A 72,089-nucleotide genomic window follows, 5' to 3' on the forward strand; every position below is an offset into this window, starting at 1 on the left:
CATTACATTATATAGGTGGCCAAGGAACTGCCTGTTAAATATGTTTATGTATGAAATCTGTCCTTCAGTGTCGCGCTTTTGTCCTTCAGCACAACAAAAGTTTCATGTTATACCACAATGTCACCCGTTATGCTGAATGACTGTAGCTTTATTATCCCATGTTTTCACAACATATCATGCAATTCATATTTTATTGTTGTATTGATACTGAATAGTATTGTTTTAAACTATTTTTATGGCATTTTAAGGTATTTCAAGACATTATCTTTATACTGTAGATGCCATTGTCTAATAAGGAGAGGGCTGCACGGCACAGACAAAAGATCAATGCAGATCCAGTTGCTAGGGAGGAAAGACTAGCCAGAAGAAGAGCAAGGTATTGTTTTCGTGGTTTTATGGTGTCGGCAACAGAATAGGATATACAGTAGGAATGGGCGATATTTTACCGTTCACGATAAACCGTCAAAAAAATTCCTCACGATAAGAATTTGTCATCTCGCGGTAAAAACGATACATTCCTGTGGATGATGTTTTTGTGTAAGTGAGGGAGGGAGGGAGGGAGGGAGGGGAAAAAAGAAAGAAAGAAGGATAAATTCCCATTGATGATGTTTTTGTGTAACAAACATGGCGGATCTGAGAGCGAGATAGATTTATAGTTACAAAGGTGGAGTTGAATTGGTATTTTTTTAATCGTCATTTTTATTGTTATCGGGATAAATGCCAGAAATTATCGTGATACATTTTTTACTCCATACCGCCCATCCCTAATATACAGTACTGGGATATAAAGCTGGGTGGATAACACTTAAAATTAAGTTGCACTATTACACTGTAGTTAATATTTTATTGCACTGCAGTTAAGGTATGACTGATGGATTATATCAGTTAATATAATATTACACACACACACACACACACACACACACACACACACACACACACAATGCTTTGGGTTAGGTTAATTATGAATTATAGATTGCATTTGTGTACTTGCATTGGATAGAAATTTACCAGTACCATTTTACGTTAATTACAACGTTAACTATCGTGCAATAATTGTGTAATAATGCAACTTAATGCAACATAAAGTGTTGCCATAGACCAAATCCTAGTAAAGTGATTATTATTGACATTAGCAATGAAATAGTAACAAAAAATGTTTAAGAGAGAATGGAAGAGGGAGTTGATTTAACTTTGAAACTTTTTATCATTTTATAGCCTACTATTAATAGACTACTAATAACATTGAATGGATGTGAATCCTTTTCTGTGCCAGTCATAACTATTAAATGCTTGTTTTTTAGCTATCAGAGAAGAAAGAGGGGGAAGGATGTCAATCCTGATCATCCACCGATCTATATAATGACGCAATCAGATGCTGAAAAAAAGAGAGAAAAATGGAGATTAAATCAGAGGCAGCGCCGTGAAAAAATCAAACAAGTGAATGTGGTGATGAACTTAACTCCGGAATCCATTGAAGGAAACTCTTTTGAGCAGCCCCCTGAACAACTTGTACAAGTACAACATGAACCTGCACCTCCAGAGCTGGAGCAACCATCTGAGTCTTTGATTCCAGAAGTAGAGCAATCCCTTGAGCCTCAATCTCAAACACTGGAGCAACCACTTTCTTCCTCCACTCCAGAAAAAGTGAAAAAAGGTATCAAAACGTTGCAAGCGGCTGCAAAAAGAAAAAGAAAAACTAAAGAAGAAAATTCTCCAACTGGAAATGAAACTAAAACAGTCAGAACAAAAAAGCGACAAATTAAGAAAGGGCATGCAAAGGTCAAATAAATTAAAACACAATCTAAGTGAAAAATACAGGCCACGAGGGCTAAAGAAAATATCTTCAGTGAGGAAAACACAGGTCATTGCATTTCTCAGTAGAGATGAAAATAGTCGCCTTCTCTCAGGGAAGAAAGACACAGTCACACACAAGAAGAAGAAGGTTCAGAGACGCATACTCATGAAATCTATGAAAGAACTCCATGCAGAGTACAATTCAGAGGTGGATGGGACACTGTCGCTGTCATACAGATAGTTTTTACGACTGCAGCCATTTTACATTACAGAGCCAAAGGCACATGACCGCAACACCTATGCGTGTCTCGATCACGAGAATGTGAAACTTCTAGTTGACAGGTTGAGCCAGAGCGGGTTGCTGTGCATTTATGTTTGTACATAAATGTACAGCTTTACAAAACTATTTTTACAGATACAAAACCCTGTTTTCAAGCACTCCTTTCTGACTGATACAATATTCCATAAAAAAGGTGCAACCAAATCACGTGCTGGTGCAACCAACTTTCTCAGTCGGTCACACCAGTGGACAAGTTAGTCTGGAGCCTGTGCAAGACATTTTTGACAGACCTTCTAAAGCTGTATTTCCACACTTATTTTTATCCTGTCACTTAACTTAAACTTCACGGTGTTAATTTTGAACACGTCTGCTCTTGTTCTCTATCTTAGATGGACACGGAGAATCAGTTCTGCAGTCCAACTGAAATGGAGACAGTTGTCAACAGTGAGAGGGTAAGTTGAATGTAATGTAGACATTTGATGGAAATTCGTTTTTTTTTTAAATACTTTTAAGATAAATACATATGATTCTGAAATGTCTTGCTGCTCAAACTGTCTGGTAACAATAAATGTTACAATAAAAACATTCCAACAGTGTCAGAAACATAGCCTGGTGTGTGCAACTGTCTCCCCCTTGGACAAGTGTCTCCAGTGTGTGGGACCTGTGTCCTCCCTCAAGTGGCTCGGCTATAAATGCAGAGGTGAGATATTAAATGAATTAGCTCTGTCTGGTGAAAGGTAGTAGGTGTATGTGCTGTGTTCTGTGGTACGATTAACCACTCTATTAACACCTATGGAAAATGATCCTGGTACAGCATAGGCTACTGTACCTACTATTGTTTCAGTTTAACTATGGTGTCATTATCAAATTGAAGACAGCTACCTTACTTTATTAGAGTGAGATTGATTGCAGTGTGTGTCATATATGTCATCTAATTCAGATTACATAAAGATGTTTCATTCTGCCTTATTGGCACTGACCAGTTCTGCGAGGGTCATACTGTAGGTTTTCCTCAATCCACCTTGTTCTCCACTTGGATGTGCGAACATTTACATCAATAAGTGTCAGTGAGTCGGTGAGGTGCTCAAACTCAGTCTTTCACTTTGTTTTTTAAATCAGTCACATATGCATCAAAAGTCTCTGATATTCCTTGCACTCGAATAAAGAACAGGTGCCTCAAATACGTCACACTGGCACACCTTGGCTCACAATGTTGGCGGAAAAGTTCTTTCAAGTGGCTCTTTTCACTGAATCAGACTTTTCGTCGATTCCGCTGGCGACAAGAAACCGTTCAAATCTTTGGATCCAGGCTCTCCAATTTTCTGCTAGATTTCCTACAGTCACAGTGCCACCTAATGGTCACACAGAGTAATGCATGGGTTTCAGTCACGTGACATTTTTTGTTGTCAGGGCCATCTTGAGGACCGACCGAGGACCTTCACGTCGCGCAGCCAATATGACGTCTCACCTAATAACTCACTTAACTCCCGAAGAACAGCAACGGTATCTACAGAAAACTGACACTTTAGGTTTCGATCCGTATATAATAGCTAATCAATTACTGACTCCACTCCAGTCTGCCAAAAACCTGCCAGATTTGTCGTTTGCGGACATATATATCTACCTGGTCCACAATCCTTCTCCATACACCGGCGAAGCTCTGAAAGCTTTTAAAAGTACCGAAGCTTACCGCTACTTCACATCAGGATGGGTTAAAGATGCCAAACTTCATCATGTGGAGGCCAAAAAAATGTTCGTGGTAACAGGAAAGGTAAGTGACAGTCTAATATATTAATATATTAGAATTATATCTAATATATACGGTGAAACTAATATATTACATAGTCTCATTACATGCAAAGCAAGATATATTAAGCCTTTATCTGTTATCATTTTGATGATTGAATTGTTTAATGATTTTATAAAATATTCAAATTTTTTGAGATTTTTTATTTGGGCTTTCCATAAACTGTGAGCCATAATCATCAAAAATAGAATAAATAAAGGCTTGGAATATATCACTTTGCATGTAGTGAGAAATAATATATCTAATATATTTGTTTTCACCTTAGTTGAATTTACTGAAACGAATGAAGTGACATCAATAAATAACAGAGACCCAACACATGTTGCTGTCTTTAATATATCCTCTCCTTTATTTTGTTTATTACTGTTAGTTCGCTGTTCCTGTGTGTGACAGACATGCATGGGACAATTGTGAAATACAGAATAAACTGCGTTCCGTTTCGGTTCAATACGGAACGCAACTTTTAATTCCCAATTACGAAACAATTCTGTATTTCAAGGGATGGGTGGCGAGCCTGGTTACCCGAAACAAAGTGCTCACTGCAAAGTCTGGAGTGCTCTGTAGGAGTCCAGTGGTCCCTCTTGATAGCAGCAATCCATTTCTCTCGACGCTCAGTGTTTTGGGGGACATTATAAAAGGTCAATCCCGTTTTTTTAGACTTATTATTGTCGCATCCCACGGCACAACAGATAGACGGCATGTTGCAAGTCGGTCCTCAAGATGGCGCTGCGAGTACTGTGTGACGTCACATGAAATCCATGAATACTACATACCTGAAGGGGAAGACCGAAGGTTCAGGACAAACCTTAAACCTCACAAATACGACCAAACAATCAACAGTGGGAAGCACTTTTGACTTGTTAAAATCCTAACTTTTTGTCCCTTTTTGTAATTCCAGAACTCCCACAAGAAAATGTTTGTAAGGTGGAGGAGGACGGGGTTTTCAGTGACCAGCACCTGGATAACCTGGAGAGGAGCTGCAGCCCGGACCAGGAGGAACCAGGGCATCCACAGACTACAGAACTGGAGGAAGACTCCAGCGGTCAGGAGATGAAGCACGAGGACGTAGAGGTGGATGTCTCATTGGTCAATGTCGCTGATGTGAAAGTTGAAAATGGTGAACCAGGACCAAACTGTGGCCAGCTGCTGTTGCACACTTCTCCTGAAGCTCAAAACAAAGATGAGGAAGGGACTGAAAGTTTACGCTCAGACTCCAGTAAAACTGCAGATCCGGAGCCAATGAGACGACACGGTGACCACGAAGATGCTGCTGTCCCGTCAGACAGCAACTGTAAATCAAAGCTGACCAGGACCCACACGGGGAAGAAGGTATTTTCTTGTAGAACCTGCAGGAAAGAGTTCAGTAAAAGTTGTAATTTAATGGATCACATGAAGATCCACACTGGCGAAAGGCCGTACCTGTGCAACACCTGCGGAAAAACCTTTACTCAATACTCAGTTCTTAAACGGCACATAACCATGCACACGGGCGAGAAGCTCTACGTCTGCAAAACATGTGGAAAGAGTTACATGCAACTTTCCACCTTGGTGGTTCACTCGAGGATTCACACTGGAGAAAGGCCGTACCTGTGCAACACCTGCAGCAAAACCTTTACTAATTCATCACATCTTAAACGCCACATAACCACACACACGGGCGTGAAGCCCTACATCTGCAAAACATGTGGAAAAGGTTTCATGCAACGTTCAAGCCTGGTGATGCACTCGAGGATCCACACCGGTGAAAGGCCGTACGTGTGCAACACGTGCAGCAAAACCTTTACTCTATTATCAACTCTTAACCGCCACATAAACACGCACACGGGTGAGAAGCGATATTTGTGCAAGACGTGCAACAAAGGTTTTAGCCGCAGAATTGGTTTGCTGAGTCACATGAAAATTCACCCGGAGGAGAAGTCTGGTGACTCGTGACAAATGAAGTTCATGTTGTCGTCCTCCGGGGGCAGCTGTCCACTCCTGTCTGACCCACAGAAGAAGAACCTGCAGAAGTCCAACCACCACCTCCTGTGGCTGATGAGCCTAATCCCCTCCCCACAAGGGTTGCAGGTTCAACCCGGATTTATGCTTCTCCGTCAACTTGACACAGAGGGAACGATGTGGTTGTTTACTTTTTTTTAAAGTTCTGCATTAGGTTTGTTTGAATCCCTGTTCCTTCTTAAAATCGTATTATTTGTTGCTTTTGGTAACTTGCCGTCTCCACCGTGCAAATAAAGAGCTGTTAGTATGTGCTGAAGTTTCTTTATACGTGACAGTTTATTTAGTTCATCTACAAAGCCTCTCTCACACGTCCTTTTCCCCGTCTGTTTCTTCTTCACTCACATTCTCTTTGTAAAGTTAATCTGCAGCTCCATGTTGTTAAACTCTCTCCATCTACTCCATTCAGAGGTTATATATTGTGATGTTATACATAGTTCGCTGAAAACTGTAAAAGGCTTTATACATTTTAAAATCTGAGCTGCGCGTACATCAGATTATCATGATAATTCATGGGAAAAAACTCAAAGTCAAAACAATGTAATTCAAATGAGCCATGCTGTGTTATTGTAACAATAAGTTACAACCTATTTGTGTACGTTTTTCATATTATTTAAATATGAAATTAACATTATTATTTAATCACATGTATAAATTCAAGTTGTACTAGATTTACAACTCGTCTGACACATGATTTATTCTAAAGCTGATGTTGAGATCCGTGTTGAAGCTGCAGATGTGCAGGTTGGAGAGCAGGAAGAAGAGGGAGGATCATCGGGATCAGATTCCAGGAAGAGGACAGACTTTGGATTTAACCCTTTTATATCAGACATCCGTTTAGAAGTAAATGTCTTTTTACCTCAACTCATATTTAGTCAGAAATAATCATGAAAATGTAATTAAGCTTTCATTTTAGATTGATGACTTATATTGTTTATAATTCTGGAATATTACACTCTCCATATGTAGAAAGAGCAGCAGTGCCCCCTGGTGGTGAGTTATAAAAGCTCAACATAAACCCAAGAGTGAACAATCTATCGTAATAATAATAAAAACACAAATAAAAAAAGACTTTAGTGCATCAACAAGAGGAAAGTTGTCAGTGATGCAGATTATTGGTACAGCGTGATCAGTACAACCAGCATTTAGCTCAGAAAACAATGTTGAAAGAGAAATGTCATCAAATGAAGTTGAAAAATGGAGATGCACTTTTGTCCTTTATGCTCAACTTCCTCAATCACGTCATTTTGATCCAGTTTGTTATTTCACTGGTCTTGGCTTCATCAAATGACACATCCAGGGACAGAAGCCGTGCATAGGTGTTCATCCTGTCCAGGTGTTGGAAGGTGAAGTGAAGCCGAAGCCATCGCTTCATCCACTGATCTGTTGGCACGGTAGGAAAACTGATAGGAATCCACTGTGTCAGGAACCATGGAGTTGATGTGGGTTAAAAAAAGATGATCTGCTCTGTTGGTCTCTGGAGAAGGTTTAATGAAAATGTCTCTCCACATTTCTAGTCCATGAAAGAAGCAGATTTTATGTCCATCAAATGCAGTGTCCATTGTTTTTGATAACTTCCTGCCACAAGGAGCCTCAGAGACTGAAGCACAGGTTGGAGATTCCTTCTGTAGCAGAAACTTGCACTTCCTCAAAACCTTGTGCAACAAGCCTGGCTTTTGGTACCAGTCCATTTTCCATCTCTTTCAAAGTGCAAACTCAACGAGTGGAGATGCACTTTTGTAATAATAATTACAATAATAATAAAAATAATAATATGATAATGGAGGGAGGACTTTGCTGTTTCAGGGCCGAGACCACTTGCCTTCATGGAGAGGGACATGAATTCATTCATGAATAAGGACTAAAAATAACGGTATTTGGAATATATTGAATGATGCCATTAGGAAAAGTTCAAGACAGACTAATTATCCACAATATTTAACCAATAACGATGATGTCATTAATGATATGAATGAGGTGGTTAATCATTTTAACAGGTATTTTGTGAGTGTTGGACCAAAGCTGGCAGTAAAAATGTGTGATCCTGGATCAGCTGATGGATGGAAGGAAACATTAATAAGTAGAAATCCAGATTCAATGTTTCTCACAGCTGTGGAGGAGAGAGAAATCATAGATATTGTAAGTAAATGTAAAAACAAGGTGTCAACTGACTGTGGTGATATGACAATAGTCAAAAAGGTTATTGATGGATTGTTAACTGACATACAGCTGTAATCAGTCGCTCAGAACTGGGACATTTCCAAAAAAAAATGAAAACTGCAAAAGTCCTCCCACTGTACAGAACTGGAGACAGACACCAATTCACTAATTACAGGCCTGATTCTTTACTCCCAACATTTTCTAAGATCCTAGAAAAAGTATTTATTTACAGGTTGGACAAATTAATGCCAATCAAAAGGCCACGCCCCTAATTACGCATTAAACTTCTTGCTTTATATAATTCCAACCTGCCACAATACGAGGAAAAAGAGGCTTCAAACCCCTGCAGAAAACCTGTGGGTGATTCATGCATGAATGAACCGTCATTCTGAGTTTGGGGGTTAGTTTGGGATCTTTATTCCCTCTAGTGGTTAAATGTTGGAAACTGCAGCTTTAAATGAGTCTTGTATATCTATATATTTCACACCAAAATCATGTTAATTGATCCTCATTTCCTTCCCTGTGTTCCCTCTGGTCGTACCATCCGAAGTTTACCTTCCCTCTGACTTAACTTACTTTTTTATTTTAATGCCAAACGGTGACTCATGGGTCCTGCATGTGCACGTCAATAATAAATCCACCGACTGGAAGCACTGAACTAAACTAAGTTGGATATTTAGATGTTTTAATGTCTCAAAGACTTGCCATATGTATTATTTTGAAGACCATTGCAATAAAAAAAAGTTTCTTAACAACATAAATGTTTATGACAAATAATAAAGTACACATGAATTAAAAAACATTTTTTCTCTCATTCATTGATATTAACAACCAGAAGCTTATCATATAAATTGCGTCAGCTCTCATTGTGTCGGAAAAACTAAAACTCTAAACCAGGGGTCTGCAACCCAAAATGTTGAAAGAGTCATATTGGACTAAAAACACAAAAAACAAATATGTCTGGAGCCGCAAAAAATGAAAAGTCTTTTATAAGCCTTAGAATGAAGGCAACACATGCTGTATGTATCTATATTTTATTGTTGGACCCCAGTAAGAACTGAGGCAGCAACTAATGGGGATCTGAATTAAATAAATAAATAAATTAGTTATAACTGATAGATTTTTTTTTCATTATGCACTTCGAGAAAAAAGTCAAAATGTTGAGAGAAAAGTCGAAATGTCAAGAAAAAAGTCAAAATTTTGAGAAAAAAGTCGAAATGTCGAGAAAAAAAGTTGAAATGTCGAGATTAAAAGGGAAAGGAAAAAGGAAGAAAATAAGAGAAAAAATGGAAAAAGAACAAAAAAGAAAAAAAGAAGGAAAAAAAGAGAAAAAGAGAAAAAAGGAAAAAAAGGCAAAAAGAAGAAAAAAAAGGAAGAAAGAAAAAAAAGGAAAAAAAAGGTCAAACATTTTTGAAAAAGCTCCAGGAGCCACTAGGCGGCGCTAAGGGGCCGCGGGTTGCCGAACCCTGGTCTAAACCTTCTTGCTTGTGTTGTTTTCTCAGATATAAGTCACTTTGGATAAAAGCGTCTGCTTAATGACAGAAGTCGTAGTAAACCAGTGATGAAAAATGTTGTATGTATTTTGTTCTAATTATTTTCGTTGGTAAATTAAATACTGACTGTAACTGCGAGAAAGAACTATCCGTAGAACCGTGATTTCTACCGGAAATCCAGATTGTAACACCCGGCGGAAGGTCGGAAGTTTGGAGCGAACGGAACACGTAAGCAGTGATTCCTTTGAGGTGGACGGTTCTGTTGTTTCCTTTCTTTTTCCTCTTCAACAATGTCTAAGGTGAATCATCTGAGAGAGTTTATCGGTCAGCGACTAACAGCAGCTGCTGTAGAAATATTGTCAGTGTTTGAAAAAAGCATCTTGGAGTATGAAGAAGAGCTCGACCGTCAGCGCAGACTGTTGGACCTCGCCTGGAAACCTGAAATCAGACTCCACAGAGTCGGTACGTAACCCTGGAAAGTTGAATGAATGAACACATGAGTATGACTCCTACAAGATCCCTTTGTTTCCAGTTAATTCAATTCAATTCAATTCAATTTTATTTATATAGCGTCTAATACAACAGAGTTGTCTCTAGACGCTTTACAGAGACCCATACCCAGAACATGACCCCCGAGCAGTTATTACATAAACAATGGCAGGTAAAAACTCCCCTAGTGGGAGAAAAACCTTAAGCCAAACAGTGGCAAGGAAAAACTCCCCTTTAGGAGGGAAGAAACCTTGAGCAGGACCAGGTTCATCAGGGGGGACCCTCCTGCCGAGGGCCAGACTGGTGGGTCAGTTAAAAGCCGTGGTGATGAAGCAAACCAACTAAATGGGAAACTCCCCAGCTCAAGCAGCTGCTGATGTGGGATTCGGAAACATCCCGAACTAACTTGTTGTTCTGTTTACTTGGTGCTGCCTTTCATGCTCCATTCAGACTCAGGACCAGACTGATATTTCATACTTTACACTTAATCCTTTATTCTGTAGAAAAGATGCAGATCACAGTGGCTCCGTGTAGATTTTTTTTTTTTTAGATTCATTAATTCAGCACAGTATAAAAAACAGAACAAGTAACATACAAATGTAAAAGAGAGATTGGTAATGTGCTAGGCTGAGGCAAAAAGCCCAAGGGGCTTATACGAGGCCTCTACCTGTAAAATACAGCAAAAGATTGTACAAAGATTTAAAATATGCAGAATACATGATTGCAGTCTAAAAACAAAGACAAAGCAAATAAACAGCAGCATGAATAGAATACATGGTATCTACATGATTAAAGAAAAAATAACAAATCTAGAAATATCATTAGGTAATGTGATCAATTAAATGTGTCCTGAGTTTACGTTTAAAATGATTGAATGAAGTAGAGGTAGACGAGATTGCTGTAGGTGTTCCATAACTGTATCTGATGGAGAACTGACACAAACCAGTACGGAACTTCAGGAGATTTAAATGATTAGCCTGTCTTGTATTAAAATGGTGCATATCACTGTTGAACTGAAAAAAATCTTTACATGGCAAAGAAAATGAAACTGGCAGGAACAATACTTTGAAAATAAAATTGCAGGTTTGATATGTATTTAACTTAAAGATGGGTAAAATATTATGTTGTTTGAAAAGAGAGGCAGAATGAGCTGTGTGTGGCAATCCTGCACAATCTTTTTAGCAACATATGAAGTTTATGAAGATGTGTGTTGTAGCTAGCTCCCCAAATACTATTACAGTAAATGAGATATGGATATATCAAGCTATAATAAAGAGTTGGGAGACAATTTTCATTCACCAAACTACGGAATTTGCCAATAATACCAATAGATTTAGATATTTTTTTACAGACATGGTTGATGTGGTTTTTCCAGCTTAAACTTTCATGGATAATTACACCAAGGAAGGTTGTTGATCTAACCTGAGTGAGCGGGTCGTCTCCTAAAGACAGACCGGTGTTAGATTTACAATATATTTAATGTTTTGATGCAAATATAATCATATTAGATTTTTTATATTCAGTGATAGTTTGTTAATTTTAAACCATTTTTAAATGTTTTGTAAGTCATGGTTGGCCTTTCCCATTAGAGATGAAAAATTATTATGTGAAATATATAAGTTTGTATCATTGGAAAACAGTACAGGAAACAAGGAGGACGAGGCTGCGGCCAAATCATTTATGAATCAAAAATAACAGGGGCCCTAGTATAGACCCCTGGGGGACCCTGCATTTTAAGGCGGCCCTCTCTGATGATTTAACATCAATGATGACAAATTACTGACGGTTATGAATATAATTGAAAAGCCACACATGAGTGATTCCAGCAAATTCATAGTGTAGTAATGTTTGAAGAAGAATATCAAAATTAACTGTGTCAAAAGCTTTGGATAAATCAAGAAAGATTCCCAAAGTGTATTCGTTTTTATTGATTGCAGTGTGAATTTTATCAACCAATTGAATTATAGCCGTTTCTGTAGAAGGATTTTTCCTAAATCCATATTGGTGTTTATACAGTATATTACAGTCCTGCAAATGTTTCATCATTCTGTTATAGACCCATTTCTCCAGGATCTTTGAGAAACATGGGAGAACAGAAATGGGCCGGTAGTTACTAAATACACTATGGTCTCCAGATTTGTAAACAGGGACTACTTTGGCAATTTTGAGGTCATTGGGTATTATTCCAGTTTCTAGAGATTTGGTGAAAATATGGGTCAAAGGCTTAGCAATTGAATGTCTAGTTTTCATAATTAAGTTAGATCTGACCTCATCATGACCAGCAGCTGAGTCTTTCAGGCACATAATTATGTCCAAGATTTCCTTCTCTGTAGGAGGCTTGAAGCTCTGAATAGAAGGATGGGAACCTGTCAGAAACTCAGATGGAGACCCGGCTATAGGAGTTATCCTTTCTGAAAGAACTGTACCAATATTAACAAAATAATTGTTAGAAACATATGCAATGTCAGATGGGTCAGAGTAGACTCGATTTTCATCAACAAATTGAGATGGAAGATTGGCTGTAGACTTATCCATATTTAGAAGCTGGTTAATGACTCCCCAGGTAGTTTTTATGTTATTAGAAGCCTCATTGAATTTGTCGGAAAAGTACTTTTTCTTGGCAGTTCTAGCAAAATGATTATAATTGTTATGAAATGTCTTATAATTTTCTATATTAATTGGGGATGGATTACTGATGATTTTTTTATACAATCTATTCTTAGCTTTCAGAGACTTATGGAGATCTGGTGTAAACCAGGGTTTTCTAAATGCAGAGACCTTGTTTGCTTTTTTGCTGACGAGGAAGAGGAAAGCACCTGTTTAATAGAGTTGAAAGACTTGAAAAATGACTGATATGCTTTTTTTTTTTTTCTCCTTTTTTTTTTTTTTTTTTTGGGGGGGGGGGGGGGGGGGGGGGGTGACGACATCCACTGCCAATCCAGGAAGCAGGAACACACGGAGACACACGTCAAGCACTGGAAATCTGCAACAAAAAACCACAAACAAAGCACGAAACCGGCACGGAGCCAACCAAAACAATAACAGCAATCGACCTAAATCTTGAGATCTCATCGCAGTCTGAGCTAAGCTATCGCTACCGCTACCTAAACCCAAAAACTAGAGAGCCAGCATGCAGGTGAACAAGCCAGTGTGTATGTCTATGTGTGTGTGTGTGTGTGTATGTATATGATCATGCGTGTGTGTGTGTGTGTGTGTGTGTGTGTGTGTGTAAATGCATGTGACTAAGTGACTATATGTGTGTGTGTGTGTGTGTGTGTGTGTGTGTGTGTGTGTGTGTGTGTGTGTGTGTGTGTGTGTGTGTGTGTGTGTGTGTGTGTGTGTGTGTGTGTGTGTGTGTGTGTGTGTGTGTGTGTGTGTGTGTGTGTGTGTAATAAACCAAACAAAGCTCCACCTGAAGTGTATCTATAGTGGGGGAGGGGGGGAGCAACCCCGCCACCCGCGAGACCAGAGGCCGACACGGAAGAGCCCGGAACCCAGGCCACCGGCAACCCCACAGAGGGGAGAAGTAGGAGGGAGGCAACCCACCGCCTGCGAGGCCCCCCCCCCCGGCGGCGGCCGAGGGGGCCCGCGGGCGGGGCCCCCACGGCGCGGGAAGAAGCAGCCAGGGATCCCGCGGCGGCGGACCGCGACCCAGGCAATCCCCGGCCACCCAGTCCGGGCCGGACACGCGGCCAGGAGGCCCTCACCCTTCAGGCCAACGACCCCTACCCGGCAGGGGGCCAGCCTGCCCGGAGAGACAGAGCCGCCCCGGCCGCTGACGCGGGCAGGCGCACCCGTCCCCCACGAAAGTGGCCCTCCAAGACCAGAGGGGCGCCCCGCCGCAGAGGCAGCGGGGGGGACCGGAGACGGGCCCGGAGAGAGGGAACCCCCCAACAAGGCGACACCCGCGCAGGCCCGACAACGGAGGGCCCCAGACCCAGGCATCCCATTCATTCATTTCATTCACCTATCCGATACCTATACTAATAATAATATAATATACTATACATAATAATAATAATAATAATAATAATAATAATAATAATAATAATAATAATAATAACCATCTTTGTATAATATAATATTCATAAATTATTAAGTTTAAATGACTGATATGCTTGTTCAACATCATCATGGGTGTATCCAGCATCCCATAGGATGTCATCAACCTGCTTCTCAAACCGGCCAACATTTATTTTGTTATACACTCTATACCTTAGAACTAGAACTTGTAAGATGCGAGATGACACTGGCAAAAAACACGATGCTTGGAGGATGCTCATATAGGTGTTGATATGCAGTACTTGTAGTTAGATCGTTATATATGACGCGGAAGAAGCCATTTCTAGAACAACAACTTTATTCTTCAACTGTCTCGATACCAACGCAGTAACACAAGAGTACAGTCACAGTGCCGCCTAAAGGTCACACAGAGTAATGCACTTGTTTTCAAATATACTACATAGATGAAGGGGAAGACTGAAGATTCAGGACAAAGTTTAAACCTCACAAATACAACCAAACAATCAACACTGGGAAGCAATTTTGACTTGTTAAAATCCTATCTTTTTGTCCCTTTTTGTAATTCCAGAACTCCCACAAGAAAATGTTTGTAAGGTGGAGGAGGACGGGGTTTTCAGTGACCAGCACCTGGATAACCTGGAGAGGAGCTGCAGCCCGGACCAGGAGGAACCAGGGCATCCACAGACTACAGAACTGGAGGAAGACTCCAGCGGTCAGGAGATGAAACACGAGGACGTAGAGGTGGATGTCTCATTGGTCAATGTCGCTGTTGTGAAAATTGAAAATGGTGAACCAGGACCAAACTGTGGCCAGCTGCTGTTGCACACTTCTCCTGAAGCTCAAAACAAAGATGAGGAAGGGACTGAAAGTTTATGCTCAGACTCCAGTAAAACTGCAGATCCGGAGCCAATGAGACGACACAGTGACCACGAAGATGCTGCTGTCCCTTCAGACGGCAACTGTAAATCAAAGCTGACCAGGACCCACACGGGGAAGAAGGCGTTTTCTTGCAGCACTGGCAGGAAGGAGTTTAATAAACGTAGTATTTTAATGGATCACATGAAGATCCACACTGGCGAAAGGCCGTACCTGTGCAACACCTGCGGAAAATCGTTTAGAAAATCATCAATGTTCAAGAAGCATAAAATGATCCACATGGGTGAGAAGCTCTACGTCTGCAAAACATGTGGAAAAAGTTACAGGCAAAATTCCAGCCTGGTGGTTCACTCGAGAATCCACACTGGTGAAAAGCCGTACCTGTGCAACACCTGCGGAAAAACCTTTACTCAATCATCAATTCTTAAACGCCACATGACCACGCACACGGGCGAGAAGCCCTACATCTGCAAAACATGTGGAAAAGGTTTCACGCAACGTTCCTGCCTGGTGATTCACTCGAGGATCCACACCGGTGAAAGGCCGTACCTGTGCAACACCTGCAGCAAAACCTTTACTACATTATCGGATCTTAAACGCCACATAGACACGCACACGGGTGAGAAGCGATATTTGTGCGAGACGTGCAACAAAGGTTTTAGCCGCAGAAGTATATTGCTGAATCACATGAAAAATCACCCGGAGGAGAAGTCTGGTTACTCGTGACAAATGAAGCTCATGTTGTCGTCCTCCGGGGGCAGCTGTCCACTCCTGTCTGACCCACAGAAGAAGAACCCGCAGAAGTCCAACCACCACCTCCTGTGGCTGATGATCCTAATCCCCTCCCCACAAGGGTTGCAGGTTCAACACAGATTTATGCTTCTCCATCAACTTGACGCAGAGGGAACGATGTGGTGGTGTACTTTTTTTAAAAGTTCTGCATTGAGTTTGTTTGAATCCCTGTTCATTCTTAAAATCGTATTATTTGTTGCTGTTGGTAACTTGCCGTCTCCCCGGTGCAAATAAAGAGCTGTTAGTCTGTGCTGAAGTTTCTTTAAACGTCACAGTTTATTTCGATAATCTACAAAGCCTCTCTCACACGTCCTTTTTCCCGATTTTTTCTTCTTCACTCACATTCTCTTTGTAAAGTTAATCTGCAGCTCCATGTTGTTAAACTCTCTCCATCTACTCCGTTCAGAGGTTATATATTGTGATGTTATACATAGTTCACTGAAAACTGTAAAAGGCTTTATACATTTTAAAATCTGAGCTGCACATACATCAGATTATCGTGATAATTCATGGGACAAACTAAGTCAAAACAATGTTATTCAAATGATCCATGCTGTTATTGTAACTATAAATTACAACATATTTGTGTACGTTTTTCATATTATTTAAATATAAAATTAACAATATTATTGAATCACATGTATAAAATCAAGTTGTACTAGATTTACAACTCGTCTGACTCATGATTTATTTTAAAGTTGATGTTGAGATCCGTGTTGAAGCTGCAGATCTGCAGGTTGGAGAGCAGGAAGAAGAGGGAGGATCATCGGGATCAGATTCAGGACAGACTTTGGATTTAACCCTTTTATATCAGACATCCGTTTAGGAGTAAATGTCTTTTTACCTCAACTCATATTTAGTCAGAAATAATCATGAAAAATGTAATAAAGTTTTCATTTTAGATGTATGAATCATTTTATTGTTTATAACTCTGGAATATTACACTCTCCATATGTAGAAAGAGCAGCAGTGCCCCCTGGTGGTGAGTTATAAAAGCTCAACATAAACCCAAGAGTGAACAATCCATCGTAATAATAATGAAAACAAATAAAAAAAGACTTTAGTGCATCAACAAGAGGAAAATTGTCAGTGATGCAGATTATTGCTACAACGTGATCAGTACAACCAGCATTTAGCTCAGAAAACAATGTGGAAAGACAAATGTCATCAAATGAAGTTGAAAAATGGAGATGCACTTTTGTCCTTTATCCTCAACTTCCTCAATCACGTCATTTTGATCCAGATTGTTATTTCACTGGTCTTGGCTTCATCAAATGACACATCCAGGGACAGAAGCCGTGCATAGGTGTTCATCCTGTCCAGGTGTTGGAAGGTGAAGTGAAGCCGAAGCCATCGCTTCATCCACTGATCTGTTGGCACGGTAGGAAAACTGATAGGAATCCACTGTGTCAGGAACCATGGAGTTGATGTGGGTTAAAAAAAGAACATCTGCTCTGTTGGTCTCTGGAGAAGGTTTAATGAAAATGTCTCTCCACATTTCTAGTCCATGAAAGAAGTCAGATTTTATGTCCATCAAATGCAGTTGCCATTGTTTTTGATAACTTCCTGCCACAAGGAGCCTCAGAGACTGAAGCACAGGTTGGAGATTCCTTCTGTAGCAGAATCTTGCACTTCCTCAAAACCTTGTGCAACAAGCCTGGCTTTTGGTACCAGTCCATTTTCCATCTCTTTCAAAGTGCAAACTCAACGAGTGGAGATGCACTTTTGTAATAATAATTACAATAATAATAAAAATAATAATATGAGAATGGAGGGAGGACTTTGCTGTTTCAGAGCTGAGACTACTTGCCTTCATGGAGAGGGACATGAATTCCTTCATGAATAAGGACTAAAAATAACGTTAAAGGTATTTGGAATATATTGAACGATGCCATTAGGAAAAGTTCAAGACAGACTAATTATCCGCAATATTTAACCAATAACAATGAAGTCGTTAATGATATGAATGGTTAATAATTTTAACAGGTATTTTGTGAGTGTTGGACCAAATCTGGCAGAAAAATGTGTGATCCTGGATCAGCTGATGGATGGAAGGAAATATTAATAAGTAGAAATCCAGATTCAATGTTTCTCACAGCTGTGGAGGAGAGAGAAATCATAGATATTGTAAGTAAATGTAAAAACAAGGTGTCAACTGACTGTGGTGATATGACAATAGTCAAAAAGGTTATTGATGGATTGTTAACTGACATACAGCTGTAATCAGTCGCTCAGAACTGGGACATTTACAAAAAAAAATGAAAACTGCAAAAGTCATCCAACTGTACAGAACTGGAGACAGACACCAATTCACTAATTACAGGCCTGATTCTTTACTCCCAACATTTTCTAAGATCGTAGAAAAAGTATTTATTTACAGGTTGGACAAATTACTGCCAATCAAAAGGCCACGCCCCTAATTTCACATTAAACTTCTTGCTTTATATAATTCCAACCTGCCACAATACGAGGAAAAAGAGGCTTCAAACCCCTGCAGAAAACCTGTGGGTGATTCATGCATGAATGAACCGTCATTCTGAGTTTGGGGGTTAGTTTGGGATCTTTATTCCCTCTAGTGGTTAAATGTTGGAAACTGCAGCTTTAAATGTGTCTTGTATATCTATATATTTCACACCAAAATCAGTTTGATAGTTTGATCAGTTTGATATTTAAATGTTTTAATGTCTCAAAGACTTACCATGTGTATTATTTTGAAGCCCATTGCAATAAAATTTTCTTAACAACATAAATGTTTTATAACAAATAATAAAGAACACATGAATTAAAAAATATTTTTATTTTATATATTGATATTAACAATCAGAATCATATAAATTGCGTCAGCTCTCATTGTGTCGGAAAAAATAAAACTCTTTCTAAACCTTCTTGCTTGTGTTGTTTTCTCAGATGTAAATCACTTTGGATAAAAGCGTCTGCTAAATGACAGAAGTCGTAGTAAACCAGTGATGAAAAGAATGTTGTATGCATTTTGTTCTAAATACTTTCTTTGGTAAATGAAATACTTACTGTAACTGCGAGAAGGAACTATGTCATTTGTTCAGACTCCACTGCAGCCCTTCAGAGTTTGACTTCAAATAAAACAATAAGAGAAGATCTAGTGTTGGAAATATTAATGGTATTGTGGAGGTTATGCAGAACTGGAATTACTGTGCAGTTTTGTTGGGTTCCTGCCCACATGGGTGTTGATGGTAATGAGAAAGCAGACAATATTGCTAAAAGAGCATTGAAATTGAGTAGTGAGGTAATTATGGAAATTCCTTTTGGTAAAGGTGAAGCAAAATCATGAATTAGAAAGGCAGTGAGGGATTCATGGCAGAAGGTGTGGGACAACGGTGTAAAAGGGAGACATTTTTATAACATACAGAAGTCAATTAATGTCAGAGGTGTCTTCAGTATTCACATTCATTACTCAGGTAAAAGTATAGATACTAGAGTTTAAAAATACTCCTGTGGAAGTTGAAGTATCAACTCAAGTTTTTTACTCAAGTAAAAGTATAAAAGTATTGGTTTCAAAACTACTTAAAGTATAAAAGTAAAAGTAATGTAAGGGGGAAAAAGGCCATTAAGGACAAAAGCCATTGAAAATGAATGTATCTTAGTATAATGCAAATATATTAAAGAACCATATATGTGTACTATTGAGCATTAACATGTGTTTCAGAGAGCAGGAGATATGATGACTAGTTGCCTATAAGTATTGTAATGGTGCAAAAAGTCAAACTTCATGTTCATGTTATCATTTATCCTAACCTTTATTGGAATGTACATCCAAGTTTAGTTGCAGGAATCTGAGGGAACGGATGTAAGAACAAAACTGGACAAGAACATCTGAAACAACCACAACCAAATTCACTCTATCCGGATGGAGCAATTTAACTGGATAGTTTTTATTTAAAGGCTGAAATGAAATAGAGTAACGAGGCTGTTTTTAAAATGTAAGGAGTAAAAAGTACAGATAATTGTGTGAAAATGTAAGGAGTAAAAGTAAAAAGTCGTCTGAAAAATAATTACTCCAATGAAGTATAGATAACCAAAATTTCTACTTAAGTAAGGTAACAAAGTATTTGTACTTCGTTACTTGACACCTCTGATTAACGTGAAGGTTTTCAAAGGAAAGTGTAGGAGAGAGGAAGTCATCATTTCTAGATTAAGATTAGGTCATACTAGTTTAAAATCAACTCTGTATTTAATGTCAAAGTCCGTGTCTGATAAATGTGATGAGTGTGATGTCACAGAGAATGTAGAGCATGTGATTCTTAAATGTGGCAAGTATGAGGTAGAAAGGAACGCTTTAAGAGACAGGATGTACGAGCTGGGACGGGAATGGAGTTTAGTAGGTTATTAGGGAGGAGTGAGGTGATGAGGGATTGTTATAAGGAAATCCTTGTCTTTCTTAAAGATGCAGGGATAGATAATAAGATGTAAATGTGGTTATCTTATTTTATTTAGGTATTTCCTTTTTTCCCCCTTTAAGTTAGACTGTAACCTGGTGTAATAATGATCCTGATGGTTTGGGATGGTGACGTGGCGAGAGTGGTAGCGCGGTAGGATTGAACATTTGTTTTGGCGGATTTGCATAAACTGTACTCTGACTGTGAAATTATGACATCTAGCTCGGATGGATTGGATAATGAAATGGATTGGACGATAAATCAATCTAGGAAACAGAAAAGGACTGTGCCAGAGAGAAGCTCACGAGACAGAGCGAAAAGTTGGTCGGATGACAGCGAGGCCAGGGCTGGGAAAAAGTCACGAAATAATGAAAGGCGGATAAATATGGATCAAGCTCAGGAAAGCGACTGGAAAGTTATGATCGAATTCTACCAGGATGGTGGGCACTATCACCCAATCAAACTTACCAAAATAATCGAGGAAGAAATTGGTAGAATAAAATTCGCCAGGTTTATGAACAACAAACGAGTGCTGATACATGCAACCAGTAAACAACAACAAGAAAAAATACTTAGAATGTCAACACTTAAAGGAGAAAGGATGAAGGCTCATATACCTGGAGCAATGGCAAGCGTGAGAGGAGTTATCTCAGGAGTCCCACTAAGCATGACAATGGAAGATGTGAAAAAAGAGATAAAAGGAGGAAAAGTGACTGAGGCCACAAGGCTCAAAAGTAAAAGGGATGGCACACTGAAGGAAACCCTGTCAGTAGTACTTCAGTTTGAAAAAGATGTACCAAATGCAGTACAGATGGGATATGTGAATCACCCAGTGAGGGAATATATACCAAAGCCACTCAGGTGTTATGCCTGCCAGAGAATGGGACACACAGCGCAACAGTGCAAAGGTAAACTATGGTGTGCAAGATGTGGAGGGCCACATGAGTATGGAAAATGTGACAAAGATTCCAAGATACAATGTTGTAACTGTGGAGGAGAGCACAGTGCTGCCTATGGAGGATGTGTAGTGCAGAGGGAAGCCAGAGAGGCCCAGAGAATTAAAATAACTGAAAAAGTTTCATATGCAGAAGCACTGAAGAAAGTTAGGGGGACAGGAACAAATGATGAAAGATTTAGTGGAATGACACAAAGACATGTAGCTCAGAGGGACAGTAAAACAACAGATAATCAGGACAAAACCCAAACCCCAGTGATGGCCCAAAATGTCTGTGTAGCCGGTCTGCGTTGTGTTTGTGAAAAGTAGACAGGAGGGTCGGGAGGTGGCTTTAGCCTAAGCAGTGGCGTGTTTAATTCTCCTCACTGAACATAAATAAAATAAAGCACAATGGCAGCAGCATCAGTACACACTGGTCACAGTATACTGTCTCCTCACGGTCTGGATCAGAAGTGCGTACATACAGTACACATTCACATTCATAAAATAATAATACTTCACATACACATTACAACACTGAATACAATACAAAACACTGAAATACACCGCTGGCTAAAGTCTTATTTTTATATAGAAATGCAAATTGATATAAACTGTACAAAACACAAAAATAAAGGGGGCAACAGTGACATACCTGAACATAAATAAAATAAAGCACAATGGCAGCAGCATCAGTACACACTGGTCACAGTATACTGTCTGTAATGGAGGGAGAACAGAATCAACATGACTGCACCCACTGTGTGAGTCCGACTGCTGCTAAACAGCCAACTAACATAAAGTGCCTCAAAAATGGTAAAATACTGGCAGAACATCCACACAGTAACACATAAAGTCATACAAAACTCGTTTTTAGCACTTAGGAAGTGTTACATGCTCTTAAAACAACTTTATAATCTCAAACTGCACAGAGCATAACCAGCACGATCTCACCTCCTCACGGTCTGGATCAGAAGTGAGGGGGGAGGGGCAGTAAACGCGGGAATGTCACGTTGGGAGAACAAAGGAAGACTTCAAAATAAAAGCTCTCAAAAAGACAATCAAAATAAAAGTGCAAAGACATAATACTGGGATAACAAAATAAAACGTGAGGGATTCTTGGTGGAATGCATTAACACTGTATATCTTATATACCTGCTACATCTGCACGCACAAATGTAAAGTTAATGATGAAACACTAGTGGTGAACAAAGTGAACTTTGTGGTCTTCATCTGCCACACCATTAATGTTACAATACAACTGAAAAGGAAAAGTGACAGGATCAAGGCCATTGTGGAAGCAGCAGAAACATTCCTGGATATGAAAGATGTGAAAGCAGACCAGATACATGCACTACTAAAGGAAAATGAAGCTGCAGGAAATACACATGTGGAGGGTTAACATATTGATGATGGTTCTACACATACTTCAGTGGAATGCAAGAAGTCTTATAGCAAACGGACAAGAATTTAAAAAGTTCATACATGATTTAGATACAGTTCTATGGAGCCAAATCAGGGCCAAAAGTTTTGCTAATTTGAAAATAAAATTTGAACCTGAAATTTTTTTTTTACAGTTTCAGTTTTATTTTTTTCAGTATCAGATCTTTTTTTCAGTTTCAAATCTTTTTATTTCAGTTTCAAATCTTTTTTTCAGTTACAAATCTTTTTTTTTCAGTTTCACGTCTTTTTTTTCAGTTTCACATCTTTTTTTTTCAGTTTCACTTCTTTTTTTTTCAGTTACAAATTTTTTTTTCAGGTTCAGACTTTTGGCCCGGATCTGGCGTGGGGGGCGTGGCATCAACTGAGAGGGGCGTGGCATCATGAGTGACAGCAGAACAGAGAAGGCGGGGGACGTTCTTCAGTCACGTTGCCTTCAGGAAACGTAGGTATGAAGTATGATTCAACACTGTATATACACCATATTCACGTGATTGGCAGTGGAAAAAACTGATATTAGTGACACATTTCTGTTTAAAAAGCTGTTTTAGACCGTACTTGGTAGTATGTGGAAGTGGGAAATGTCAAACTTTATAGTGTGGCTGTTGAACTGTACAGTCTGGCATAGTTTATTGCTTTTATACTGCGATTGGTGCCAAGTACGGTCTAAAACAGCCTTTCAAACAGAAATGTGTCACTAATATCAGTTTTTTCCACTGCCAATCACGTGAATATGGTGTATATACAGTGTTGAATCATACTTCTACTGATAACTTCTGCAACCTACGTTTCCTGAAGGCAACGTGACTGAAGAACGTCCCCCGCCTTCTCTGTTCTGCTGTCACTCATGATGCCACGCCCCTCTGAGTTGATGCCACGCCCCCCACGCCAGATCCGGGCCAAAAGTCTGAACCTGAAAAAAAAATTTGTAACTGAAAAAAAAAGAAGTGAAACTGAAAAAAAAGATGTGAAACTGAAAAAAAAAGACGTGAAACTGAAAAAAAAAGATTTGTAACTGAAAAAAAGATTTGAAACTGAAATAAAAAGATTTGAAACTGAAAAAAAGATCTGATACTGAAAAAAATAAAACTGAAACTGTAAAAAAAAAATTTCAGGTTCAAATTTTATTTTCAAATTAGCAAAACTTTTGGCCCTGATTTGGCTCCATACAGTTCCAGATATTATATGTGTACAGGAAACTTGGCTACAGCCCCAGCTAGATTTTATAATTCCAGGGTTCAGTTCCATAAGACATGATAGAAATAACCAACATGGAGGAGGGTGTGCTACTTTTTTCAAAGATGGACTGGCCTATAGGGAGATTCCCTCCCCTGAGGATATTGAATGTACTGTAGCAGAAATTTATAGCCCAAGAGAAGAAGGAAACATTAAGTTAATTAACTTCTATAATCCATGTAGAAACTTAACTGTTGAAAGCTTCAAGGAATTGGCAGGGATCATAGCTAAGAGAGAAATATGGTGTGGAGATTTCAATGCACACAGCAGTTTATGGGGTAGCACTCACACGGATAACAATGGGGATGTAGTGGAAGAAATGATGGATGAAAGGTCTTTAGTATGTCTTAACAGTGGAATATGTACAAGAGTGGATGTGAACAGGGGTACGATGTCATGTTTGGATCTGACAATGGTGTCAGATAGACTGGTGAATGCGTGTGAGTGGTATGTTAAGAATGATTCAACCGTAGGAAGTGATCACTTCCCTGTGATAACTATTGTAAATACAAGTGTATGCCTTCAAGAAGGGAATACGTTCACCAGGTGGTGCTTTGTTAAGGCAGACTGGGAAAAATTTAAGATGTGTTGTAAAGAGTCAGTACATTTGATTACACTAGAAGGAGACATAGAGGAGTGCACGGATCAGATTACAGAACATATTCTAAATGCAGCAAACCTGAGCATACCAAAAAGAACTACAAAGGGCAGGAAGAAAGTGGTACCGTGGTGGAACGAGGAATGCAGCAGAGCAATTAAAGAACGAAACAAAGCATTCAGAGCACTGAAGAAAAATGTATCACAAGAGAATATTATAGATTATCAAAGGAAAAAGGCAGTGGCTCGTAGGATCATTAAATACACTAAAAAGAGTACATGGAGAGATTTTTGTGCCACCATAGGCAGAGGGGTCAAGCTGGGGGATGTATGGTCTATGCTCAAGCGAATGAGTGGGAAAAGGAAGTCAGCTTTAATACCAGCACTAGTAGATGGGGAGAAAATGGCAGTGTCAGACAAAGAGAAGGCTAATGTATTAGGTACAGCATTTGCTGCAGTACATAATGGGGAGCACATTGGTGAATTACACAGGCAGCAGAAAGACCGCATATGCAGAGAAAATGAGAAAGTGAGAGAGAAGAAAGAAGATGACATGTCAACGTTGAATATGGACCTAACAAGTCCAGAACTTAAAATAGCCTTACAAGGTACAGGGTATACAGCACCAGGACAGGACCAGTTATGTTATGCCATGTTCCGGCAGCTACCAGAGGAATCTTTAAAAATGGTGTTGAGACTGTTTAATAAAATATGGAGGGAGGGAACTCTGCCCAGTGGCTGGAAAAGAGCAATAATATTGCCATTTAATAAACCAGGAAAGAATCCTAATAATCCTAGTAACTATAGACCCATAGCCTTGACGTCTCACTTATGTAAATGGATGGAGAAGATAATTGTTATGAGGCTGTCATATGTACTGGAACAGAGAGGGCTATTTAATAATTCTCAGAGTGGATTTAGGAAAGGACGATCCACAATGGATGCTCTAGTTAGAGTTAGTAATGAAGTAGAAAAGACAATGAAAATGAAAGAGTTAATGATAATTGTATATTTTGATATAGAAAAAGCATATGACTCCATGTGGAGGGATGGGTTGCTTATCAAATTAAGTAGAATGGGTATTGGAGGGAGATTATATAACTGGATTATGGACTTCTTAACAGGAAGGAAATTTAATGTCAAGGTTGGAACAGAAGTTTCTAAAGATTATAAAATTGAAAATGGTATTCCCCAGGGAAGTGCAATCAGCCCTGTTCTGTTTAATGTAATGATCAATGACATTTTTACAAAGTTAGATGGATGCATCGAATCAGCGCTATACGCAGATGATGGGGCCATATGGATGAGGGGAAAAATGTGTCACATGTCTGCAGGAATATCAGGAAAGCAATAGAAAAAGTGGAAAAGTGGTCGTATGAATGGGGGTTCAAAATGTCAGCCAGCAAGTCATGTTACATGATCTTTACAAACAAGCGTAAGATTGACAATGAGAAGTTAACACTTTATGATCAGCCGATGGAGAGGGTGAATGAGTTCAAGTACCTGGGCCTATATTTAGATCACAAGTATACATGGAAAACACACATTGAACACCTGGAAACGAAGTGCAAAAAAGTTATTAATCTACTACGGGCTGTAGCAGGCTGTGACTGGGGGGCAGATAAAAAATCACTAATTGACATATACAGGGCAGTTATGAGATCAACAATAGATTATGGCTGTATAGTTTACGGAGCAGCAGCTAACACTTCATTACAAAAAGTAGACAGACTACAGTATAGAGCACTGAGAATTTGCATAGGAGCCATTAGGTCAACACCCATAAACGCAATATTAATAGAAGCAGGAGAGACACCACTGGATTTAAGAAGGGATAAACTGGCACTTACATACTGGATAAGATTAAAAGGGAGTGGGGAAGAAAACCTTACAACGAGGACAATAAAAGACTGTTGGGAATACTCTAAATTCCAGAGACAGGGGTTTGGGTGGTCAAGGGATGAAAGGTTGAGAAGATATGCAATGGACACATTAAAATTCACTAAATACACACCTATGAGTAACATACCTCCTTGGCTATTCCCAGAAGCAAAAGTAGACATGAGCATACTGGAACGGAAAAAAGAATGGAGAATGAACGAAGTAGGAGGTAAAGCAAGTATTTACCTGAGAAATAGTTACTACAACTACCTGGAAATTTACACAGATGGGTCAAAAAATCAAAAGGATTGTGTGGGAATAGGTGTATTTATCCCTGAGTTTGATGTGAATATCTCTAAAAGATTATCCAACCAACTATCAGTATACACAGCAGAAATGGTGTCAGTCTATATTGGGTTACAGTGGGTGGAAGAGGTCAGTCCTGATAAGGTGGTGGTATGCACAGACTCAATAGCGGTATTAGAAAGTATAAAATCAACAACAACGTGCAGAGAAGATTTACTCATTGATATTTCTCACAGTTTATTAAGATTACACAGACGTGGCATAGATGTTCAGTTCTGTTGGGTACCAGCACATGAGGGAGTAACAGGGAACGAGGGTGCTGATAAACTAGCAAAAATGGCTCTACATAAGGAAATAACATTACCAGTTCCACTAGGAAAAGGAGAAGGTAAAGCAATAATTAAAAAGAAAGGAATGGAAATATGGCAGAAAAGGTGGGAGGAAGATCAGAAAGGACAGGGATATCACATAATACAAAAGACTATAATAACAAAGAATTATACTGAAAGGAACAGAAGGGAGGAAACGGCTATAACAAGACTCAGACTGGACCACACAGGACTAAATGGCACCTTGCATGTAATGGGAAAAAGGGATAGTGATAAATGTGAGAACTGTGGAATAAAAGAAAATGGTGAACATATCCTAATGCACTGTAACAGGTATAAAATAGAAAGAGAGCGGCTACAGGAAAAAGTGAGAGAGGCAGGACGTGAGTGGAATTTGAAGGGGATACTGGGAACAGAGGGAGAGGGGGTGGAAATCACCAGAAAGGCACTAATTAATTTCCTAAAAAACACTAGGCTGATAAACAGAATTTAAACCGGGCTAAATGAAATAATTTCACACACTCTTGTACAGTAGGTGGCGGTATGCACCTGAAAGTTGCTTGCGATCCGCCAATAAACTGAGAGAAGAAGAAGAAGATGTAACACCCGGCGGAAGCAGGCCCCAGGCCCCCAGTCTCACGCTCAGCAGGCACGCCGATTTTTTCCAGTGGCCAGCCGCGGTACTGCAACAAAAAATCCCATGGGGCCCAGAAAGCTTTTTTCCCATAGACCGCAATAGTAAAAGAGAAGCCTCTAAAACTGTTCACAGGACACCTCCAGCTGTAATCACCACCAATTACTAATCTTTGTATTCTATATTTTTAAGTCATGGACTTTATATCCGTCAAAAATGTTTTATAACGGCCAGAAAAGTCAAAGAAAAGTCTCTTTCTGGGCGTGACGTCACGGCTGTGCCGTGCACTCGCAAAGCGCGGTCGTGTGTGTCTCGGGAACGAGGATGGCTGAAACTAAGCCGTTCGGCGGAATAATCACTCAGAAACACATTGCATTGCCAATTTGCACCAAACAGAAATGTTTAATAGCAAGAATAATAATGGTTTGTCATTCTTGTACTTAAACATTTCCGTTGTAGCCAACGGTGTATGGTTTGTGAAAATAAGATATCAGGCAGGAATAACACAAGTCTAAGACCCTGTCCACACGTAGCCGGGTATTTTTAAAAACGAATATTTCCCCCCCTCCGTTTATAAAAACATTTGCATCCACACATAACCGAAGATCTGCGTTTTCGACCACATTCATAAGCATTCTAATGATCCTGTAGATCATCTGCGGCTCCGCGGAGGCGCAGGTGTGGGTGTTTCCACTGAGATCCTCCTGCACACACACACCTAACGCACTTCAAATATGTATTCTTCTGTTGCTCTTTCATTTGGAGGCAGCGCCCTGCACGGGACTAAATGAGGGTCAATATTGACAAAATGAGCTTGTGGCGTGAGATCCCCACCTCACAATAAAACTGACCTCCATCAGGTTTGAGCAAACGTGCAGGGAGAGAGATGTGTCGTAGTTGTTGCGACGGTGCCGTGGAGTTTTAGATGTCATGTGTTTAACATCATCTTAACCCTTAATCCTCAGCTTATTTTATGACAGTGCTCCCGGGGAAGCTGCACCTCCGCAGCTCCGCGGGCACTGCGAAGCCGGGCATTGCCCGCAGGGCAGTGGGCAGTGGGCAGTCCGCGGCTCCGCGGCTCCTACGCCGTAGGGTGCGCGGAGCCGCGGAGCCTACGGCGTAGCCTCTGTGTAACGCAGTAAATTAACCACATTTAAACATAATATTTGACATATTTAAACATAATACTTGACAAAACTTGTAATACAAAAAATATTTGTCTTAATGTAAGTAATAAACTTGGGAAGTTTCATGGTGATACCTGCTATTTACATTTTTACCCTATTTTAGCCTATTAACCTGGGGTGTCTCATCTTAAATAAAAATGACTCGTTTTATCTTTAATTAAAAAAAACACACAAATGAACCATGTATAGTCTATAACCATGAGTTTGAGAACAGCATCGGTTGATTTGCCCTATAAATCCCTAATTTCATTGTGTACATCTATCATTACCGGTCTGAAGGACTCATGAGCGCGCAGCGCTTGTCCAGAGCGCGCAGCGCTCGTTCACATTGCCCCGGGGCATGATGGGAGGCCCCAGAGCATCATGGGAGGTGACTCAACTGCGCATGCTCTATGGGCCCGTGTACCAGGAAGTAAACCAGGAAGTCAGAAATTTTTTCGGCGGATGCGCTGGGTGAGCAAACTCCATTGAAATGAATGGGCGGCCATTTTCGATCCGAAATCCAGTTATATAATACATCCATGGCAGGCCCCCAGTCTCGCGCTCAGCAGGCACGCCGATTTTTTCCAGTGGCCAGCCGCGGTACTGCAACAAAAAATCCCATGGGGCCCAGAAAGCTTTTTTCCCATAGACCGCAATAGTAAAAGAGAAGCCTCTAAAACTGTTCACAGGACACCTCCAGCTGTAATCACCGGCAATTACTAATCTTTGTATTCTATATTTTTAAGTCATGGACTTTATATCCGTCAAAAATGTTTTATAACGGCCAGAAAAGTCAAAGAGAGCGGCTACAGGAAAAAGTGAGAGAGGCAGGACGTGAGTGGAATTTGAAGGGGATACTGGGAACAGAGGGAGAGGGGGTGGAAATCACCAGAAAGGCACTAATTAATTTCCTAAAAAACACTAGGCTGATAAACAGAATTTAAACCGGGCTAAATGAAATAATTTCACACACTCTTGTACAGTAGGTGGCGGTATGCACCTGAAAGTTGCTTGCGATCCGCCAATAAACTGAGAGAAGAAGAAGAAGATGTAACACCCGGCGTTATATAGACAAGTTTACGCGCCAAAACACGGGCGCTGCCATTCGTCTGCATAGATGCGGGTCATTTCCGGCGGAAGGGGTTTCCGCAGCCTTTTACCTGTATAAACACAGCGGCGTGGACACGGCGTGGACACAAACCTAAACGAAATACTTGCTGTTCGTGTGTTTTTTCTCTCGACAACTATGTCTTTGCCATGGGAACACGGTTCTACGACTTTAACTGGAGGTGGCGTTACTCTCCCGACCCGAATTCAGTGCAGAACTGGGATGATAACGTGATGACAGCAGCAGAACTGACAGCTGATCTGCTCCCACTTCCTGCAATCCGCAATGGACAAACTGAAAGTTTCTGAGGTTTATCAATATCTGCACAGAGACAAAGTCGGTTTTGTCATGTCATACAAACATGGTCGTTTTGTTTATTTGAAAGCAAATGTCGAACCTGGCCAGTGTTTGAACAATGCGGGGCTTAAAGCTCGGCTGCTGTAACTGAAGCTGGAGAAGTCAGACCTGCGGGATGTTCGTGTTTCTGGACCTGGAGATCGTGTTCCCATTCAGCTGCGATCTTATGGAAGGTAACAAGATTATTTGACATATATGTCTTCATTTTTGCTATCCGAACTACATCATAGTCTACTTGGCTTTTTTTTTCTTTAGGTAGAAAATGCTGTGAGACGGGAAAACCGGGCTTGCCTGCACTGACAGAAGAGCTGGGTCTGAAAGAAATGCTGGTCAGAAGAAGATGAAGTGCAGGACTGTCTCAGAAAATTAGAATATTGTGATTTTCTCTAATGCAATTAAAAAAACAAAAATGTCATACATTCTGGATTCATTACAAATCAACTGAAATATTGCAAGCTTTTTATTATTTTAATATTGCTGATTATGGCTTACAGCTTAAGAAAACTCAAATATCCTATCTCAAAAAATTAGAATATTCTGCGAATCTTAATCTTAAACTGTATACCATAATCAGCAATATTAAAATAATAAAAGGCTTGCAATATTTCAGTGGATTTGTAATGAATCCAGAATGTATGACTTTTTTTTTTTTTTTTTTTTTTTTTAAATTGCATTACAGAAAATAAAGAACTTTATCACAATACACACACAGGAAGGATCTTTACCAGCCGTTACCAACAGCATCTTCTACCACTCCAGAACCGGCACAGGAGGTGAAACTCTGTAGGACTCATGAAGAGTGGAGGACCAGCCCTGGGAATATTCTCCTGCAGCTCTGCCTCCCGCCATCACCCAACCAACTTCACATACTCCCAAAAATTGATGATTTTGTTGAGGGAAGGTTACAGTTCTGCAGTAAATATCTCAGCATTTTAAAACTAAAATGAATTATTTAGGAACCAACAGATGTTTGTACTGTGAAAATAAAGTTTGATGAAACTTAATTTCATTTCATTATTGCACTGAACTACGATCAATGAATGATAGGCCTTATCTTCCATAGTGTGTTACAATGTCTTTTAACAGTTCATCATTCATAGTAAGCTCATACTGTACATTAATAATGGATGAATTTTGAGTTTTGAGGAAACTAAACAAATGGCTTCAACAAGAAAATTCATATGTTTAATCTTAACAGGAATAAAAAAAGTAAAATATGGGGTAAGGGAACTGTCAATCGAATTTGTGCACATAAATCAAATGTGTGCATATTATTCTACAGTTATGCATAAATAAAAAATTTAAATATTTGTCAAAATATACATATAGTGTGTATTTTCTCTGTAATCCATGTTCATAATCTTCTAATCACAGAGAAAATACATTACATATTATATGTTTGATTTGACTTAAATGTTTACATTTCTATTTATTTATGCACAACTGTAGAATATGCACACATTTGATTTATGTGCACAAATTCAATTAACAGTTCCCTTACCTCCATAGTAAAATACAAAAGCATCCCACACAATTACATCACTATAAAAACTATTCATATATAATATTAAAAAATACAATGCACACAGTATTTGTTGTTTATCTTTATTTAATGAACAACATCACTTGTGTAGCAGGCTCGGCCTCAGGTGACAGGTTTCAGGACCATCTAAAAAAAGGGGAAGAGAAAAACATGGAGCAAAATTAATGCAGAAAATCTCATTACACTTAAAACAAGAGTATTTACCAAAAAAATAACTTATTTGACAATCTTCACCTGTTTCAAGTACATTTTCATTTGAAATAAGTAGAAAAATCTGCCAGTGGGACAAGATTTATCTTCTCATTACAAGCAAAAAAATCTTGTTCCACTGGCAGATTTTTTCACACGCAGGCACACACACACACACACACACACACACACACACACACACACACACACACACACACACACACACACACACACACACACACACACACACACACACACACACACACACACACACGCATCTCAAAACCATCAACTGCCTTATAAATATACCAGTAGCAATGTTAGTGTATGACATCTTCTTCAGTATTAACAGTAGCTACTGTCAGCTTCACAGCTAAAGTTGCTGAACTTACCTCAGATCCGTGTTTGTTTCTCCGGGGGAGGCAGCGGATCCGCCGGCTGAGTTTACTCCTCTCTGGCTGGGGAGAGCGATTATAAACCAACCACAACTCAGGGAATGGATTATCCTTTGTTGTTTTTTTGTCAACAAAGTGGTGTGAACAAACAAAAATGTTGCGCGGTGGTTTTTTAGATGTAATGCCTCCAGCCCGGTCCGTGGCTTCAGAAAAAAAGTAAACAACGCAGCGCATTGGACGTGTCTCTTTGAAGCTGGTTTGTGGTTGCAGCAGTCTCTATCCAACCACTCCTTCAGGTGCTTCCTAGAGTTACTACATCCAACTGCCGAGACATGTCGTTCCCGAACCACTTTTTTTCTTAGAAATATCCATTTTGTCCCTCTTTTTCGGAGCAATGTTGCCACTGTTTTCAATGGAAAAACCCAAAAACGGAAGTGAACTACTTACGGGGGAGGAGTTTAGGAAGTAGAGCGGAAACGGCCGGTAAACTTGTCTATAATACATCCATGGGCGGAAGGTCGGAAGTTTGGAGCGAACGGAACACGTGAGCAGTGATTCCTTTGAGGAGGACGGTTCTGTTGTTTCCTTTCTTTTTCCTCTTCAACAATGTCTAAGGTGAATCATCTGAGAGAGTTTATCGGTCAGCGACTAACAGCAGCTGCTGTAGAAATATTGTCAGTGTTTGAAAAAAGCATCTTGGAGTATGAAGAAGAGCTCGACCGTCAGCGCAGACTGTTGGACCTCGCCTGGAAACCTGAAATCAGACTCCACAGAGTCGGTACGTAACCCTGGAAAGTTGAATGAATGAACACATGAGTATGACTCCTACAAGATCCCTTTGTTTCCAGTTAAAAGCCGTGGTGATGAAGCAAACCAACTAAATGGGGAAACTCCCCAGCTCAAGCAGCTGCGGTCAAATCAGCCGCTCCTAAATGTTCATGTGCTCCTATTTCAGTCTTTACGGTAAATGAATGAATGCGGCTCAGAAACGGAAAGATATGAAGTTCTGAGTTTGAGATAATGCAGATGTTTTTTTCATATACCCATACTTCCACCGTAATATTTACAAGCTCTTACAGTAAGAGCTTGTTGGATGAAAGAGTCTTTCATCCTTTTCTTTTACAGTGAGAGTCTTACTGTAAAAGAAAAGGATGAAACACTTTTTTTTCTTTTTTACTTCAGGTTCTGTTTTGCACAGACTATAAAAATGTATTCTCCCATAAATTCACCCAATAACTCATATAGCCCTCTTCATAACTACAATCACTACAGCATGCTTAATTTCAAACAATTTTACAAATATTGAAATATTAACATCTAAACTTCAAACACCTTACTTTTCTACAAAAGTCATTCACCTTTTCTCCTTCAGGTTCTGTTTTCCAGAGACTATAAAAAATAATTCTCCCATAATTTCACCTAATACCTCATATAGCCCTCTTCACAACTAAACTCACTACAGACACTGTGAATTTCAAACAATTTTACTGTACAAATATTAAAAAGAAAACACCTTTTTCTCACCATACTCGTGTTCATTGGGCCAACATTTCGGTCATAGACCTTTTTCAAGGCATCAAACAGATCGGAACAAAAGCTTGTCTATTATAGGCTGGTAGGACTATGTGGTCCAATCAGGCACCGCCACACAAACACCTGAGCACCTTCAAACAAGGTCACATACCGAAATACAGTCAGTAAGCATCACCAAAAACCAGGGAAAAGAGACAACACCCATAAAGTGCATGCATGAAATACATCAATCAATGACCATCGAATCCAAAGGTATAATCATTAGAAAGGGAGGATGATTATACCTGTAAAGTGTCAATCTTAGGTAGCAATTAATTTAAAATATTTACAATGAGGGAAGAGAGTCACACAGCAGAAATCCCATCTAAGTGTTCTGATCTTATACAGTATAACAAATAGGGAGGATGAATGTACTGTAAAAACACAAAGTACATCAAAACTTATCATCTTAGAATAAATAGGAGTCAGGCCCAGTCTCCTAATCGACCCCTTCCCTGGAGAAAGGAAGGGAAATGAGAACTGCTCAAATTCAACTCTCAAAATGTTTAAATATACTTAAAAGATGTTAACTTATTTTTATATATATATATATATATATATATATATATATATATATATATAGATATAGATATCACACACACATGACACAAGTTATACATATAGATACTGGCTATCGTTATTGTGGGGAAGTGTGAGGAAGGAAACTACACATGATAAAAAACCAAATCATAACATAACACTCAAAGGCAGTTCATCATTCAATCCCTTCGGTGCCAGTGTTTGTAAAGTAAAAATCCAGAAGAGCTCTCAACGTTTTAGCAGCAAGTCCAGATTCCCACCCCTCCGTGGAAGGCTGACTTTTTCAAGTCCACAAAAACGTAAAGTTGAGATATCATGTTTGTTCTCGTTGAAATGAACAGCCACAGGATAGTTAATGTCTTTTCTCCATATGGAGCTTTTGTGTTCACTTATCCTTTGTTTTAACTGTCTGGAAGTTTTTCCCACATATGCTAGACCTCAACGGCAGCGTAGCATATATATGACATGTGTAGATGCGCAAGTAATCACCTCTTTGATGGAAATTTTTTTATTAGAGTGGGGATGATAAAAAAAAAAAGTTGGTCTTGGAGGTGTTATTGCATTGTGCGCAGTTACCACACCGGTAATTTCCAGCAGGTAAGGGAGCCAACAGTCTCTGAGTAGGTGGCTTAGGTGTTTGGGTCGTATAGTCAGCGGGAACAAGCAGGTCTTTTAGAGTTTTTCTCCGTTTATATACAAAGAGGGGGGGATCTTTAAAAGTGGGGGCCAATTCAGGGTCCGAGGTCGGGATGTGCCAGTATTTCTCAAATGTGGATTTCACAGAGTGATGCAGGTCACAGAGAACTTCCTTTCTTTCTTTTGGCTTTTTTGTAGCAGTTCTGAGCGTGATTTCTTCCGTGCCGCATCATACGCCCTCTGGATACAATCCATAGGATATCCCCGCTGGACAAATCTAGAGCTCATCTCTGATGCCTTGTCTATGAAATCCTCTGTACTGCTGCAAATTCTCCGGAGTCTAAAAAACTGGCTTTTGGGTAGGCCTCTTTTGAGGGGAGGAGGATGAAAACTAATAGCCAATAAGAACGTATTTCCTTCGGTTTCTTTGCGGTAGAGTGAAGTGGATAAGAGCCATTCTTTTTTTCAACCCATATATCTAGAAAAATAACTTTTTCACTACTATACTCCATTGTAAATTGGAGGTTGCTGTCGAAGCTAATTCAGTAAGGTAAAAAAGTCTTCCAGTTCATTAGCATCAGCTTTAATTAGACAGAATATGTCATCAATGAATCTGTACCATTGTAAGATTTTTGGCAAAAAAAATATTGTGCTCAGGATTTCACACGTTTTTTTCAAAGTGACCCACGTATAGATTTGCGTAATTCGGAGCACAAATAGAGCTGGTACCAGATACTTGGAAATAATATTCACCATTAAAGTTAAAGTAGTTTTTCTTCATGATTAAAGTAGCTAAGTCAACAATAAACTTACCCGGGGGCATGAGTAAGTCCTGCAAATAGAACTTTTAGGCTTCTCTACCACCATCATGGGGAATATTAGTGTAGAGACTGGGGATGTCAAAGGTGACCAACAGAAGATCATCAGGAAGGTTAGTGAAGTTAAAGATCTTATTAATGAAATCCGTGGAGTCTCTTATATACACTGGTAGTGTTTGGACATAAGGTTTGATATAGTGATCCACAAACTCTGACAAAGGTGATAGTAAAGCGTTCATCTGGGCGACCAGGAGGATTTGACAGGCTTTTGTGCACTTTGGGTAGTGTGTAAAAGACTGGACAAACGGGATGCTGACAATACAAGAATTCACAAGAATTCAGAAATGCTCAACCTGAAATGCAACAACTTTATTCTTCAGCTGTCTCGATACCAACTAACACAAGAGTACAGTCACAGTGCCGCCTAATGGTCAGACAGAGTAATGCACTTGTTTTCAAATATACTACATAGATGAAGGGGAAGACCGAAGGATCAGGACAAACTTTAAACCTCACAAATACAATCAACACTGGGAAGCACTTTTGACTTGTTAAAATCCCATCTTTTTGTCCCTTTTTGTAATTCCAGAACTCCCACAAGAAAATGTTTGTAAGGTGGAGGAGGACGGGGTTTTCAGTGACCGGCACCTCGATAACCTGGAGAGGAGCTGCAGCCCAGACCAGGAGGAACCAGGGCATCCACAGACTGCAGAACTGGAGGAAGACTCCAGCGGTCAGGAGATGAAGCACGAGGACGTAGAGGTGGATGTCTCATTGGTCAATGTCGCTGATGTGAAAGTTGAAAATGTTGAACCAGGACCAAACTGTGGCCAGCTGCTGTTGCACATTTCTCCTGAAGCTCAAAACAAAGATGAGGAAGGGACTGAAAGTTTACGCTCAGACTCCAGTAAAACTGCAGATCCAGAGTCAATGAGACGACACGGTGACCAAGAAGATGCTGCTGTCCCGTCAGACAGCAACTGTAAATCAAAGCTGACCAGGACCCACACGGGGAAGAAGGCGTTTTCTTGCAGCTCTTGGAAGAAAGAGTTCAGTGAAAGTCGTTATTTAATGGATCACATGAAGATCCACACTGGCGAAAGGCCGTACCTGTGCAACACCTGCGGCAAAACCTTTACTACATTATCAAATCTTAAACAGCACATAACCACACACACGGGCGAGAAGCCCTACATTTGCACAACATGTGGAAAAAGTTACAGGCTACGTTCAACCCTGGTGATTCACTCGAGGACCCACACCGGCGAAAAGCCGTACCTGTGCAGCACCTGCGGCAAAAGCTTTATTAAATCATCAGATCTTAAACGCCACATAACCACGCACACAGGAGAGAAGCCCTACATCTGCAAAATATGTGGAATAAGTTACAGGCTACGTGGCCACCTGGTGGTTCACTCGAGGACCCACACTGGCGAAAAGCCGTACCTGTGCAACACTTGCGGAAAAACCTTTACTCAATCATCACTTCTTAAAAGCCACATAACCACGCACACAGGAGAGAAGCCCTACATCTGCAAAATATGTGGAATAAGTTACAGGCGACGTGGCCACCTGGTGATTCACTCGAGGACCCACACCGGCGAAAAGCCGTACCTGTGCAATACTTGCGGAAAAACCTTTACTCAATCATCACTTCTTAAACGCCACATAACCACACACACGGGCGAGAAGTCCTACATCTGCAAAACATGTGGAAAAAGTTACAGGCTACGTTCCACCCTGGTGATTCACTCGAGGACCCACACTGGTGAAAAGCCATACCTGTGCAACACCTGCAGCAAAACCTTTACTAGATCATCATCTCTTAAAAGCCACATAACCACGCACACGGGCGAGAAGGGATATTTGTGCAAGACGTGCAACAAAGATTTTAGCCGCAGAATTGATTTGCTGAGTCACATGAAAAATCACCCGGAGTAGAAGTCTGGTGACTCGTGACAAATGAAGCTCATGTTGTCGTCCTCCGGGGGCAGCTGTCCACTCCTGTCTGGCCCACAGAAGAAGAACCCGCAGAAGTCCAACCACCACCTCCTGTGGCTGATGAGCCTAATCCCCTCCCCACAAGGGTTGCAGGTTCAACACAGATTTATGCTTCTCCATCAACTTGACGCAGAGGGAACCATGTGGTTGTGTACTTTTTTTTAAAGTTCTGCATTGACTTTGTTTGAATCCCTGTTCCTTCTTAAAACTGTTATTTGTTTCTGTTGGTAACCTGCTGTCTCCACGGTTCAAGTAAAGGTTTGTTAGTATGTGCTGATTTTTCTTTAAACGTGACAGTTTATTTTGTTCATCTACAAAGCCTCTCTCACACGCCCTTTTTCCCGTCTGTTTCTTCTTCACTCACATTCTCTTTGTAAAGTTAATCTGCAGCTCCATGTTGTTAAACTCTCTCCATCTACTCCGTTCTGAGGTTAGTCCAAGTTTGATATATTTACATGTTCAGTTTTTACAACGTTCCTCTGAAAAACATGAAGAATCTTCAGAGAAACGAGGACAAAAGAAGAAATGCAACCATCAACACGTCAGAAACAGAACAGCCAACCATCTGTCACCATGTTATAAACTTTAATGTCTGCAGCATTAAACAAAAAACCTTGAAGATTTCAAAAGTCAGTGCAGTCAGATACGGTTTGCTTTTATTTCCCTTTTAAAATGTTTTTATTGATTTTGGTTTAAAGGTGAATGAGGAAATGAGTGTGATGTGGGATAGACATCACGATACTTGAGTCGCGATACAATACGATATTGCAGTATCCAAATTTTGCGATATATTGTGATGTTATACATAGTTCGCTGAAAACTGTAAAAGGGTTTAAGAATTTTAAATCGGAGCTGCACGTACATCAGATTATCCTGTAATTCATGGGACAAACTTAGTCAAAACAATGCAATTCAAATGATCCATGCTGTGTTATTGTAACTATATAAGCTAAAGTTACAACATATTTGTGTATGTTTTTCACATTATTTAAATAATATGAAATTAACTATTATTGAATCACATGTATAAAATCAAGGTGTACTAGATTTACAACTCGTCTGACACATGATTTATTATAAAGCTGATGTTGAGATCCGTGTTGAAGCTGCAGATCTGCAGGTTGGAGAGCAGGAAGAAGAGGGAGGATCATCGGGATCAGATTCCAGGAAGAGGACACACTTTTGATTTAACCCTTTTATATCAGACATCCGTTTAGGAGTAAATGTCTTTTTACCTCAACTCATATTTAGTCAGAAATAATCATGAAAATGTAATTAAGTTTTAATTTTAGATGGATGAATTATTTTATTGTTTATAATTCTGGAATATTACACTCTCCATATGTAGAAAGAGCAGCAGTGCCCCCTGGTGGTGAGTTATAAAAGCTCAACATAAACCCAAGAGTGAACAATCTATCGTAATAATGATAAAAACACAAATAAAAAAAGACTAGTGCATCAACAAGAGGAAAGTTGTCAGTGACGCAGATTATTGGTACAGCGTGATCAGTACAACCAGCATTTAGCTCAGAAACAATGTGGAAAGAGAAATGTCATCAAATGAAGTTGAAAAGTGGAGATGCACTTTTGTCCTTTATCCTCAACTTCCTCAATCACGTCATTTTGATCCAGTTTGTTATTTCACTGGTCTTGGCTTCATCAAATGACACATCCAGGGACAGAAGCCGTGCATAGGTGTTCATCCTGTCCAGGTGTTGGAAGGTGAAGTGAAGCCGAAGCCATCGCTTCATCCACTGATCTGTTGGCACGGTAGGAAAACTGATAGGAATCCACTGTGTCAGGAACCATGGAGTTGATGTGGGTTAAAAAAAGATGATCTGCTCTGTTGGTCTCTGGAGAAGGTTTAATGAAAATGTTTCTGGAGACAGACACCAATTCATTAATTACAGGCCTGATTCTTTACTCCCAACATTTTCTAAGATCTTAGAAAAAGTATTTATTTACAGGTTGGACAAATTAATGCCAATCAAAAGGCCACGCCACTAATTACGCATTAAACTTCTTGTTTTATATAATTCCAACCTGCCACAATACGAGGAAAAAGAGGCTTCAAACCCCTGCAGAAAACCTGTGGGTGATTCATGCATGAATGAACCGTCATTCTGAGTTTGGGGGTTAGTTTGGGATCTTTATTCCCTCTAGTGGTTAAATGTTGGAAACTGCAGCTTTAAATGTGTCTTGTATATCTATATATTTCACACCAAAATCAGTTTGATAGTTTGATATTTAAATGTTTTAATGTCTCAAAGACTTACCATGTGTATTATTTTGAAGCCCATTGCAATAAAAGTTTCTTAACAACATAAATGTTTTATGACAAATAATAAAGAACACATGAATTCAAAAATATTTTTATTTTATATATTGATATTAACAATCAGAAGCTTATCATATAAATTGCGTCAGCTCTCATTGTGTCAGAAAAAATAAAACTCTTTCTAAACCTTCTTGCTTGTGTTGTTTTCTCAGATGTAAATCACTTTGGATAAAAGCGTCTGCTAAATGACAGAAGTCGTAGTAAACCAGTGATGAAAAGAATGTTGTTTGCATTTTGTTCTAATTACTTTCGTTGGTGAATGAAATACTTACTGTAACTGCAAGAAGGAACTATGTCATTTGTTCAGACTCCACTGCAGCCCTTCAAAGTTTGACTTCAAATAAAACAACAAGAGAAGATCTAGTGTTGGAAATATTAATGGTATTGTGGAGGTTATACAGAACTGGAATTACTGTGCAGTTTTGTTGGGTTCCTGCCCACATGGGTGTTGATGGCAATGAGAAAGCAGACAATATTGCTAAAAGAGCATTGAAATTGAGTAGTGAGGTAATTGTGGAAATTCCTTTTGGTAAAGGTGAAGCAAAATCATGAATTAGAAAGGCAGTGAGGGATTCATGGCAGAAGGTGTGGGACAACGGTGTAAAAGGGAGACATTTTTATAACATACAGAAGTCAATTAACGTGAAGGTTTTCAAAGGAAAGTGTAGGAGAGAGGAAGTCATCATTTCTAGATTAAGATTAGGTCATACTAGTTTAAAATCAACTCTGTATTTAATGTCAAAGTCCGTGTCTGATAAATGTGATGAGTGTGATGTCACAGAGAATGTAGAGCATGTGATTCTTAAATGTGGCAAGTATGAGGTAGAAAGGAACGCTTTAAGAGACAGGATGTACGAGCTGGGACAGGAATGGAGTTTAGTAGGTTATTAGGGAGGAGTGAGGTGATGAGGGATTGTTATAAGGAAATCCTTGTCTTTCTTAAAGATGCAGGGATAGATAATAAGATTTAAATGTGGTTATCTTATTTTATTTAGGTATTTCCTTTTTTCCCCCCTTTAAGTTAGACTGTAACCTGGTGTAATAATGATCCTGATGTTACACACTCCGGTACAGCAGGTGGCGGTAGAACCTAATAACGTTGGTTGTGATCCGCCATTAAACCTAGAGAAGAAGAAGGAGAGGACGGTTCTGTTGTTTCCTTTCTTTTTCCTCTTCAACAATGTCTAAGGTGAATCATCTGAGAGAGTTTATCGGTCAGCGACTAACAGCAGCTGCTGTAGAAATATTGTCAGTGTTTGAAAAAAGCATCTTGGAGTATGAAGAAGAGCTCGACCGTCAGCGCAGACTGTTGGACCTCGCCTGGAAACCTGAAATCAGACTCCACAGAGTCGGTACGTAACCCTGGAAAGTTGAATGAATGAACACATGAGTATGACTCCTACAAGATCCCTTTGTTTCCAGTTAACAGCCGTGGTGATGAAGCAAACGAACTAAATGGGAAACTCCCCAGCTCAAGCAGCTGCTGATGTGGGATTCGGAAACATCCCGAACTAACTTGTTGTTCTGTTTACTTGGTGCTGCCTTTCATGCTCCATTCAGACTCTGGACCAGACTGATATTTCACACTTTACACTTAATCCTTATTTAGTAGAAAAGATGCAGATCACAGTGGCTCCGTGTAGATTTTCTCTTTTTTTTTTTAAAGCAAATCCACATTGGAAGAAGAATATCAAAATGAACTGTGTCAAAAGCTTTGGATAAATCAAGAAAGATTCCCAAAGCGTATTCATTATTATTGATTGCAGTGTGAATTTTATCAACCAATTGAATTATAGCCATTTCTGTAGAATGATTTTTCCTAAATCCATATTGGTGTTTATACAGTATATTACAGTCCTGCAAATGTTTCATCATTCTGTTATAGACCCATTTCTCCAGGATCTTTGAGAAACATGGGAGAACAGAAATGGGCCGGTAGTTTCTAAATACACTATGGTCTCCAGATTTGTAAACAGGGACTACTTTGGTAATTTTGAGGTCATTGGGTATTATTCCAGTTTCTAGAGATTTGGTGAAAATATGGCCGCCTAATGGTCACACAGAGTAATGCACTTGTTTTCAAATGTACTACATAGATGAAGGGGAAGACCGAAGGTTCAGGACAAACTTTAAACCTCACAAATACAACCAAACAATCAACACTGGGAAGCACTTTTGACTTGTTAAAATCCTATCTTTTTGCACCTTTTTGTAATTCCAGAACTCCCACAAGAAAATGTTTGTAAGGTGGAGGAGGACGGGGTTTTCAGTGACCAGCACCTGGATAACCTGGAGAGGAGCTGCAGCCCGGACCAGGAGGAACCAGGGCATCCACAGACTACAGAACTGGAGGAAGACTCCAGCGGTCAGGAGATGAAGCACGAGGACGTAGAGGTGGATGTCTCATTGGTCAATGTCGCTGATGTGAAAGTTGAAAATGGTGAACCAGGACCAAACTGTGGCCAGCTGCTGTTGCACACTTCTCCTGAAGCTCAAAACAAAGATGAGGAAGGGACTGAAAGTTTACGCTCAGACTCCAGTAAAACTGCAGATCCGCAGCCAATGAGACGACACGGTGACCACGAAGATGCTGCTGTCCCGTCAGACAGCAACTGTAAATCAAAGCTGACCAGGACCCACAGGGGGAGGAGGCATTTTCTTGCAGCACTTGCAGGAAAGAGTTCAGTAAAAGTAGTATTTTAATGGATCACATGAAGATCCACACTGGCGAAATGCCATACCTGTGCAGCACCTGCGGAAAATCCTTTAGAAAATCATCAATGCTCAAGAAGCATAAAATGATCCACAAGGGCGAGAAGCTCTATATCTGCAAAACATGTGGAAAGAGTTACACGCAAAATTCCAAACTGGTGATTCACTCGAGGACCCACACCGGTGAAAGGCCGTACCCGTGCAACACCTGCAGCAAAACCTTTACTAATTTATGGGATCTTAGACGCCACATAACCACGCACACGGGTGAGAAGCCCTACATCTGCAAAACTTGTGGAAAGAGTTACAGGCAAGATTCCCACCTGCTGGTTCACTCGAGGATCCACACCGGCGAAAGGCGGTACCTGTGTAACATCTGCGGAAAATCGTTTATAAACTCATCACATCTTAAACGGCACATAACCACGCACACGGGAGAGAAGCCCTACATCTGCAAAACATGTGGAAAAAGTTACACAGAACGTTACAACCTGGTGGTTCACTCGAGGACCCACACTGGCGAAAGGCCGTACCTGTGCAACACCTGCAGTAAAACTTTTACTAGATCATCACATCTTAAAAGCCACATAAACACACACGGGCGAGAAGCGATATTTGTGCAAGACGTGCAACAAAGGTTTTAGCCGCAGAATGGGTTTGCTGAGTCACATGAAAAATCACCCGGAGGAGAAGTCTGGTGACTCGTGACATATGAAGTTCATGTTGTCGTCCTCCGGGGGCAGCTGTCCACTCCTGTCTGACCCACAGAAGAAGAACCCGCAGAAGTCCAACCACCACCTCCTGTGGCTGATGAGCCTAATCCCCTCCCCACAAGGTTTGCAGGTTCAACACGGATTTATGCTTCTCCGTCAACTTGATGCAGAAGGAACGATATGGTTGTGTACTTTTTTTTTTAAAGTTCTGCATTAAGTTTGTTTGAATCTCTTTTCCTTCTTAAAATTGTTTTATTTTTTGCTGTTGGTAACTTACCGTCCCCACGGTGCAAATAAAGGTTTGTTAGTATTTGCTGAAGTTTCTTTATACGTCACAGTTTATTTAATTCATCTACAAAGCCTCTCACACGCGTCCTTCTTCTTCACTCACATTCTTTGTAAAGTTAATCTGCCGCTCTATGTTGTTAAACTCTCTACTCCGTTCAGAGGTTATATATTGTGATGTTATACATAGTTTGCTGAAAACTGTAAAAGGCTTTATGCATTTTAAAATCTGAGCTGTGCGTACATCAGATTATCGTGATAATTCATGGGACAAACTCAGTCAAAAAATGTAATTCAAATGATCCATGCTGTGTTATTGTAACTATAAGTTACAACATATTTGTGTACGTTTTTCATATTATTTAAATAATATGAAATTACCAATATTATTGAATCACATGTACACAATCAAGTTGTACTAGATTTACAACTCGTCTGACACATGATTTATTATAAAGTTGATGTTTAGATCCGTGTTGAAGCTGCAGATCTGCAGGTTGGAGAGCAGGAAGAAGAGGGAGGATCATCGGGATCAGATCCCAGGAAGAGGACAGACTTTGGATTTAACCCTTTTATATCAGACATCCGTTTAGGAGTAAATGTCTTTTTACCTCAACTCATATTTAGTCAGAAATAATCATGAAAATGTAATTAAGTTTTCATTGTAGATTTATTGTTTATAATTCTGGAATATTACACTCTCCATATGTAGAAAGAGCAGCAGTGCCCCCTGGTGGTGAGTTATAAAAGCTCAACATAAACCCAAGAGTGAACATTCTATCATAACAATAATAATAATAACAAGCAGTGGCGGCAGGTGATAAAACATTTTTGGGGGGCACTGGCGAGTGAAGATTACAATACAACTATAAACTCTACTTGGACATAAATTGTTTTGTTATTTTTTATTCCATATCATTACATATACTACATATATTTTTATTTGAAAAATCTAAAATTTGTTTTGTTGATGAGAAAATATGTTTCTCTATTTTTCTTATTTTTGTGAGGGGGATATATATTGTTTTTCGGCACTACCTTGTTCTCTATAGCTGGTATAACATGAATTACTCCTATGTGGGATCAATAAAGTTAATAAACTTATTTTTGCCATCTCAGAAAATTAAATATATTATATTTGGTGCCTAACTGTTACCCAAGTACATTAGTGCATGTGTGAATTAATAAATGAGACGTAAAACGTACATTTCTTTGTAGAAAGGCGCTTTATGAAAAGAAGTCAATTTACTTGTATTAGCGCAGTCTTGAACATCCAATATGGCGGCGACGTTGACGCATCACAGCAGCTCCATGGAAGGAGCAGGCCCCCAGTCTCGCGCTCAGCAGGCACGCCGATTTTTTCCAGTGGCCAGCCGCGGTACTGCAACAAAAAATCCCATGGGGCCCAGAAAGCTTTTTTCCCATAGACCGTAATAGTAAAAGAGAAGCCTCTAAAACTGTTCACAGGACACCTCCAGCTGTAATGAGCGCGAGACTGGGGGCCTGGAGCAAACTCCATTGAAATGAATGGGCGGCCATTTTCGATACTTTATCCAGTTATATAATAGATCCATGGTAGCGCCATGTTTGCTGTTTCCTAAAGTAAACTTCCACCACCACCAACTACAAAGAGACGCCAAACTGAACCACTACCCGTGGATAGAAACAGAAAACGTGTGTTCGCCAAGAAGTGGCTGCATGATGTTACGCGGCGACGCGCACCGTACGTTCGCGCTCCCGCGTATCCTACCCCGTAAGCTCTGCGTTGGTGCAACGCGGAACCATAAATCAGCCAGCGTCCGTCACTGCGTGCAGCAGTTTCCTGCACCAGCAAGACGCTGGTCTGTTTATGGCTCAAAGTTTATGAAAACCCCAAATAAAAAATAAAGTAGAGAATATTTTATGAAATCAATAAACAATTCCATCATCAAAATTATAACAAATAAAGGTTCAACATATCTTGCTTTGAATGTAATAAGACTAGGTAATATATTAGTTTCACCTTTTAAGTTGAATTATTGAAATAGATTAACTTTTACACCATATTCTAGTCTAATTATTGAAATAAATTAACTTTTACACCATATTCTAGTTGAATTATTGAAATAAATTAACTTTTACACCATATTCTAGTTGAATTATTGAAATAAGTTAACTTTTACACCATATTCTAGTTGAATTATTGAAATAAATTAACTTTTACACCATATTCTAGTTGAATTATTGAAATAAATTAACTTTTACACCATATTCTAGTTGAATTATTGAAATAAATTAACTTTTACACCATATTCTAGTTGAATTATTGAAATAAATTAACTTTTACACCATATTCTAGTTGAATTATTGAAATAAGTTAACTTTTACACCATATTCTAGTTGAATTATTGAAATAAATTAACTGTTACACCATATTCTAGTTGAATTATTGAAATAAATTAACCTTGTAAAGGACCATATTGAGCCATTCATCTTTATAAGTGAATAAATATCGTTTTGCCTATAACTTATTCCTGCATCCCTCTTTTATCGATCCGGCGAGACGGGTCACCGCGTTTTTGGAGGCCCAAGTCACATATCCAGGGGCTCCTCTGAGCACCAGACCAAAATAATTATGTGCAGCCCTGTCTATATGGCACTTTGTTTAATTTGAAAAACTGTATTTGAAGTAGACAGTGTTTTAAGTTGGTCTACATGGCACTTTTTTGAAAGAAAATACAAAAGGTCAAAAAGGAAATTCTTTCTTTGTGTTCATTTGATTCCCAATTAAGACACAATGGTAAGAAATGATTTACATTATGGGCTTAAAACTGCCTTGAAATGCGAAATAACAGAATTTTAAACATGCAATTCAAAATGCGATTAATCGCGATTAACTTTTGAAATTCTGCGATTAATCGCGATTAAAAAAAATAATCGTTTGACAGCCCTAATTGTATTGTTATACATTGTTCGCTGAAAACTGTAAAAGGCTCTCATGCATTTTAAGATCTGAGCTGCACGTACATCAGATTATCGTGATAATTCATGGAACAAACTAAGTCAAAACATGCAATTCAAATGATCCATGCTGTTATTGTAATTACGCAAGCTGAAGTTACGACATATTTGTGTACGTTTTTCATATTATTTACATAATATGAAATTTTAACAATATTTAATCAAATGTGTAGATGACCTTTAATATGAGTATTTCTGTAAATGTGTTTTTGTGTTTGTTTTCTTATTGGCATTGTTTGGAGCCAGGCTTTTATTTTGTTATATATTAAGACCAATATTTAGTGCTTTTATTTTGAAGGCATCTCTTGTAAACTTGTAAACATCAGCGCTCTGGTCTTTAATGGTTAATGTTTAAAGGCTGTAGAAACGTTTTCTGCAAGACTAAACTAGTGTTGGGAGTGCTAAAGTGTGCCTAACCGACACAAAAAGCACCTGGCTGATACAAGGTTTGTTTTCTTTGTGAATGATATACAGTATTTATGTATATATTGAGTTTGGTTGTCTGTTACTGTCATGTATTGTGCTTAACGGTTTGGCCGACCCAGCGAGCTGCTGTGTTGGCCTGTATTTTTTTAAGTCTTTTTTGAAAACCTATTTATTTTCTTTGGTTTTTAGTGTACGATAAATTAGTTGCCTACATCTGTGAGAAGTGATTGTGCACTTTGTGTGTCTGTTCTTTGCCGTCTATTTTCTATTTTTTATTACTATTTTATTGATCATTCTAACATGTTAGTGATTTTATTATTTCTACACTAGTATACTGTATTTTCTTTTGGTATTTTTTCATTTTACTGTATACTGTACAGCAGTTTGGTCGACCTCGTCGTTTTTAAATGTGCTATATAAATAAAATTGACATTGACATTGTATTTGAGTTGGATGAAACTTGTATGTAGTAAGAGTAACATTGTTTTATTTTATTCCTTTATAGCTCTTACAGTGTGTTTGCAGTGATTTTACATTGAAGGAATAAAAACATCTGAACCATCAGTTAAAGAGTCAATCGTCATCAGTGGGGGAAGCTACAAAATGTATACAATCAAGTTGTACTAGATTTACAACTCATCTGACACATGATTTATTCTAAAGCTGATGTTGAGATCCGTGTTGAAGCTGCAGATCTGCAGGTTGGAGAGCAGGAAGAAGAGGGAGGATCATCGGGATCAGATTCCAGGAAGAGGACAGACTTTGGATTTAACCCTTTTATATCAGACATCCGTTTAGAAGTAAATGTCTTTTTACCTCAACTCATATTTAGTCAGAAATAATCATGACAAATGTAATTGTTTTCATTTTAGATGGATGAATTATTTTATTGTTTATAATTCTGGAATATTACACTCTCCATATGTAGAAAGAGCAGCAGTGCCCCCTGGTGGTGAGTTATAAAAGCTCAACATAAACCCAAGAGTGAACAATCTATCATAATAATAATAATAATTATTATTATTATAATAATGATAATAAAAACACAAATAAAAAAAGACTTCAGTGCATCAACAAGAGGAAAGTTGAAAGAAGTTGAAAAGTGGAGATGCACTTTTGTCCTTTATCCTCAACTTCCTCAATCACGTCATTTTGATCCAGTTTGTTATTTCACTGGTCTTGGCTTCATCAAATGACACATCCAGGGACAGAAACCGTGCATAGGTGTTCATCCTGTCCAGGTGTTGGAAGGTGAAGTGAAGCCGAAGCCATCGCTTCATCCACTGATCTGTTGGCACGGTAGGAAAACTGATAGGAATCCACTGTGTCAGGAACCATGGAGTTGATGTGGGTAAAAAAAGATGATCTGCTCTGTTGGTCTCTGGAGAAGGTTTAATGAAAATGTCTCTCCACATTTCTAGTCCATGAAAGAAGGCAGATTTTATGTCCATCAAATGCAGTGTCCATTGTTTTTGATAACTTCCTGCCACAAGGAGCCTCAGAGACTGAAGCACAGGTTGGAGATTCCTTCTGTAGCAGAAACTTGCACTTCCTCAAAACCTTGTGCAACAAGCCTGGCTTTTGGTACCAGTCCATTTTCCATCTCTTTCAAAGTGCAAACTCAACGAGTGGAGATGCACTTTTGTAATAATAATTACAATAATAATACAAATAATATGATAATGGAGGGAAGACTTTGCTGTTTCAGAGCCGAGACCACTTGCCTTCATGGAGAGAGACATTAATTACTTCATGAATAAGGACTAAAAATAACGTAAAAGTTCAAGACAGACTATCCACAATATTTAACCAATAATGATGAAGTCATTAATGATATGAATGAGGTGGTTAATCATTTTAACAGGTATTTTGTGAGTGTTGGACCAAAGCTGGCAGATACACCAGACCTGGTGTATTTACACTGTGTAACGTAGTGTTCATGAATATGCATTGTCCCGTCTAAATAAACTTTGAAACTTTGAAAAATGTGTGATCCTGGATCAGCTGATGGATGGAAGGAAACATTAATAAGTAGAAATCCAGATTCAATGTTTCTCACAGCTGTGGAGGAGAGAGAAATCATAGATATTGTAAGTAAATGTAAAAACAAGGTGTCAACTGACTGTGGTGATATGACAATAGTCAAAAAGGTTATTGATGGATTGTTAACTGACATACAGCTGTAATCAGTCGCTCAGAACTGGGACATTTACAAAAAAAAAATGAAAACTGCAAAAGTCCTCCCACTGTACAGAACTGGAGACAGACACCAATTCACTAATTACAGGCCTGATTCTTTACGCCCAACATTTTCTAAGATCGTAGAAAAAGTATTTATTTACAGGTTGGACAAATTAATGCCAATCAAAAGGCCACAACCCTAATTACGCATTAAACTTCTTGCATTATATAATTCCAACCTGCCACAATACGAGGAAAAAGAGGCTTCAAACCCCTGCAGAAAACCTGTGGGTGATTCATGCATGAATGAACCGTCATTCTGAGTTTGGGGGTTAGTTTGGGATCTTTATTCCCTCTAGTGGTTAAATGTTGGAAACTGCAGCTTTAAATGAGTCTTGTATATCTATATATTTCACACCAAAATCATGTTAATTGATCCTCATTTCCTTCCCTGTGTTCCCACTGGTCGTACCATCCGAAGTTTACCTTCCCTCTGACTTAACTTACGTTTTTATTTTAATGCCAAACGGTGACTCATGAGTCCTGCATGTGCACGTCAATAATAAATCCACCGACTGGAAGCGCTGAACTAAACTAAGTTGGATATTTAGATGTTTTAATGTCTCAAAGACTTGCCATATGTATTATTTTGAAGACCATTGCAATAAAAAAAAGTTTCTTAACAACATAAATGTTTTATGACAAATAATAAAGTACACATGAATTAAAAAACATTTTTTCTCTCATTTATTGATATTAACAACCAGAAGCTTATCATATAAATTGCGTCAGCTCTCATTGTGTCGGAAAAACTAAAACTCTAAACCAGGGGTCTGCAACCCAAAATGTTGAAAGAGTCATATTGGACTAAAAACACAAAAAACAAATATGTCTGGAGCCGCAAAAAATTAAAAGTCTTTTATAAGCCTTAGAATGAAGGCAACACATGCTGTATGTATCTATATATTATTGTTGGACCCCAGTAAGAACTGAGGCAGCAACTAATGCGGATCTGAATTAAATAAATAAATAAATTAGTTATAACTGATAGATTTTTTTTTTCATTATGCACTTCGAGAAAAAAGTCAAAATGTTGAGAGAAAAGTCGAAATGTCAAGAAAAAAGTCAAAATTTTGAGAAAAAAGTCGAAATGTCGAGAAAAAAGGTTAAATGTCGAGATTAAAAGGGAAAGGAAAAAGGAAGAAAATAAGAGAAAAAATGGAAAAAGAACAAAAAAGAAAAAAAGAAGGAAAAAAAGAGAAAAAGAGAAAAAAGGAAAAAAAGGCAAAAAGAAGAAAAAAAAGGAAGAAAGAAAAAAAAGGTCAAACATTTTTGAAAAAGCTCCAGGAGCCACTAGGCGGCGCTAAGGGGCCGCGGGTTGCCGAACCCTGGTCTAAACCTTCTTGCTTGTGTTGTTTTCTCAGATATAAGTCACTTTGGATAAAAGCGTCTGCTAAATGACAGAAGTAGTAGTAAACCAGTGATGAAAAATGTTGTATGTATTTTGTTCTAATTATTTTCGTTGGTAAATTAAATACTGACTGTAACTGCGAGAAGGAACTATCCGTAGAACCGTGATTTTTACCGGAAATCCAGATTGTAACACCCGGCGGAAGGTCGGAAGTTTGGAGCGAACGGAACACGTAAGCAGTGATTCCTTTGAGGTGGACGGTTCTGTTGTTTCCTTTCTTTTTCCTCTTCAACAATGTCTAAGGTGAATCATCTGAGAGAGTTTATCGGTCAGCGACTAACAGCAGCTGCTGTAGAAATATTGTCAGTGTTTGAAAAAAGCATCTTGGAGTATGAAGAAGAGCTCGACCGTCAGCGCAGACTGTTGGACCTCGCCTGGAAACCTGAAATCAGACTCCACAGAGTCGGTACGTAACCCTGGAAAGTTGAATGAATGAACACATGAGTATGACTCCTACAAGATCCCTTTGTTTCCAGTTAAAAGCCGTGGTGATGAAGCAAACCAACTAAATGGGAAACTCCCCAGCTCAAGCAGCTGCGGTCAAATCAGCCGCTCCTAAATGTTCATGTGCTCCTATTTCAGTCTTTACGGTAAATGAATGAATGCGGCTCAGAAACAGAAAGATATGAAGTTCTGAGTTTGAGATAATGCAGATGTTTTTTTCATATACCCATACTTCCACCGTAATATTTACAAGCTCTTACAGTAAGAGCTTGTTGGATGAAAGAGTCTTTCATCCTTTTCTTTTTCAGTGAGAGTCTTACTGTAAAAGAAAAGGATGAAACACTTTTTTTTCTTTTTTTCTTCAGGTTCTGTTTTGCACAGACTATAAAAATGTATTCTCCCATAAATTCACCCAATAACTCATATAGCCCTCTTCATAACTACAATCACTACAAGCATGCTTAATTTCAAACAATTTTACAAATATTGAAATATTAACATCTAAACTTCAAACACCTTACTTTTCTACAAAAGTCATTCACCTTTTCTCCTTCAGGTTCTGTTTTCCAGAGACTATAAAAAATAATTCTCCCATAATTTCACCTAATACCTCATATATCTCTCTTCATAACTACAATCACTACAGACACAGTGAATTTCAAACAATTTTACTGTACAAATATTAAAAAGAAAACTCCTGCACACCTTCTTCTCACCGTACTCGTGTTTATTGGGCCAACGTTTCGGTCATAGACCTTTTTCAAGGCATCAAACAGATCGGAACAAAAGCTTGTCTATTATAGGCTGGTAGGACTATGTGGTCCAATCAGGCGCCGCCACACAAACACCTGAGCACCTTCAAACAAGGTCACATACGGAAATACAGTCAGTAAGCATCACCAAAAACCAGGGAAAAGAGACAACACCCATAAAGTGCATGCATGAAATACATCAATCAATGACCATCGAATCCAAAGGTATAATCATTAGAAAGGGAGGATGATTATACCTGTAAAGTGTCAATCTTAGGTAGCAATCAATTTAAAATATTTACAATGAGGGAAGAGAGTCACACAGCAGAAATCCCATCTCAGTGTTCTGATCTTATACAGTATAAAAAATAGGGAGGATGAATGTACTGTAGAAACACAAAGTACATCAAAACTTATCATAAGGAGAACATCTTAGAATAAATAGGAGTCAGGCCCAGTCTCCTAATCCACCCATTCCCTGGAGAAAGGAAGGGAAATGAGAACTGCTCAAATTCAACTCTCAAAATGTTTAAATATACTTAAAAGATGTTAACTTATATATATATATATATATATATATATATATATATATATATATTAGGGATGTCCCGATCAGGTTTTTTTGCCCCCGAGTCCGAGTCCGAGTCCTTTGATTTTGAGGACTTGCCGATACCGAGTCCCGATCCGATACTTTTATAAAACAATAAAAAATGAAGAAGAGAAAAGAAAATTATGCAGGATGACCCTTTTATTATATTTTAACATGTGTACTGTAAACTGAGCACATAGGAGGTAGGCAGCTTGAACATTCTTAAGTCGGTATAAAAAAATGTTATTTTCTTTTTCTTTCTTTTTTTTTTTTTTTAAGCATAAGGCTGCTTCAGCTTCAAAACAAACAGGCGTGCTCTGCGCGCATGCGGTGTGCCGCTCCGAGCCCACTACTCCACGTGTGCGTTGATTTATGGTCCCGCGTCACACCAACGCAGAGCCTTCCGCGACGCGGAACCATAATGTCGGCGCCGCAGCTCCGCTTCAGTCCATGGATGTATTATGCTTCAGTCCAGTTTAAATATACTTAAAAGATGTTAACTTATATATATATATATATATATATATATATATATATATATATATATATATATATATATATATATATATATATAGATATGAATGTGTATACACACACACACACACACACACATTACACGTAATACATATAGATACTGGCTATCGTTATTGTGGGGAAGTGTGAGGAAGGAAACTACACATGATAAAAAACCAAATCATAACATAACACTCAAAGGCAGTTCATCAATCAATCCCTTCGGGGCCAGTGTTTGTAAAGTAAAAATCCAGAAGAGCTCTCAACGTTTTAGCAGCAAGTCCAGATTCCCACCCCTCCGTGGAAGGCTGACTTTTTCAAGTCCACAAAAACGTAAAGTTGAGATATCATGTTTGTTCTCGTTGAAATGAACAGCCACAGGATAGTTAATGTCTTTTCTCCATATGGAGCTTTTGTGTTCACTTATCCTTTGTTTTAACTGTCTGGAAGTTTTTCCCACATATGCTAGACCTCAACGGCAGCGTAGCATATATATGACATGTGTAGATGTGCAAGTAATCACCTCTTTGATGGAAATTTTTTTATTAGAGTGGGGATGATTAAAAAAAAGTTGGTCTTGGAGGTGTTATTGCATTGTGCGCAGTTACCACACCGGTAATTTCCAGCAGGTAAGGGAGCCAACAGTCTCTGAGTAGGTGGCTTAGGTGTTTGGGTAGTATAGTCAGCGGGAACAAGCAGGTCTTTTAGAGTTTGTCTCCGTTTATACAAAGAGGGGGGGGATCTTTAAAAGTGGGGGCCAATTCAGGGTCCGAGGTCAGGATGTGCCAGTATTTCTCAAATCTGGATTTCACAGAGTGATGCAGGTCACAGAGAACTTCCTTTCTTTCTTTTGGCTTTTTTGTAGCAGTTCTGAGCATTATTTCTTCCGTGCCGCATCATACGCCCTCTGGATACAATCCATAGGATATCCACGCTGGACAAATCTAGAGCTCATCTCTGATGCCTTGTCTATGAAATCCTCTGTACTGCTACAAATTCTCCGGAGTCTAAAAAACTGGCTTTTGGGTAGGCCTCTTTTGAGGGGAGGAGGATGAAAACTACTAGCCAATAAAAACGTATTTCCTTCGGTTTCTTTGCGGTAGAGTGAAGTGGATAAGAGCCATTCTTTTTTTCAACCCATATATCTAGAAAAATAGCTTTTTCACTACTATACTCCATTGTAAATTGGAGGTTGCTGTCGAAGCTATTCAGTAAGGTAAAAAAGTCTTCTAGTTCATTAGCATCAGCTTTAATTAGACAGAAGATGTCATCAATGAATCTGTACCATTGTAAGATTTTTGGCAAAAAAAATATTGTGCTCAGGATTTCACACGTTTTTTTTCAAAGTGACCCACGTATAGATTTGCGTAATTCGGAGCACAAATAGAGCTGGTACCAGATACTTGGAAATAATATTCACCATTAAAGTTAGTAGTTTTTCTTCATGATAAAAATAGCTACGTCAACAATAAACTTACCCGAGGGCATGAGTAAGTCCTGCAAATAGAACTTTTAGGCTACTCTACCACCATCATGGGGAATATTAGTGTAGAGACTGGGGATGTCAAAGGTGACCAATAGAAGATCATCAGGAAGGTTAGTGAGGTTAAAGATCTTATTAATGAAATCCGTGGAGTCTCTTATATACACTGGTAGTGTTTGGACATAAGGTTTGATATAGTGATCCACAAACTCTGACAAAGGTGATAGTAAAGCGTTCATCTGGGCGACCAGGAGGATTTGACAGGCTTTTGTGCACTTTGGGTAGTGTGTAAAAGACTGGACAAACGGGATGCTGACAATACAAGAATTCACAAGAATTCAGAAATGCTCAACCTGAAATGCAACAACTTTATTCTTCAGCTGTCTCGATACCAACTAACACAAGAGTACAGTCACAGTGCCGCCTAATGGTCAGACAGAGTAATGCACTTGTTTTCAAATATACTACATAGATGAAGGGGAAGACCGAAGGATCAGGACAAACTTTAAACCTCACAAATACAATCAACACTGGGAAGCACTTTTGACTTGTTAAAATCCCATCTTTTTGTCCCTTTTTGTAATTCCAGAACTCCCACAAGAAAATGTTTGTAAGGTGGAGGAGGACGGGGTTTTCAGTGACCGGCACCTCGATAACCTGGAGAGGAGCTGCAGCCCGGACCAGGAGGAACCAGGGCATCCACAGACTGCAGAACTGGAGGAAGACTCCAGCGGTCAGGAGATGAAGCACGAGGACGTAGAGGTGGATGTCTCATTGGTCAATGTCGCTGATGTGAAAGTTGAAAATGTTGAACCAGGACCAAACTGTGGCCAGCTGCTGTTGCACATTTCTCCTGAAGCTCAAAACAAAGATGAGGAAGGGACTGAAAGTTTACGCTCAGACTCCAGTAAAACTGCAGATCCAGAGTCAATGAGACGACACGGTGACCAAGAAGATGCTGCTGTCCCGTCAGACAGCAGCTGTAAATCAAAGATGACCAGGACCCACACGGGGAAGAAGGTATTTTCTTGCAGCACTTGGAAGAAAGAGTTCAGTGAAAGTCGTTATTTAATGGATCACATGAAGATCCACACTGGCGAAAGGCCGTACCTGTGCAACACCTGCGGCAAAACCTTTACTACATTATCAAATCTTAAACAGCACATAACCACACACACGGGCGAGAAGCCCTACATTTGCACAACATGTGGAAAAAGTTACAGGCTACGTTCAACCCTGGTGATTCACTCGAGGACCCACACCGGCGAAAAGCCGTACCTGTGCAGCACCTGCGGCAAAAGCTTTATTAAATCATCAGATCTTAAACGCCACATAACCACGCACACAGGAGAGAAGCCCTACATCTGCAAAATATGTGGAATAAGTTACAGGCTACGTGGCCACCTGGTGGTTCACTCGAGGACCCACACTGGCGAAAAGCCGTACCTGTGCAACACTTGCGGAAAAACCTTTACTCAATCATCACTTCTTAAAAGCCACATAACCACGCACACAGGAGAGAAGCCCTACATCTGCAAAACATGTGGAATAAGTTACAGGCGACGTGGCCACCTGGTGATTCACTCGAGGACCCACACCGGCGAAAAGCCGTACCTGTGCAATACTTGCGGAAAAACCTTTACTCAATCATCACTTCTTAAACGCCACATAACCACACACACGGGCGAGAAGCCCTACATCTGCAAAACATGTGGAAAAAGTTACAGGCTACGTTCCACCCTGGTGATTCACTCGAGGATCCACACTGGTGAAAAGCCATACCTGTGCAACACCTGCAGCAAAACCTTTACTAGATCATCATCTCTTAAAAGCCACATAACCACGCACACGGGCGAGAAGGGATATTTGTGCAAGACGTGCAACAAAGATTTTAGCCGCAGAATTGATTTGCTGAGTCACATGAAAAATCACCCGGAGGAGAAGTCTGGTGACTTGTGACAAATGAAGCTCATGTTGTCGTCCTCCGGGGGCAGCTGTCCACTCCTGTCTGACCCACAGAAGAAGAACCCGCAGAAGTCCAACCACCACCTCCTGTGGCTGATGAGCCTAATCCCCTCCCCACAAGGGTTGCAGGTTCAACACAGATTTATGCTTCTCCATCAACTTGATGCAGAGGGAACCATGTGGTTGTGTACTTTTTTTTAAAGTTCTGCATTGACTTTGTTTGAATCCCTGTTCCTTCTTAAAACTGTTATTTGTTTCTGTTGGTAACCTGCTGTCTCCACGGTGCAAATAAAGGTTTGTTAGTATGTGCTGATTTTTCTTTAAACGTGACAGTTTATTTTGTTCATCTACAAAGCCTCTCTCATACGCCCTTTTTCCCGTCTGTTTCTTCTTCACTCACATTCTCTTTGTAAAGTTAATCTGCAGCTTCATGTTGTTAAACTCTCTCCATCTACTCCGTTCTGAGGTTAGTCCAAGTTTGATATATTTACATGTTCAGTTTTTACAACGTTCCTCTGAAAAACATGAAGAATCTTCAGAGAAACGAGGACAAAAGAAGAAATGCAACCATCAACACGTCAGAAACAGAACAGCCAACCATCTGTCACCATGTTATAAACTTTAATGTCTGCAGCATTAAACAAAAAACCTTGAAGATTTCAAAAGTCAGTGCAGTCAGATACGGTTTGCTTTTATTTCCCTTTTAAAATGTTTTTATTGATTTTGGTTTAAAGGTGAATGAGGAAATGAGTGTGATGTGGGATAGACATCACGATACTTGAGTCGCGATACAATACGATATTGCAGTATCCAAATTTTGCGATATATTGTGATGTTATACATAGTTCGCTGAAAACTGTAAAAGGCTTTAAGAATTTTAAATCGGAGCTGCACGTACATCATATTATCCTGTAATTCATGGGACAAACTTAGTCAAAACAATGCAATTCAAATGATCCATGCTGTGTTATTGTAACTATATAAGCTAAAGTTACAAAATATCTGTGTACGTTTTTCACATTATTTAAATAATATGAAATTAACTATTATTGAATCACATGTATAAAATCAAGGTGTACTAGATTTACAACTCGTCTGACACATGATTTATTCTAAAGCTGATGTTGAGATCCGTGTTGAAGCTGCTGATCTGCAGGTTGGAAAGCAGGAAGAAGAGGGAGGATCATCGGGATCAGATTCCAGGAAGAGGACACACTTTGGATTTAACCCTTTTATATCAGACATCCGTTTAGAAGTAAATGTATTTTTACCTCAACTCATATTTAGTCAGAAATAATCATGAAAATGTAATTAAGTTTTAATTTTAGATGGATGAATTATTTTATTGTTTATAATTCTGGAATATTACACTCTCCATATGTAGAAAGAGCAGCAGTGCCCCCTGGTGGTGAGTTATAAAAGCTCAACATATACCCAAGAGTGAACAATCTATCATAATAATAATAAAAACACAAATTAAAAAAAGACTAGTGCATCAACAAGAGGAAAGTTGTCAGTGACGCAGATTATTGGTACAGCGTGATCAGTACAACCAGCATTTAGCTCAGAAAACAATGTGGAAAGAGAAATGTCATCAAATGAAGTTGAAAAGTGGAGATGCACTTTTGTCCTTTATCCTCAACTTCCTCAATCACGTCATTTTGATCCAGTTTGTTATTTCACTGGTCTTGGCTTCATCAAATGAACATCCAGGGACAGAAGCCGTGCATAGGTGTTCATCCTGTCCAGGTGTTGGAAGGTGAAGTGAAGCCGAAGCCATCGCTTCATCCACTGATCTGTTGGCACGGTAGGAAAACTGATAGGAATCCACTGTGTCAGGAACCATGGAGTTGATGTGGATTAAAAAAAGATGATCTGCTCTGTTGGTCTCTGGAGAAGCTTTAATGAAAATGTTTCTGGAGACAGACACCAATTCACTAATTACAGGCCTGATTCTTTACTCCCAACATTTTCTAAGATCGTAGAAAAAGTATTTATTTAGAGGTTGGACAAATGAATGCCAATCAAAAGGCCACGCCCCTAATTACGCATTAAACTTCTTGCTTTATATAATTCCAACCTGCCACAATACGAGGAAAAAGAGGCTTCAAACCCCTGCAGAAAACCTGTGGGTGATTCATGCATGAATGAACCGTCATTCTGAGTTTGGGGGTTAGTTTGGGATCTTTATTCCCTCTAGTGGTTAAATGTTGGAAACTGCAGCTTTAAATGTGTCTTGTATATCTATATATTTCACACCAAAATCAGTTTGATAGTTTGATAGTTTGATAGTTTGATCAGTTTGATATTTAAATGTTTTAATGTCTCAAAGACTTACCATGTGTATTATTTTAAAGCCCATTGCAATAAAAGTTTCTTAACAACATAAATGTTTTATGACAAATAATAAAGTACACGTGAATTAAAAAATATTTTTATTTTATATATTGATATTAACAATCAGAAGCTTATCATATAAATTGCATCAGCTCTCGTTGTGTCAGAAAAATCAAACTCTTTCTAAACCTTCTTGCTTGTGTTGTTTTCTCAGATGTAAATCACTTTGGATAAAAGCGTCTGCTAAATGACAGAAGTCGTAGTAAACCAGTGATGAAAAGAATGTTGTTTGCATTTTGTTCTAATTACTTTTGTTGGTAAATGAAATACTTACTGTAACTGCGAGAAGGAACTATGTCATTTGTTCAGACTCCACTGCAGCCCTTCAAAGTTTGACTTCAAATAAAACAATAAGAGAAGATCTAGTGTTGGAAATATTAATGGTATTGTGGAGGTTATGCAGAACTGGAATTACTGTGCAGTTTTGTTGGGTTCCTGCCCACATGGGTGTTGATGGCAATGAGAAAGCAGACAATATTGCTAAAAGAGCATTGAAATTGAGTAGTGAGGTAATTATGGAAATTCCTTTTGGTAAAGGTGAAGCAAAATCATGAATTAGAAAGGCAGTGAGGGATTCATGGCAGAAGGTGTGGGACAACGGTGTAAAAGGGAGACATTTTTATAACATACACAAGTCAATTAATGTCAGAGGTGTCTTCAGTATTCACATTCATTACTCAGGTAAAAGTATAGATACTAGAGTTTAAAAATACTCCTGTGGAAGTTGAAGTATCAACTCAAGTTTTTAACTCAAGTAAAAGTATAACAGTATTGGTTTCAAAACTACTTAAAGTATAAAAGTAAAAGTAATGTAAGGGGGAAAAAAGCCATTAAGGACAAAAGCCATTGAAAATGAATGCATCTTAGTATAATGCAAATATATTAAAGAACCATATATGTGACTATTGAGCATTAACATGTGTTTCAGAGAGCAGGAGATATGATGACTAGTTGCCTATAAAGTATTGTAATGGTGCAAAAAGTCAAACTTCATGTTCATGTTATCATTTATCCTAACCTTTATTGGAATGTACATCCAAGTTTAGTTGCAGGAATCTGAGGGAACGGATGTAAGAACAAAACTGGACAAGAACATCTGAAACAACCACAACCAAATTCACTCTATCTGGATGGAGCAATTTAACTGGATAGTTTTTATTTAAAGGCTGAAATGAAATAGAGTAACGAGGCTGTTTTTGAAATGTAAGGAGTAAAAAGTACAGATAATTGCGTGAAAATGTAAGGAGTAAAAGTAAAAAGTCGTCTGAAAAATAATTACTCCAGTGAAGTATAGATAACCAAAATTTCTACTTAAGTAAGATAACGAAGTATTTGTACTTTGTTACGTGACACCTCTGATTAACGTGAAGGTTTACAAAGGAAAGTGTAGGAGAGAGGAAGTCATCATTTCTAGATTAAGATTAGGTCATACTAGTTTAAAATCAACTCTGTATTTAATGTCAAAGTCCGTGTCTGATAAATGTGATGAGTGTGATGTCACAGAGAATGTAGAGCATGTGATTCTTAAATGTGGCAAGTATGAGGTAGAAAGGAACGCTTTAAGAGACAGGATGTACGAGCTGGGACGGGAATGGAGTTTAGTAGGTTATTAGGGAGGAGTGAGGTGATGAGGGATTGTTATAAGGAAATCCTTGTCTTTCTTAAAGATGCAGGGATAGATAATAAGATTTAAATGTGGTTATCTTATTTTATTTAGGTATTTCCTTTTTCCCCCCCTTTAAGTTAGACTGTAACCTGGTGTAATAATGATCCTGATGTTACACACTCCAGTACAGCAGGTGGCGGTAGAACCTAATAACGTTGGTTGTGATCCGCCATTAAACCTAGAGAAGAAGAAGGAGAGGACGGTTCTGTTGTTTCCTTTCTTTTTCCTCTTCAACAATGTCTAAGGTGAATCATCTGAGAGAGTTTATCGGTCAGCGACTAACAGCAGCTGCTGTAGAAATATTGTCAGTGTTTGAAAAAAGCATCTTGGAGTATGAAGAAGAGCTCGACCGTCAGCGCAGACTGTTGGACCTCGCCTGGAAACCTGAAATCAGACTCCACAGAGTCGGTACGTAACCCTGGAAAGTTGAATGAATGAACACATGAGTATGACTCCTACAAGATCCCTTTGTTTCCAGTTAAAAGCCGTGGTGATGAAGCAAACCAACTAAATGGGAAACTCCCCAGCTCAAGCAGCTGCTGATGTGGGATTCGGAAACATCCCGAACTAACTTGTTGTTCTGTTTACTTGGTGCTGCCTTTCATGCTCCATTCAGACTCTGGACCAGACTGAGATTTCACACTTTATGTATGAATTATTAATGAATTAGTTAATTAATTTTTGTTTCGAACATGTATATAAAAAATAAACATTAACATCTTCATATTCACATATGTTGGAAAAAAGGAGTAGGAAGAAGTCTACACTTTTTCCTAGTTCCTACCCCTTTATAACTCTATGAATTTACATTATTGCTATTATTATATCTACACAATATCCATATAAATATAGTCTATATAAATACTATGTAAAACATGCCTATTACCACATAATTATACATATAAGTATATAGAAAATATAAATATTACATTAATATTATATCAATATATAGAAAATACAAATATTTTATAAATCTATATAACTACATAAATATCCCTATATATATATATATATATATATATATATATATATATATATATATATATATATATATATATGCTACATACCTAATAAATATATAACATATATTACATAATTATAACTATCCCTCTCAACATATAATATATACTACATAAATATCCACGTAAATATCTAAACATATCTTAAGCAAGTATAATATACCATTTTTCCCCATTTTATTTGTTTCTCACACTCGTTACCCCATTTCCTCTTCCATATACCTGTTTATAAATCCTTTTTTGTATCTTTTTTAAACAGATTTATGTTAGTACTTTTTCATTTCCAGCTCCAAACTGTTCCACAGAGTCTCCACAGTTCCATATGCACATGCTGCACATTGTTGTTCCTACTTTATGTTTTCTAAAATGTAGTTCTCCCCTTAGATTATAGCCCCTTTCTCTCTCAGTGAACATTCCTCTGATATTTTTTGATAGTAGATTATTCCTTGCTTTGAACATTATTTGCGCTGTTTTGTATTTAACCAGATCCATACATTTCTTAACCAGATCCATACATTTCTTAACCAGATCCATACATTTCTTTAGACTTAATCGTTTATTTAGTAGAAAAGATGCAGATCACAGTGGCTCTGTGTAAGATGTGAGATGACACTGGCAAAAAAACCGATCGTTGGAGGATGTTCATATAGGAGTTCATATGCAGGACTTGTAGTTAGATTGTTACTTTTTTTTATTTATTCATTTTTTTTTCAAAAACTTTATTTCACAAAAACATGAAGTTTACTAATTATATATCTTCAACAGAACATAGAAATCACATTTCATGCCAGGGGGGATAAGAGTTTACAAGAAAACATTAAAATGAGCACAGATATTAATAGTTTTGATCGCCTTTTGATGAAGAGAAAATTAAATGGAGTCGATGTTTGAGCTCTTTGTAATAAGCAACAAAAGAGGGTTTTCTATGTGTAAATTTACATTTGTGAATGTGAAATTTTGCCAACAGTATGACGAGGTTAATAATGAATGTTTCATTGGGTTTTGCCTTAATCCTGTCAAAGTCATAGAGTCCAAACAGCACATCCCTCCAAAACAACTTAAATTCTTCTTCAATATTGTTAACAATAAAATTACATCTATCAATCCAGAGGTTTTGGACAATGGGGCAGAGTCAAAATAAATGAGTAATTGTTTCAATATTTACAGAACAGAAAGCACATTTCACATCAATGTCTATTTTAAACCTTTTAACAATATGATCAAGAAGGATAAAATCTATGAATTATTTTAAACAATATTTCTCTAACTTTGTTGGTCAACAGGTATCGGTTGGGTAAGAGCCAGACCTTTTTCCAGCCAATATGATTCATGTACCTATTCCAGTGTGAGACCACATAAGGAACTGTGGTGACATCATGTCTAAACAAGAATCTAATCAACTTATTGTTCTTACCATGGTTACAGGACAAACAGATTTTGCCAATTGGAGTATCAGTCAATGATAACAGGGATAATTGTTGGGTTTCCACTCTTGGTTGAGATCTAAAAAACATGTAAACACCACAAGGGATTGCTCCAAATACTTTTGCAAAGTCGCCAGGTGACACAGGAATATTGTATTCTGCTAGAAACTCATTATAGGAGTAGAGAAGACCGTCCCTGTTAAACAACTGAGCTACATATACAATGTTGTTATTAAACCAGTACTCAATAAATAGGGATTTATGTTTAAACAATATGTCTTTGTTGTTCCATATGAGGTACTTGTGGGGTGAAAAGTTGTGTTTGAAAATAAGAGACCATGACAGGAAGGCCTGACGATGAAAGGGAGACATTTTTATCGGGATTTTATCAATATTGTAGTTACAGGTAAAAAAAAAAAGTTTAATCCACCCAGTTTTGACAGAATATGGAAGGGTTGAAGAAGAATTGTTTCAACCAATTGTATCTTAAATGTGTTATTTAGGGTGCAGAAATTTAGAAAATGTAGTCCACCATTTTCATAGTCATTCATTAGAACAGATTTTTTTCAGATGATGAGTTCTATTTTTCCACAAGAAGTTGAGAAGCAGCCTGTCAATCTGAGTAATACGTTTGTTGTCCACGAACAGAGACAGAGATGTTAACGTGATATTCCTTCCACCTTGGTGAGTAGAACTCTACCTCTAAGAGAGAGATCCCGTAATAGCCACTGGTTTCACTTTTTTTGAGTTCCTTGGATAATAGGATTGAAATTCAGTGAAGTTATTTTTTGTTGGTCCTTAGTTATTGTATTACCCAAGTAAACAACTTAATTTTTGACTGGGACACTACAAATTGATGTTTTATCAGAATGCTTAATGGACAACAAAATTTGTTGCCTTTTCGGACATTGTAAAACTGCTATACCAGCGAGGCCGGCCACGCCCCCTTAGGACCGCTCGGTCTGAGATGCAGGAATGCCCGAGCGGGCGGTGTTTGTTGTTGTAAACGTCATCAGATTGACCCGCTCTGAACTATTTTCCGATCTCCAATCAAAACCGATAGGGGCATTATAGGCCTGATCCGGATCAGTGGCCGATCAATCGGTGCATCTCTAGTTTTGAGCAGGTGTCTGCGATTTCTCCTGTACATTTCTCCTCTTGTGGTTTTGATAATGTATGATCTGGGCTGAATGTGTTTCTCTACCACAGTGGCTGGTTCCCACTTGTTGCCTTGTCTAACCCGCACATTTTCACCAACTTGGAGGTCAGACAGTGTCCTGGTTCCTTGATCAAAATATTGTTTCTGTCTTTGTTGTCTATGCACGAGGTGGCTCCTGGCATCTTTATAGAAAGCTGGCTGCAATAATGTCTTTGTCACAGGTAACTTTGATTTGAGCCTTCTTCCCATGAGCATCTGAGCAGGTGAGATACCAACCCCACTCAGTGGTGTGTTCCGGTATTCAAGCAGTGCTAGGTACGGGTCACCAGCACTGTCTGTGCTTTTGTCAGCATGTTTTTTATTGTCTGAACTGCTCTCTCAACTTGGCCATTTGACTGTGAGAAAGTGGGACTTGAAGAGGTGTGTTTGAAACCCCACTCAGCACTGAAGTCCACCGTCTCTTGGCTCACCAGCTGTCTGCCATTGTCGGAGAACAACTCATCTGGCACACCATGCCTTGCAAATATAGACTTCAGCCCAATGATGATGTGTTTGCTTGTGGTTCCATTCAGTTTGATGATCTCTGGAAACTGAAAATATCTGAAAAATAATCCACACACAATAAATACTCTGCATCCTTGAAGTGAAACAAATCCAGACCTATCTTTGCCCATGCTCTCTCGGGCACTGGGTGTGGTATAAGTGGCTCTCTGGGATTATTGTGTGTGTTACGTACAGCACACTGAGCCACGACTTCTTCTATCTGTTTAGTCGTGCCTGGCCAGTACAGTACAGCACGGGCTCGCTCCTTACACTTAACCATGCTCATATGTGACTCGTGGATTTTCCTGAGCATTTTACTTCTCAATGTGTGTGGTACTACTAACCTTGAGTTCTTGTGTATGAGTCCATCTGCATATGGCAGTTATTCTAAATGTCCAGTACTGTTTGATTCTGTCTGGAAGCTGTCTCTGTGTATCTGGCCAGCCTCTCTGAATTGCATTTGCAACCAGCATCAACTCAGCATCCTCTTGTGTTGCTTCTTTGAACTCCTGCAACTTCTCCTCTGATACTGGGAGGTGGTTATTTACAAAGTTGACTTCCAGCTCTTCATCAAGGTGTTTCTCATGGTGCTCTTTTAGAAATGCTTTGCTTAAAGCATCAGCAATATGCATCTCCTTGCCTAGCTTGTACTTGACCTCAAGAATGTACTTTTGTAGTCTCATGAGCATTCTTTGTAGACTGGCTGGCGCTGAGGAGTGATTTTTCTTTTTTTTTTATATCACCTCCAGCGGCTTATGATCACTTGCTACATGGACATGTCTTCCATATCTGGCTTTCTGACATCATAGTTCTCGAGTACTGGTGCTTGGTCGACGAGAACTTTCAGTTTGTCACAACTCTGTTTTTGCTGTGACCCCCAGTGCCAGTCCACATTCCCTTCCAACTTCCTTAGTGGAGCACTCAGGTCTGAAAGGTTAGGGATGAATTTAGAGAGGTACTGCAGTAACCCTGTGAACCTCTGGAGGGCAGCTTTGTCCTCTGGTGCAGGAATGTTTTGTATGGCTCTAACTTTTTCAGGATCAGGCTTGAGTCCTTTCTCACTGAGCACATGTCCAATGTAACTGATTTCTGTCATCCTTATCTTCCACTTACTTTTTTTCAGTTTCATATTGACGCTTCTTAGGCGGTCCAGCTGTTGTTTCAAGCGGCGATCATGCTGCTCTATGTTCTCTCCCCAGACCAGGATGTCATCTATTACATTGACTACACCCTCTAGCCCTTCTAGATGTCTGGCTATGCAATAGAAAAACCTGCCTTTCAAACCTGTATCCCCACATGGCGTGTTGAATGTACACAGGTGAGAGCTTTCTTGGTCCAATTTGATTTGCCAAAATCCGTGGTTAGCGTCTACAACTGAAAAGTATCAGGTCCTCTGGGTCAATACAGATCCGAACTTTGTTGGGTTTTGTTACAGTCACCATACTATTGACCCAATCTGTAGTTTATTTCTGTTTGGAAAACTTAGGGGTGATAACCATTCTATTCAGCTGTGTTTTAATTTTATCTTTTAGCGCGACAGGTACTTTCCTGGGAGCGTGTACTACTGGAGTGACATCTGGATTCGTCTCAATGTTATAAACTCCTGGTATGCAGCCTAATCCAGTGAATAAATCCTCTTATTCACTTAGAATGTCACTCTCTTTTTTAAGCGCATGCAATCTTTTGACAAGCCCCATTTTCTCACATGACTCTCCTCCTAGAAATGCAGGTGCTTTGTTCTTTATGACCTCAAACTCCATGTCATACTTTTTTATCTTTGTACTGACATGTCAACATGACTTTACAGGGCTCCAGACTAACCTTTTCCACTAGGAGCACCAGTGCTCCTTACTGAAAATTTTAGGAGCACCAGCACAAAATTTAGGAGCATCCATATCAACACAACATATTCATTTTTTGTCTATATTAACTGCATTACTGATAATTTAGCAATAAACACAGGCAATTTACAGTAATAGCAATGTACTGCTTTTTCATTGCATCAGCAATAACACCAATGAACTGCGAACAGCGTATTCCATTCACTTGAGAAAAAAACTAACGAAGATAATTATCGCAGAATTCTGAGAAAAGTTTTAATGAAAAAAAAAATCTGCTGTTTTTCTGAATTAAAGAGATATTTATCACAGAATTCTGAGAAATGTTTTAATGAAAAAATAAATCTGCTCTGTTTTTCTGAATTAACGAGAATTATCTCAGAATTCTGAGAAGTTTTAATGAAAAAAAAAATCTGCTGTTTTTTCGGAATTAAAGGAGCTTGAGGCTCCTTTTTAAAAAATGAGACTCTCTAGCGCCACCCTTCACCACGACGGCCGTCGGGGGTACTGCAGCCAACAGTGAAGCCGGCACTGGAGAACGGGGAGAACGTGCATGCAGCGTCATGTGACGTCACATCCGCAGGGCAGCACGGGAAATTCGGGACCGAATTGCAGCACATTTTGCAGCACACAGCCTGTTCAAGGCAAAGGAGATCTACACTAGAGGGTTCATTCTTTTGGGTTTGGAACGGTTCATCTGACATTATTACTAGAAAACTTAAAAAGTATACGGATTTTTTTCATAAATCCTGCCACAATCCGGCCTCAAGCTCCTTTAAGCAGATACCTCACAACTTGCAGAAGCTATCATTCACTTGAGAGCTTGATTTCATGGAAGCAAACATGACATGCCTGCCCAGTTTAATCCAATTTTATTTTGCTTTTGGTTTGAAACATTGGGAGGTAGTCTTGTCTTTAAGTTATATAGATGGTATTGTTATTAGTTTGTCGACTTTGCGCAGGCCTTTGGACCTCAGGACTTTGCGGTTGTTCAGACGGAAAGGGTTTTTTTTTTTTTTTCATTAAAACCACGGCTTCTATTCTACAGCCTCATCACAGCAGATCATTCCACGTCAGGGAAGCAACAATGTATCCGTGACAACAACCAACTGTTACATATTTTTGACGGTTACAGCAGGTAGCAAAAAGTGGCTGGTGTTAAAGTTTATTTTTTATTTTCGTGAACAAGTAATTTGGCATGTTGGCGGTAAACTTTGATCTTCGGAGAGGAGCTAACGATGGATGAATGGATTGACGAGTGCCAGTCTCAGAAAAAAAAGACGACATGCGGAGCTGTAAACTCTCCCACTCCGTTAAAATCGTCCTGTGTTTATCCTCATATTTTCGTTTGGCCGTGCATTTTTCCCTGCCATTTTGAGTGCGCACCACAAACGCAAAATTCAATGGGAGCGCGCGCCCGTCTGGTTCAACGGGTTGAGCAGACTTATGTAAACCTTCCCCTGTACAGCGACGCATGTTCGATTCCAGTCGCGGGATATTTTGCCCCCACTTCCTACGGGTCTGTCTTTTACTGCACCATCAAATAAAGTCGCAAGAACCGCATGACACCTGGCAAAGAGTTGGCACTGGCGCGCGCCGCGCCCCCCCGCCTCGCAGTGCGCATCCAGACGCACATGACAGACACGCACACACGCACGCACAGACACAGACACAGACACAGACACAGACGCTTGCTTCGGCTCCTCCACATTATTATGAAAAAAAAATAAAGAAATGGGGGAGAAGGGTGGATTTGTAAGTCGCGCTGGTGCTCCTAGTTAAAAACTATGTCGCACCGCCTCCAGAAAAGGTCGCAAAATGCGACCAATTGGTCGCAGTCTGGAGCCCTGCTTTACCTTTGGCTGGAATGTGGTGTCCTGCATAAGCAACAAGCTTGGAGTGAGATTTGCTCACTTTTTTATCCAGTCTCAGCTTTCTGAGGTCTTTCATAGAAATTACGTTGCAATCAGCCCCAGTGTCCAGCTTGACTTTCAAAACTTGTTGACAATCAGAGAAGCGCCCCGCTGCCTCTGCGGCGGGACGGTCCTCTGGTCCTGGAGGGCTGCTTTTGTGGGGGCGGGTGCACCTGCCCACGTCGGCGCCCGGGGCAGCCCTGTCTCTCCGGGCAGTTTGGCACACATATTCACACATATTCATGCATACATACATACATACATACATACATACATACATACATACATACATACATACATACACACACACACGATTCTATCTCGTATCAGTGGGTCGGTGAGGTGCTCAAACTCGCAGTCTTTCACTTTGTTTTTTAAACCAGTCACATATGCATAAACAGTCTCTGATTTTCCTTGCACTCGAATAAAGAATAGGTGTCTCAAATACGTCACATTTTTCCTTGGCTCACAATGTTGGCGGAAAAGTTCTTTCAGTGTATCATAGTCATCTACGTCTTCATCGAAGTCAAAAAAATCTGATTTTTTGTCTATTCCGCTGGCGACAAGAAACAGTTCAAATCTCTGGATCCAGACTCTCCAATTTTCTGCTAGATTTCCTCCTAAATTTAAGGAGGTCGGAGGTTTCATCTGCTCCATTTTGCCTTCCTATCTTTGTTTTCCTTCAAGTTTTTACTCTGACACCATGTTATATATGATGCGGAAGAAGCCATTTCTAGAACAACAACTTTATTCTTCAACTGTCTCGTTACCAACGCAGTAACACGAGTACTGTCACAGTGCCGCCTAATGGTCACACAGAGTAAAGCACCTGTTTTCAAATATACTACATAGATGAAGGGGAAGACCGAAGGTTCAGGACAAACTTTAAACCTCACACATACAACCAAACAATCAACACTGGGAAGCACTTTTGACTTGTTAAAATCCTATCTTTTTGTAATTCCAGAACTCCCACAAGAAAATGTTTGTAAGTGGAAGGAGGACGGGGTTTTCAGTGACCAGCACCTCGATAACCTGGAGAGGAGCTGCAGCCCGGACCAGGAGGAACCAGGACATCCACAGACTGTAGAACTGGAGGAAGACTCCAGTCGTCAGGATATGAAGGACAACGACGTAGAGGTGGATGTCTCATTGGTCAATGTCACTGATGTGAAAGTTGGTGAACCAGGACCAAACTGTGGCCAGCTGCTGTTGCACACTTCTCCTGAAGCTCAAAACAAAGATGAGGAAGGGACTGAAAGTTTACGCTCAGAATCCAGTAAAACTGCAGATCCGGAGCCAATGAGACGACACGGTGACCACGAATATGCTGCTGTCCCGTCAGACAGCAACTGTAAATCAAAGCTGACCAGGACCCACACGGGGAAGAAGGTGTTTTCTTGCAGAACCTGCAGGACAGAGTTCAGTAAAAGTTGTAATTTAATGGATCACATGAAGATCCACACTTGTGAAAGGCTATACCTGTGCAACACCTGCGGAAAATCGTTTACTAAATCATCAAATCTTAAACGCCACATAATCACACACAGGGGTGAGAAGCCCTACATCTGCAAAACATGTGGAAAAACTTACACAGAACGTTCCAACCTGGTGGTTCACTCGAGGATCCACACTGGCGAAAGGCCGTACATGTGCAACACCTGCAGAAAAACCTTTACTAAATCATCAAATCTTAAAAGCCACATAACCACGCACAAGGGCGAGAAGCCCTACATCTGCAAAACATGTGGAAAAAGTTACAGGCTATGTTCCCAGCTAGTGATTCACTCGAGGACCCACACTGGCGAAAGGCCGTACCTGTGCAACACCTGCAGCAAAACCTTTACTAATTTATCAGATCTTAAACGCCACATAACCATGCACACGGTCGAGAAGCCCTACATCTGCAAAACATGTGGAAAGAGTTACAGGATACGTTCCTACCTGGTGGCTCACTCGAGGATACACACCGGTGAAAGGCCCTTCGTGTGCAACACCTGCGGAAAAACCTTTACTAAATCATCAAACCTTAAAAGCCACATAACCACGCACACGGGCGAGAAGCCCTACATCTGCAAAACATGTGGAAAAAGTTACAGGCTACGTTCCCACCTAGTGACTCACTCGAGGATCCACACCGGCGAAAGGCCGTACTTGTGCAACACCTGTGGAAAAACCTTTACAGGATCATCAGTTCTTAAACGGCACATAACCACGCACACGGGAGAGAAGCCCTACATCTGCAAAACATGTGGAAAAAGTTACAGGCTACGTTCCCGACTAGTGATTCACTCGAGGATCCACACCGGCGAAAGGCCGTACCTGTGCAACACCTGCGGAAAAACCTTTACTGAATCATCACATCTTAAACGGCACATAATCACCCACACGGGGAGAAGCTATATTTGTGCAAGACGTGCAACAACGGTTTTAGCCGCAGAATTGATTTGCTGAGTCACATGAAAAATCACCCGGAGGAGAAGTCTGGTGACTCGTGACAAATGAAGCTCATGTTGTCGTCCTCCGGGGGCAGCTGTCCACTCCTGTCTGACCCACAGAAGAAGAACCCGCAGAAGTCCAACCACCACCTCCTGTGGCTGATGAGCCTAATCCCCTCCCCACAAGGGTTGCAGGTTCAACCCGGATTTATGCTTCTCCGTCAACTTGACGCAGAGGGAACTGGAATAATCTGGTGGTGTACTTTTTTTTAAATTCTGCATTGAGTTTGTTTGAATCCCTGTTCCTTCTTAAAATCGTATTATTTGTTGCTGTTGGTAACTTGTCGTCTCCACGGTGCAAATAAAGAGCTGTTAGTATGTGCTGAAGTTTCTTTAAACGTGACAGTTTATTTCGTTCATCTACAAAGCCTCTCTCACACGTCCTTTTTCCCGTCTGTTTCTTCTTCACTCACATTCTCTTTGTAAAGTTAATCTGCAGCTCCATGTTGTTAAACTTTCGTTTGATATATTTTGATATATTTACAGTTTGATATATTTACATGTTCTTTTTACAACGTTCTTCTGAAAAACACGAGGAAACTTCAGAGAAACGAGGCCACAAGAACAAATGCAACCATCAACAGAACAGCCAACCATATGTCACCATTTACAGTTTAAGATTAAGATTCCCAGAATATTCAAACTTTTTGAGATAGGATATTTGAATTTTCTTAATATGTAAGCCATGATCAGCAATGTGAAAATAATAAAAGGCTTGCAATATTTCAGTTGATTTGTATTGAATCCAGAATGTATGACCTTTTTGTAATTGCATTACTGAAAATCACAATATTCTAATTTTCTGAGACAGTCCTGTTCAAGCTAAAGTTACAACATATTTGTGTACGTTTTTCATATTATTTACATATTATGAAATTAATTAAATATTATTTTATCACATTTATAAAATCAATTTGCACTAGATTTACAACTCGTCTGACACATGATTTA

The 72,089-nt window shown here is 39.3% G+C and overlaps 3 protein-coding genes across 3 annotated transcripts; all 3 read left to right on the top strand.

The window, feature by feature from the left end:
- The first annotated feature begins 4,816 nt into the window (after positions 1 to 4,816).
- LOC133440705 (oocyte zinc finger protein XlCOF6-like) lies at positions 4,817 to 54,194 on the top strand. The gene is made up of 5 exons (XM_061718023.1): positions 4,817 to 5,810; positions 15,134 to 15,607; positions 36,889 to 37,599; positions 42,982 to 43,247; positions 54,158 to 54,194. The coding sequence occupies exons 1-5, from the start codon at positions 4,935 to 4,937 to the stop codon at positions 54,192 to 54,194; spliced, it is 2,364 nt and encodes a 787-aa protein (XP_061574007.1). The 5' UTR covers positions 4,817 to 4,934.
- Positions 54,195 to 55,661: 1,467 nt separating this feature from the next.
- LOC133440421 (zinc finger protein 180-like) lies at positions 55,662 to 56,827 on the top strand. The gene has a single exon (XM_061717678.1). It carries the CDS (start codon positions 55,710 to 55,712, stop codon positions 56,673 to 56,675), a length of 966 nt encoding a protein of 321 aa, XP_061573662.1. The 5' UTR covers positions 55,662 to 55,709; the 3' UTR covers positions 56,676 to 56,827.
- Positions 56,828 to 69,759: 12,932 nt separating this feature from the next.
- LOC133440411 (zinc finger protein OZF-like) lies at positions 69,760 to 71,329 on the top strand. Its single transcript, XM_061717670.1, has one exon. The coding sequence runs from the start codon at positions 69,760 to 69,762 to the stop codon at positions 71,092 to 71,094; it is 1,335 nt and encodes a 444-aa protein (XP_061573654.1). The 3' UTR covers positions 71,095 to 71,329.
- The last annotated feature ends 760 nt before the right edge of the window (positions 71,330 to 72,089 follow it).

Source organism: Cololabis saira, chromosome 3, assembly GCF_033807715.1.
Source record: "Cololabis saira isolate AMF1-May2022 chromosome 3, fColSai1.1, whole genome shotgun sequence".
Classification (NCBI taxonomy): domain Eukaryota; kingdom Metazoa; phylum Chordata; class Actinopteri; order Beloniformes; family Belonidae; genus Cololabis; species Cololabis saira.

Excerpts from the sequence above, each read along its gene's own strand:
- LOC133440705 (XM_061718023.1), top strand. The coding sequence starts at position 4,935 with ATGAAGCACGAGGACGTAGAGGTGGATGTCTCATTGGTCAATGTCGCT. Across the intron at positions 5,811-15,133 it reads CGGAGGAGAAGTCTGGTGAC|CTGTGCAACACCTGCGGAAA; the intron begins TCGTGACAAATG and ends GAAAGGCCGTAC. Across the intron at positions 37,600-42,981 it reads AAAAGCCATACCTGTGCAAC|ACATGTGGAAAGAGTTACAC; the intron begins ACCTGCAGCAAA and ends TATATCTGCAAA.
- LOC133440421 (XM_061717678.1), top strand. The coding sequence starts at position 55,710 with ATGACCAGGACCCACACGGGGAAGAAGGTATTTTCTTGCAGCACTTGG.
- LOC133440411 (XM_061717670.1), top strand. The coding sequence starts at position 69,760 with ATGAAGGACAACGACGTAGAGGTGGATGTCTCATTGGTCAATGTCACT.